Source organism: Elaeis guineensis, chromosome 9 (assembly GCF_000442705.2).
Source record: "Elaeis guineensis isolate ETL-2024a chromosome 9, EG11, whole genome shotgun sequence".
Lineage (NCBI taxonomy): Eukaryota > Viridiplantae > Streptophyta > Magnoliopsida > Arecales > Arecaceae > Elaeis > Elaeis guineensis.
This window is the reverse complement of record NC_026001.2, coordinates 15,440,647-15,512,735: the sequence shown is the minus strand read 5'-3', so window position 1 is coordinate 15,512,735 and position 72,089 is coordinate 15,440,647. Positions and strand designations below refer to the sequence as shown.

Sequence of the window (72,089 nt, the reverse complement as noted above, 5' to 3'; positions counted from 1 at the left end):
GAAGCCAACATATCCTAAGAATGAGTAAATTTCTTTGACTGATTTGGGTGGTGAAAGATTTACAATCAAATCTACTTTGGCTTTATCCACTTCAATTTTTTTCTTTGAGATAATATGGCCAAGTACTATACCTTCTTTGATCATGAATTGGCATTTTTTCCAATTAAGCACTAAGTGTTTCTCCTTATACCTTTTTAAGACTAGTTTTAGGTGATGTAGGCACTCGAACAAGATGGAGCCAAAGATGAAAAAATCATCCATGAATATTTCTAAATATCTCTCAATCATGTCAGTAAAAATACTGACCATGCATTTTTGAAGTAGATGGAGCATTACATAAACCAAAAGGCATACGTCTATAGGCAAAAGTTCCAAATGGATAGATAAATGTGATCTTCTCTTGATCCTCTGGTACTATAGGAATTTGATTATAGTTAGAATATCCATCAAGAAAATAATAGAACTCATGTTCGGCTAACCATTCCAACATCTGGTCAATAAATGGTAGGAAAAAATGATCCTTTCTTGTGGCTGCATTCAATTTTCTGTAATCAATACAGACTCTCTATCCAGTTTGGACTCTAGTCGGCACTAACTCATTTGCTTCATTTGGGACCACTATTACCTCAGACTTCTTCGAACTACTTGAATTGGGCTAACCCATGAACTATCTAAAATAGGATAGATAATTTTATTGTCTAGTAACTTGAGAATCTCTTTCTTCACTACCTCCTTCATAGCTGGGTTAAGTCTCCTTTAGAGGTCTCTAATTGGTTAGGCTTCCTCCCCTAAATGAATTCGATGTTGGACAATTGAAGGGCTGATCCCTTTGATGTCAGCCATGGTCCAGCCTATGGCTTCTTTATTTTTTAGGAGGATAGCTAAAAGTTTCTCCTCTTGGGTTTGATCTAGGTCTGATGCGATGATTATAGGTAAGATTTCTAATGGATCTAGATATGCATATTTGAGGTGCTCAAAGAGTGTTTTGAGTTCTAGTTTTAGTGCTTCTTCAATCGATGGCTTGTGTATTGGTTTATCCATCCTTATAAGTGTTTCGACAGGTGGTTGCCATTGTGGATGAACTCTCTGATCACTAGATGAAGAAATTTTATAAGCTATTTCAGATTCTTGATCTAACCAGAGATTACAGTCAAAATCTTCTTCTCTTAGGTCAATGGACTCATAGATCTCATCCTAAATTAGGTTTACATCAACGAATTGGTCTCTTTTATTTTTAAGATTGAAAATATTAAGATCAATGGTCATGTTTCCAAATGAGAGCTTCATGAGTCCATTGTGATAATTGATTAGGGCATTGATGGTTGCTAAGAATAGTCTTTCTAAGATTACTGGGATGTGACCTTTTGGATTAGACACTAGTTCAGTCTCGAGGATCATAAAATCCATAGGATAAATGAAATTGCCGACCTTGATTACTACATCCTCCATAACTCCTTTAGGGACCCTCGCTGATCGATCTGTCAATTGCAATGTAATTTCTGTAGGCTTTAATTCTCCTATCTCCAGTTTTTTATAGATCGAATAAGATAAGATGTTCACACTAGTCCCTAAGTTTAATAAGACCTTATTAATGATGGTTTTCTCAATGACACAAGAGATTGTAGGAGATTCTGGATCTTTGTATTTAACAGGCATATGGCTCGACAGATATGAGCTCACACTAACCTTCAAGAAGGCTTTTTTGAGAACGTTGGTGGTCTTCTTCTTTGTGCATAGGTCTTTGAGAAATTTGGCATATGTGGAAACTTATTTAAACATCTCTAAGATTTGATCCATATGGGCTGAGTATCGGTTGGATCTAAGTCTATTTGAAAAAAGAGCTACAGAATTGGTGAGTGATGTCTCCAATTGCTTAAACCCTGAGGTGCTCTACAAGTGGCTTGGGTGATTTGTTAATCTCTGTCGACTCCTTAGACTTATCTAGCTCCTTAAACTCAGTCTGATTGGTCACTTGCTCATGAGGTGGTTTAGACAATGGGTCATCTTGATCTTCAGATGTACCGACATGGTTGCCTACTTATTTTCTAGATCTTAAGATGTGAATTGTATTTAATTGATTGATCTGGACTCCTTGTTATGGTCCTTGATTATTCTAGATCTTAGGATTAGCTTCAGACTGACTCGATAGTTTACCTTTTTCTCTTTCATTCACAGTCGTGGTTAATTGATCTAACTGCATCTCTAAATAGATAATAGTCTGGATGTTGGAAGTTAAAAGCTGGCCCGTGGTCTACATAGAGTTATTTAGTGTAGTGTTGGTGTTAGCAGTCGATTTCGCTAGAATTTTTAGACTCTTTTCTAGCGAGTTAAGCCTTTGATCATTACTGAAACTTGGAGGGTTAATTGATGATTGAATGGATCTAGGGTTAAGCTAAGTGAAGGCATGTCTACTTGAGTTTGATCCTTGTAACCAAGAAAAATTGAGGTGGTTCTTCCATCCTGGATTGTACGTTGGTGCATAGGGGTTATTTGTGGATTTTTGATAGGGTACATTCACCTGTGCTACTTCATTCTCAATTGGATCCATCAAGAAAGGACATCCTTCCATTATGTGGTCTGTGGCATTACACCTATTGCAAGTGGATGTTACAACTTGATTCACTTTGGTGTGTCTCTTGAGTTCTAGAGCCTCTATCCTACAGATTAAAGATGCAAATTTAGCCTCTTCAACTAGGAAAGGTTGAACTTGATGTACACCCCCTCTTGAAGGTGTGAGTCTATCACGTTTCTTAGTAATCTTCCATTGTAGGCTCTTTTCTGCTAGATCCTCTAGAAATTGCCAAGCTCTATAGGCTCTTTGTTCATGAATTGACCATGACATATTGATTCTAACATGGTTCTAGAGTGTGAGTCTAGTTCTTCATAAATGATTTAGCACAATCTTTAAATTTCTATTCTATGGTGTGGGCATTGACTCAAAAGATTCTTAAAACGATCAAAGCACTTCTAAAAAGGCTCACTGGGTAATTAATAAAATTGATTAATTTCATTCCTAAAGTTGGCAGTCTTATGGTGTGAAAATTTTTTTTTCAGGAACACTCTAACAAAACCTTCCCATGATGCTATGGATTAGTTAGGAAGATTGTATAACCATTTTTTGGCACTATCCTTAAGGGCAAAGTTGATTAACCTAAGTTTTACAGTATCCTCAGTGAGCTGTTGAAGCCGCATCGTGGTGCATACTTCCTTAAATTTTCTCATAAAAATGTATGCATCCTTGATTTCGATGAATTTGGAAAGCATATTTATGATCTGGGGTTTAATTTTAAAATTAGTATCAGTTTGTGGCAGTCAGATACATGAGAGTTGGGCTGACCCAACAAGGTATCAAAGATCTTTCAGGACCTGAGGTTCATGTTCGGGTTCACCCATGGTGGGCTTAAGATCTACTAGACTCGATGCAAAGTTTGGATCTATTCTCACTAATCGATCAGATATTCTTATCCAAAAAGAAATTTGAGAATTTTCAGTTATTTTTGTAATTTTTTTTAAAAGAAGAAGAAAGAGAGATAGACAAAAAAAAAATTTAAAGATGAGAGCATAAAGAGTCCTAAATCTAGAGACGATAGAGAAGAGTATTTTAATTAGGATTAATATTTATAGGTGAGTAATCAAGTTATGCAATCAATTCTAGCTAAGGGTAACCCTAGATCTAAACAGCTCTAAACTATTAAGGTTGCCTTTGAGTACTCCAGATAAAAGATTAGCCACTCAACTGACCAGGTAAGTATAAAGTTGGTGGGGATCCCCCCGTTGCTTTTCTTAGACACCAACTGAGTTGGTCAGGTAAGCTAACGGAACTAATTAAATAACCATCTTCCTTCAAGATGTAGTTTCTGAACCATTTTTTTAGATACTAGTCAAACTGACTAACCCTAATCCGGTCCAACTCTTAAGATCCTTTGTCCTATTGAGCTCGAGAGTTCCTAGAGGCCAACGTCTAATTGATTTTAGGTTAAAGTTTAACTCAATGCAATATACAGGATGATGGTTTGTGGGTCAAAGAAGGATGATGAAATCTTCATCTTATCTTGTTTAGGATTTGTGCCCTTAAGATGTTTTATGGACTTATACAATGCAAGAAGAAAAAATGATCAAATTTGATAATTAGTCAAGAGTAAATTGATTTATTTCACTTTTTAGGTTTTGTAATTAAGTATCTAATTTTCTAAATAGATTATGAGGTGTCAACGTATAGATTTTTTTTTTTTGAAAAAAGTAAATTTGACTAAGTAATTAAGCAAATTAGAAAGTCAAATAAAAAGAAACTAAGAATAAGACTAAAGAAATTTTTTTAAAAAAAAAAAATAATCATGCTTAGATCTCCGACAACGGCGCCAAAATTTGATGGCTGTCGTAGGCGGTCAAGAATAAAACCAACTCAAACTATATAGATAGGGTGAATCTGGATCATTTTCATGGAGATTTAGGACCATTATTTTTTTTTAAAGAAGAAATAAGAAATAAAAAAGAATTGATTGTAGACGGATTAAAAAGAAATAAAATAGCAAGAACTAAATTGTAAGTGTAAGTTAATTTGTGGAAGAAAGCAAATCAAAGAGATAACCTAGGAATTTTGAATCCACTATGCAAATTAGATTTATTTTTTTCTTTTCTTTATATTGCAATATTAATTCTTGTGATTAGAGCATTAGTATAGCTTATCTCTAAGGGGTACGGACTGTTTCAGTAAATCATGGCTCTTCTTATTAGAGTATAAACTATCTAAATTTAATTACAAGATATAAGATTTAATCTAACATACCACGATCTATCTCTCCGAGATACGTACCGTATCCAGAGATCTCGATACGTTGGTAGAGAGTTTAGGCCGTGTAAGCTAGATCAATATCTTAGAATAAAAATATATAAAATTAAAGTATAATTTTATTATATGAAAATTAAATACAAGAAAGAAAATAAAAATCTGTTTACAGGCTTCATCATATTTCTGGATTGAAGGAATTTAGCCATGTATCAAGATCTCTAGCTCTATATTCTCTCTTTTTTCAAGATCTAAAATAATAAAATAAAAATTTTATTCTGCTTCCACTGCTATTCGCCCAATGCTTGCTGCTGCCGCTTGCTCCCTCCTCCTTTTTGTTACTGCAGTCCCTTTTTTATAGGCTTCAGTGTCTCCGAGTTACAGGTGTATCTAGACTCTTGATTCTTCATGGAGTTCTTATTTGTTTCGGTCTCAGTCTTCGCCACATCCTAGGCTCTCTTGTGTGACAGCCTGCTAAGCCGCCAAACTCGATTAAATTCCTTCAGCACCCAGGTTGCATCTCGGCCGCATACCAGACTCTCTTGTGTCCACATTTAAATGCGTGTGGCCCACTCTTCATGCAAACCCTGAAGTCCCAGACTTTTTTAAATCACCCACCTCAAAGCCCGTGCACCTCTTTGTTTTGATTTGAATCCCATGGCAGCCCTGGACCCTGCCGGTTTGCTTCCTTTTATTTAACTTAAACCAAGCCACTGTCATAGCTCACAAATGGGCCTATTTTTGGATCACTATTCGGAGTCCATTTTGAATTCAAGTTGTTTCCAATTTTCTTCTTTTTAACCTGCAAATCGGGTTCTTATATTGGTGATTATTTTTCCTGCAAAATACAAGCAAAAAGTATCAATTCTTAAAAAATAAAAATAAATCAGTATATATTTTGATACTTTTATTGGGATGTTTATTATACTTATCACCTTTCATGATGATCGAGCAGATAAAGATAGCTGCTGGAAAATTTAAGAGTCAAGCCTATGTGCCTTATGGAGTGGTCTTTACATGGATCTTCATAGAAGTTGGCATCGATCTAGAAGGAGAGGACTGCAAAACACTCATGCACACTGACTTCTACAACATCCATACCCTGCATCGCATGAAGTTCAGGAAAGAAGGAGATGTTTGGGTCAGAGAGGTTGAGGGAGCACAACTAGATGCCTCTGGATCTTCCTCCTCACCCTCAGATTCGTAGGACCGTCATCCCCTGCACCTGCACTAACTCCAAGGTCTATAGCTGGAGAGATCATCCAGGACCATCAATCTCTCCTCACACACCAGCTATGACCCATACCTTTTCTACAGAGGAGATTATCAATCAGATCATGGATAGGATGGGGAGCATATTTGCTTACTTCGAATCTCAAAACTTACAGAGCCATGATACACTTCTTGAGGACACTTAGAGATAATTTCAGTAGCTTTGTGATGATTTGTTGAGGATCACACTATGACTCGAGAGTCTAGAGAGAGTTGAGACCCATGGGACTGGGACTGACACTTTCGATCTCAGATAGTATATTTTTCAGATCATGGAGGAACAGAGGATATCTTCAGAGGGACTACTTGATTCACCAAGTCAGCAGCTTAGTAACCTATCCCAGAATTTGGATATTTTTGAAAAGAAGTAGCATGGGGTAATTGAGGAGGTGAATCAGTTGAAGGCGGAGGTCGCCAAAGTTGCAAAAAGGGCTGAAGAGATTGTTATTTCACAACAAGGGAGCACCGAGGCTCTTATCATTACTGTCCGTCGAGTCGAGGTGCAACTGGACCAGCTTTGGTCTTGAATTCACCACCCTCCACCCAGCCCAGACCTTCCCCTACCTGTCTCAAACTTCTACTCCTAGACCCCCTTTGAGTGCTACGATTAGGTCTGGCATTGGTTTTCCATCCATTCGCCCTGGACGTTTTGCTAGAACCAGGAGAAGAAACCAGCTCCTTCCTCCTCATCCACTAAGCCTATCATAGGATTTCCTTCTGATGAGGATTAGTTTTAGTTTTTATCTTGTTTTTTGTTTTAGATTGTGTTTTGTATTATGACCTCTTTTTGTAATGAATATTGTATTGTATTGTTTAAGTGACATCTTTTTGTAAACAATACATATAAGTTAATGAATATTTACTTCTCTTTATCTTTTTGTGTACTATTGTGTCATCTTGTGAATGTTCTTTTGATGTTGATAAAAAAGGGAAGACAAGACTAATTGAGCATATTAGAGCATAATACTTTGAAAATGAATAGTGAAACATTAACATCTGAATAGTGAACATTAAAAATTTTAATAATACTTTGAACAGTGAAATATTAACATCTGAACATTACAATCTGAACAGTGAATGTTAAAAATTTGACTTGAAAATCACCTCATAAGAAGCATTTAGTGAGGGGGAGCTTAAAGTTTAATAGCTAATATGAAGTTCATACATCTAAACTTTATAAAGATACATCTTTTTTATAGAACTCATTAAATCTGAAATTATTTGTGCATATAGTATGGTGAAATGTAAAATCTTGTTACATTTATACTTATATTGAAAAATTCTTTTATATATACTATATGCTCAATATTTTATCATCATCAAGAAGGAGAAGATTGTTGTCCTCAGGAATAATTTTGATGATCACAAAATATTAGAGCATATTTCAATATTAATATCTTTCAAAGTTTGTCAAAGAATATTTTTTATAGAAGAAAAAGGCCATTAAGAGACTCCTAACACAATTGAAGATCATTTGAGTCAAGAAAAATTGAGTTTAGAGAGGTTTGGCATAAGAAAAATCAGTCCAATGTATTTGAGCTGACTCACCAAAGAAATCAAGTCGACTCTGGCATGGTATATCTTCATTATTTTAGCTTGACACACAGCCAAGCTAGCTCAAGATGGATCTGAGTTGGCTCTCTTAGGATAACAGAGAAGATATTTTTGGGTTCTGATGGCCGAGCTAGCTCAAAATTGAAATCGAACCAGCTCTGTCAGGTCGGCAGAAAGAAAAGTTCTGAAGAATGCAAGTTGAGCCAGCTCGAAGATAGATCCCAGTCAGTTCTCTTAGAAAAATAGAAAATGGATTTTTGAGAAATGCAATTCAAGCTAGCTCGAAGATGAAGCCGAGCCAGCACTCTTAATCAGATAGAACAATGAAATTTTGAAAAATACTATTCAAGCAGACTCGAGATTAATCCGAGCCAACTCGACGCTGTCTAACAGCCTCAATGGCTACTTTGGCAGACACTATTTTTCATCAAGAACAAGCTTCCAATGGCTATTTTCCACCTCCGTGGTCATAAACAGCTAGAATCAAGTTCAATACACTTAGAGCTTAAAGGAAATGATGAAAGGATAAAAGAAAAGCCAAAAAAATATAAGAGATATACTATTCATGTGAAAAAGAGAGAAAATCTGCATTAATTGCCATTAAGAGTGTTCACCAACTTTCAACCAGTATTCTCTTCATTCTTTGAAAGCATTAAAGAGAAGACAAAGAACTTTGAGGAGTAAATTTATTGTAATTCTTTCTATTTTTTGAATTACTGTATTTAGTTTCAGCTGGAGCTGAAACTAAGGGATAGGTTGAATCCAGCCCTTGAATTGGATTGTGAGCTTTGGGTTAAGGCTTATAAAGATTGTGGTTGGTGCTCCTGATTTAAAACCAACTGGATTTGTGGATAGTGAGTCCAGCAAAACTATCCAACTGTAATCTTGAAGAGATTATAGTAAAATTTCTAAAGAGATAGCTTGGAGAGTGGATGTAGGTGCCGAGAGTGCACCGAACCACTATAAAATTTTTGTGTCTTTGTGTGTATGGCTTCCACTTTCTCTTTTGCATACTCATTTATATCTCAGTGCATCACTTCATTAATCTTTAAATTGGTTAACTATGCACATATTTGTTTTAATTTTAACAATCCAATTCACCCCCCCTCGGATTGTTCAGTTGGGCAACACCTTGCTAAATAATTTTTCGAGGGAACAATCCCTTGCAAAATGACTTTTCAAGAAAAAAAATCTCTCACAAAACATCTTTTTGAGTGAAATATCCCTCACAACATTTAAATCTGACCATTAAAAAAAACCTAAAATGTTCTTTTTTCTTTATACATATGATGATATACAAATAATCCATATAACAACAGATTCATATTCACAAACATAGCATATTAATCCTAATAGAAAATCATAATCATTGCAAATATCATCGTTCTCCTATATCCAAATTCATAAATAAGAGAAGTTCCACAAATATCATCATCTTCATCATATCCAAGTTCATAACAAAAGAAAAAAATACCATAAGTATCATCATCCCAATCATAGCAAAAAAGAAAATCGTAAGTGACCATCCTCCTCCTGATTATCATTATCATCATCACAATCATCATCATTTGTAGAGGTAGCAGTTGGAGAAGGCACTGGAACTATAGACAAAAGTTGCACTAAGATAAATGAATTGATCTGCATCTTCTCCATCATAAGGTGCATGAATAGTTCCATCATAATCAGAACTATAGACGAAGGTAGAAGCTAGAGGCGGCACTGGAACTCCTCCGTATGAAAAATACGAGTAGATAAGTCACTATTTTGGATGGCTAATGAATTGTTCTGGGCTACAAATTGACTGTTTTGAATAGCTAACTCCTCATTTCAAGCAGGTACAGTTTCAAACATATTATAAATCTTCTCTCGCTTCTGAATCCACTCCTCAGGAACTCTTCAGAATGAATGGCTACAAGATGAGAAGTCTACCAGCAAGCTAGCCTGTGATCCGAGTCCATAAATCTGCCCCTTATTCACTCCAACTATCTTTTTCCATACATGCATCATGGATGGCTGAGGTTGCTGCTGTGATGATTTTGCACCATCTTCCCCAGTCGAGCTCTGACTCAATTACACCTTTTGTCACTTCTATGTAAAATTAGTCTATGAAAGACATTAGATACAATAAGTTAAACATACAAATAAGTAAATATTCCATTGTGTCAAAAAAACTAGATGGAAATATACGTTCCAACTTACACAAGATGATAGAGATATTTTGTTCCAATTGTACTAAATCCTCCTCCCATAGCACAGTTGAGCATAAGTCTCTAAAGGATATACTCAACTTAGTAAGAGGCTTCCCTATCGATTCCAGTATTGCAATAAACGCAATGGACAATAAACATTTCATAAATATATGGCAATCATTACTCTTCATCCCAGATAACTTACCTTCGTTCATGTCTACATATTTACTCAAATTTGAAGCATATCCATCAGACATTTTGAACCCTCTTATCCATTCACAAATAACTCTTTTTTGATATAGTGTGAAGCTAAAACTTGCTTTTTGGTTTCACTACCTTCCCATTAGGTAACTCATAAAGCTCTAAATCTCGCCACCTATAATACTCTTTCAAGTCCATTCTTGCTTGAACATTGCACTTTGTTTTGTTTTCTACATCCATAATAGTGTATTAAGGACATTGTCAAACACATGTTTCTTATGTGCATGACATCTAAGTTGTGTCAAATTAAATTTATCTTCCAACATGCTAATTCCCAGAATATACTCTATTTTGTCTAATATTATGACTTTCTCCATACCTACAAAATTTATATGGACCTATTTCAATTATTTTGGAATATCCATAAACTTTTTCCCATACTTGATCTCTTATTAATTTGAGAGAAGGCTCTGATCTATGAACTGAAAAAAGGCATCCTTATTTCTTCTAAACACATCACTACAAGAAATTTGATCTTTTGTGATGAAACTATTTTGTTGCTAAAGACCAAATTATGAAAAATTTCATTGCTAAATATTTGCTGAGAAAGTCTCATAGCAAAAGATCTTAATGATGAAAAAAAATTATTTCAACACCAAAATTATTAAACCATGATGGAATGATTACATAGCATTAACAACAAAATAAAAATTTCATTGCTAAAAATTAGTGACAAAATAAAAAAATTTCGCCGCTAATTTTTGCGACCAAAAAATATTTCATCGCTAATATTTGCGATGAAAAAAATTTCATCACTAAAAAGAAAGAAAAACAAACCTAAGTTGGGGATGAAAATATAATTTTGTTGCTATTTTAGTGATGAAAAGTTATTTCATCATTATTTTAGCGATGAAAATATAATTTCGTCACTAAAATAGTGATGAAATAATTTTTTTCTTCACAAAAATGAAAAGTGACATACTTTGGCTCTGAAATTTCTATTTCATCGGCAAAACTAGCAATGAAACAAAAAAAAAACTATACAAATTTTAACAAAATCACCTGTTCAAATGCAAAAAAATTTCAAACCACATGTTCATATACAGATAATATTCCAAAACACCTGTTCATATACAAATAATATTTCAAAATATACCACCATATCAAATATATTTAATACACTGCCATATCAATCAAAACATAACATATATACGAACCATATATATCCACCAGATCCAAGTGTCACCAAGTTCACATCTATCATTAATAGATATAAAAGTATGAGTTCATACACCTTTTAAAATATAAAAACCTACAAACTATGCATCATCAATGTCGTCGGCCTCATTCTCTTGTCCAAACATCGATCCCTGACCCGATGTGTGTCTCGATGGCTGTGCAGAAGTGGCATTATATGGTTGTAGAGGTGCTAACTCAAAGGCATCAATATTGAGCCATCCTACCATCGTGGCCATTATCCTCTCGAATGTTTGACTGCGATTCATCCAATAATCAATTTGACCGTGCACCGAGCTCATCGATGTCCTGACTGCCTCTAACACCAGGGCATCATCAGACCATTCGGATTGGTTGGACAATGAACCACAACAGGATTTCCTCGAGGAATGCATGCTGTGCCCAGACCCTATCTACAGCCTAAGGACTGCATCCAAGATCGCGTCATCAGTCATCGAACAAATGGACTGTGATCCAACATCGCTGTCAGATCCAACCTCCCTCATTGCCTGTTCTCTCAGCTCTAACATTTTTTTCTTCATAGTAAACCAAAAAATACCATCAATTTATTTTGAAGACTTCAAAAGCATTCAAAATATGGTATGATATTTACATGATGTTGCCTCACCTTATCGATCACAAACTAGCCGCTCTTGTTCTGGTAGAATTTTTCATAGGCATCGACCCCGGATACTCCCTATTCAAACAAAAGAAAAGAAGAAAAAGGATATCAAAGTAATTTATATACTCAATAAGAACTTCCTATAGCATGCAATTGCAAATGTTGTTACATATCATGCTCTTCATTCCTTATGCAAAGGATGCATTACCTTGCATATGAATAGAATCAACCTTACTCCTATTCACCTTGTTCGCCTTTGATTGTTGCTTAAAAATACATACAGTTATAGCCAAAGAAGGGCATAATAATATCAAAATAATTACAGTTCTCTAGATACACAAGCGCTGAAATCTTGCTATGTACCCAAAGAACATGACCGAAAAAGCTGACGAAAATCTTTGATATAGAAGGACATGGTAGGCAATGTAAAATTCACTCACATGCCTGAACGGTCCACAAGGACAATTCGAGAACAACGTGCACTACACCAATGTTTTTTGTTTCCATTAAAGGATGAACATTGGTTCACGCATGCTGTCCTCGAATGGGAATTCTAAGGTTCATGAATAAATTAATTTTGAAGCAATATAAGCACCTTATCAAATTAAAAAATAGGTTCAAATATCACTTTGTACTAAACAATATAAAGGAAGGTTTGGTGATCCCAACAATAAAAGAATAACTAACTCATGTTCTTTCCTTGATAGGCACATTAATCTTTACTCTCTAGCTCAACTAATAGAAGAAAGCCATGGCAGAGAATTGATGGTGGACATGTTATCTATCACATATAGACTGAAATGAGGTTTGTCCGCTAAAGTATCAAGTATAAGATGGATGTACATGCACAAATCTAAACATTTTGGGCAAAGTTTTCTTCCCCCCTGCATATATACCACAGCCTAGATTCTATTACATTGTATTTAGCACCTTCTTCATTCCTATTGACAAATCGACATAGATAAACTTATTTTTACTTGCACAATAGACCTTAGGTTAAATTGATTCTAACGGATCAGGGAACAATAATTGGACTCATTATTTTGTAGAACCATCTTCATGCATGGATGCACGAGCTTGGTGAGACTCATGAGAAGAGGGCAAGCCTATACTTCAGAAACCTCCATCCTTCTCGGTCCCCATCCCAAACTTCTCCCTCCTTGCCTTCTTATGATATGGAAGCTTATGTATGAGCAAGTCTCTACAATTATTTCGTTTGTCATGTTCTTGGCTAGCACTATCCTATTATTGTAAAAGAAGGGACTGCAATAGGCCTATACTTTATTTAATTCAGATTCATGCCATTGTTGGGTGGATGTCTGGTCAGGACATCACCTCCTAAGATCTTTTCGATACTGCACGATGCAAACAGAAGAAAGAAGAAATAAAATAGAAACAATCAAAATACATGGATCAGCCAAAAAGGGCTCGCTTCCACGGGACATGCAAACTTCACTATGAAAAAAATATTATAAGAGGAGATCTCACCCTCAATCCTCATACACCCAATTTCTCTCTCATAGAAAGTTCTCCCTCACAAAAGCTCTCTTCCTAGAAAGACCACCTAAATCCCTGAAGCGACCACTGTCTGCTGTCCAAAAGCCTCCTTGCTCCTTCTTCAGTGTCGTGTGCTCTCTCTCTTCATGGGATTCTCTTCTCTGATTTTTGCATGGAGGCATCTATGCTACCGAGACCACCAGGCCACCATGCCCCTTACGGTTTACGAACAGGGCCTTTATAGGCCTTAAATCTATGTTACATTAGGTTAAGGACTCCTACATCACCCAAAATAAGTCTCTGAACTGTCAGATCAACATCAGGATCAACCCACGCCCTCCAATCATGCATCAATCTATGGAATAGTGCTGTGGACCGCAAAAAATATGTGAGAAATGCCAACGTGGTCTACGCCCTCCTCTGTGCACCGCTCGATCCATGGTGGACCAGGCAATCAGGCTCCCAGCAGCGCTTGGGCCTGGGCCGGCCCACGGTGGGCCTATGCTGCGCCTACGCCGCACGCCCGGGCCTGGGCCGCGCCCGCACACTAGGCCGTGTCTTGCCGCACCCAGCCGCATGCTGCCGCTCCTGGGCCGTGTGCAGCCGCACCATCGCCACTCCACTGGCCCGTTGCTGGTAGCCGGTAGTCCTTCGTTGCTTCGAACTTTGTGCTGACTTCTCATGCATGTATCTCGACCATCCGAACTCTGTTTGAGATGATCTTGATCTCGTTGGACTCCATTTTTCATCATGGATCTCACTGTGGGCTCAATATAGATCGAATCTTGAGATATCAAATCCTAACAATCTCCATCTCGACTCGATATTCGACCTCCTCCTAACTCTGAGAGATTTTGGATCTCCTCGCCCCATACCCTGGGGCAATGACCTGCTGATCATGGATGGGCAAACATGAGAGTTGAGCCAGGCTGCTCAATCCCATCTCCGTCGTATGCTGTGCTCCTTCTAATCTGAGACCTGCTCGAGACATCATCATGCGATAATAGGAATCTCACCTTACGACGTTGCTTCTTGTCCTCCTGAGTCTCCTATCTCGTGCCTGATCCACCTCCATCTGGAGCTCCACCTTGCTCTGGACTCCTCCTGACTCCTGAAGCTCCACCTCGCATTGGGCTCTCCGCTAAATAATAATATCCTCTCCTCCACTTCTTTTCCTCCAGAACAATCCTATTACTGCGTAGCACCTTCAGGATTCCTCCACTAGCTATTATCTTGTAGCCTCTCGAATCCAGTCTACTTAGTGAGATAAGATTGAAATCAGGTATATATCAGACCTCTCCTAATCTCCTCACTGCACCATCATGTATCCTCCAGCTGACCGTCTCGATGTCTCTGATCGCATAGCTCGATCCATTCAGCAGATAAACAGTACCCCTACTATTCTTCAGGGAGTCAAACTATTCCTCTCTACAACATACATGATAGAGACATGCAGAATCTAAAATCTACTACTGAGAAGAAATAGATACCTCGTCAGATATCTCCAGAATATCTCCTTCTGAATCGCTATTGACCGTCGCTACAGTAACCATCGTCCGATCTTTGAGTTAAGAGTAGTCTTTAGCTAGATGCTCCAACTCATCACATCGATAATACCTGATTTTGCTTAAGTCCCTCCTAGACTTGGATCGCCCTCATCATGATCTTCTGTCACTCCGTCTACTGCCTCCTGCTCCTTCAGAAATCACCAGAGCTGAGCTACCGTCATCTGAGCTCGAAGCCAGATTCTCCCTCCTGAGAATCTCGTTTTGGAGTATCACCATGGTGACCTCGTCCATCTTGATGGTGTTCTTCTCCACTAGAAGAGTAGACATCAAGGACTCATACAAAGGTGGAAGAGATGCTAGCAAAACCAGTGCCCTGATCTTCTCCTTAATATTCTCGTCAACACTGAAGAGATCAGTGAGGATCTTCTGAAAATGACTGTGATGCTCCTGCACGCTCTGTCCCTTAGTCATCCACAGCTGATAGAACTGCCTCCAAAGAAAAAGAGTGTTGATGAGAGATTTTGCCATGTACAACTCCTCAAGCTTTGACCACAGCACCATCGAAGAAGTCTCGCCAAGCACATAGATCACCACCTCATCCGTTAGGTACATGCAGATGGTACTTATCGTCTGCATCTGTAGCCGTCTCCAATCCTGCACCTCCATGATGGTCGACTTTTTCTTGCACAAGAGAGCATTGATCAACCCTTACTGGATGAGCACGTCCTTCACTCTTGCCTGCCACAAAGAGAAATTGCTCTTTTTATCAAACTTATTGATCTCCATCTTGATTGATCATGTCTTCTCCATCTTCAGTCTTGCTCACCACCACTACAATCTACGTCTTTGTACTATCTCACTCTGATACCACTTGTTGGATGGATGTTTGGTCAGGACACCACCTTCCAAGAATTTTTCGATACCGCACGATGCAGCAGGAAGAAAGAAGAAATAAAATAGAAATAATCAAAATACATGGATCAGCCAAAAAAAGCTCATCTCCATAGGGCATGCAAACTTAACTATAAAAAAAATATTATAAGAGAAGATCTCACTCTCAACCCTCGTACATCCAATTTCTCCCTCATAAAAAGTTCTTCTCCATAAAAGCTCTCTCTAGAAAGACCCCCTGAATCCCTGAAGTGACCGCTGTCCAGAAGCCTCCTTGCTCCTTCTTCAGTGTCGCATGGTCTCTCTCTTCATAGGATTCTCTTCTCTGATTTTTGCATGGAGGCATCCACGCTATCGAGACCACTAGGCGACCATGCCCCTTACGGTTCATGAACAGGGCCTTTATAGGCCTTAAATATGTGTTACATTAGGTTAAGGACACCTACAACACCCAAAACAAGTCCCTGAATCATCAGATCAATATCAGGATTAACCCATGCCCTCTGATCATGCGTCGGTCCATGGAATAGTACCATGGACCGCGAGAAAGGCATGGGAAATGCCCATGCGGTCCACGCCCTCCTCTGTGCACCGCCCAGTCCATGGTGGACTAGGCAATCAGGCTCCCAATGGTGCCTGGGCCTGGGCCGTTCCACGCGTGGGCCTGGGCCACGCCTGCACCTCATGCACCTGGGCCTGGGCATGCCCGTGCGCCCACACGCTTGGGCCTGGTGCTGCACGCTGGGCTGTGCCTTGCCGCGTGCGGCCGCGCGGCCGCTGCTCCACCGGCCCACCACCGACAGTCCTCCACCGCTTCGAACTTTATGTCGACTTCTCTCACACGTATCTCGACCATCTGGACTCCGTTTGAGGTGATCTTGATCTCGTTGAACTTCATTTTTCATCACGGACCTCACTATGGGCTCAATATAGATCGAATCTCGAGACATCAAATCCTAACAATCATGACACTCCTTGCCTCCCCCAAAGAAATCTTTTGAGATATTTTCTTATGATATTTCTTATTGATTTATCTATAAAAAAAGTGCTCAGCAAAAGACTAACAGAAGCCTTCAGATTATCAAAACTTTAAATTGGGATGATAGTGTTGCACACAGGCTATAGCCATAGCTTTCTTTGCCTCCACTTCATCTATGGCCACTTACAGTCCCACATTCCCTCCAATCCCCATCCTCCCCTCAATCCTTCCCCTTCCTTCCCAAGCCTCCCCCCAAACCCACCCTCCTTGGCCGCTCCTCCTCTATTAAACCAAACCCTCCCACTCCCACCATCATCAGCCTCGACCAGCTCTAGCCCTTGTCCCTCGCCCTCCTCAAAGACAAAAATTAGCCTCCTTCCACCTCGAGCTCCCATTCCCTCGCCCATCCCATCTTCTCGATGCCATCGTGGTTGCCCACGACCCCCTGCCCGCAGCTTCTTCGTCTCCCTCCCTGGTGCCCACCTGCAGCTTGTCCACCCATAGTCTCCTCCCCTCTACCCCCGACTCCCATCAGTCCTCCACCATCGGTCCACAACCTCACCCATCGACCCCTTTTCCCAACACCATCACAATGCCTCAACCCCCTACCTGCACACTACAAAAAAATTGACTATTAATGGTGGCTAAATGCCATTGTTAATAGTTAGTTTGCCATCGCTAATACTATTAACGATGGCTTTCCATAAATATTAGCGATGGTTTTTCATCACTAAAAAACCGACAGAAATATCCTAATCGCTAATTACTATTATTAGCGATGGCAAATCTGTCATCTCTAATAATTGTAATTAGCAACGATATTAGCGACGAACTTTCATCACTAATAATTTTAATTTTTTCTTAATTAAACTAGTAAAAAATTATTAGCAATGATAATTTTATTGTTATTACCATTGCTAATAGTTTTTTAATTTTTGTAAAAAAAATTAAAAAATTATTAGCAAAGGTGATTTTATAGCTAATACCATTGCTAATAATTTTTTTAAAAAATTAAAAAATAATTAACGATAGTAATTTTGTTGCTAATATCATTGCTAATAATTTTTTATTTTTTTAAAAAAAATTAAAAAAATTATTAATGATGGTAATTTGCATCGCTAATACCATCACTAATAGTTTTTAATTTTTTTAAAAAAATTAAAATTAAATATTTTAAAATCTGCTTTAATCATAAGTAATAAGCAATAATATTTTTTAAAATCTATTATACATAAGATAATAATTATTTAATATAATCATAAATATAAAATTAATTATATTATATTAAAAATATAAATTATATAATTTTACATATAGATATCACTTTATAAGTATCAAAATTGCATACATATCAAAAAAAATCATGTAAAATTTTTCTTGTCATCCTCATCCTCCTTTTGCTTCTATACATCCTCTCCAGTAGGTGGTGGATAAGAATTGAATGTCTCAACATCCTATAATAAAAAAATAAAATATTATTAATAAATTTTAATATAAAAATATATGTGTCAATACGAAGATGTATATTTTGATATACTACTCTGATTCTCGAATAAATTATTTTTATATATTTTATTCGATGATACAGAGCTATAACATCCTCAGCCCTTTATTTGGATAGTTAGGTTAAATTTATACCCCTTAGATTTTATTTTTAAAATATTAATAAGTTTTGATATAAAAGTATATATCGATACAGAGATATATATTTTGATATACTACTCTGATTCTCGAATAAATTATTCTTATATATTTTACTTGATGATATGGAGCTATAGACATTCCTGACTCATCATTTAGATGATTAGATTGAATTTTTATCTCCTAGATCTTATTTCTGAATTATTAATAAATTTTGATACGAAAGTATATATGTCAATATGGAGACGTATATTTCAATATACTACTTTGATTATTGAATAGATTATTCTTACATATTTCATTCGATGATACGGAGCTATAGATACTTTCAGCCCATCGATTGGATGGTTAGATTGAATTTTTATCTCTTAGATTCTATTTCTATACTGAAACCTAAATATGTGAAACTTCTAAATATAAAAATTTTAAAAAAAAATTAATAATAGACTTATCTACTGTGATGACTGTGACAACTGTTGGATGTATGTCCTAGAAGCCAATCTTGGCTGACGTATATCATATTTCTAGGATAAATTTTTATACTTTATGGGCATTTATATTACCATTCATGTTTATGTATCTATAAATCATCCAAGAGATTAACAAGATGATGACATATATTCTCAAAGAGTTAAAAATTTGAGACATGTATCATTGATGGTTAATTCTTAAATTACTCCTGGACATAGGATCAACATGGAAATGGTGATTGATCCAAATAGACCAGTGCATGGATCGCTTTCTTTGGATAGATGAATCTCGAGTCTGTAGTGTAGTGATACTAGAGCGAGAGTGCAGGTGGTTGTTAGTGAATAACTAGCATTGAGCATAACCAACATGAGTAGTCACATAGATGTCTGCTCACTTGTTAGTGACTTTCTCGATGCTACAGTTGTATCACTGATCCTTTGACCTGCGATGCTACAGCTGTTCATAGTGAGGTTGCTGGAGTTTGACTAACATATAAATATGGATCTCAATGAATCATTGTAGTGGATGTTGGTGACAGTTGGTCCACTATAGGATTAGGGTATACACCTAGATGGGATCTATCGATCCTAGCAGAAGAGAGTAGTCTTATGAAATTTAAGAAGCTGAGTCTTTAAGTCTATGGCCATAGCAGTATGACTAATGAAAAAGAATTTTTATGAGAATCACATATGAACTCGAGCTGATTGAATCTATCATACGATCGATGATGAGATTTGATGATTTATCCATGATCTGCCATCTGATCGGAACTCACGATAGAAAGACTGTATCATACATTAACTGTACCTAAAAATTTATCATTTTTTATTCTACTGGATTGCCACTACATACTATGAAATATCACTGATAGATTGTGAGACCCACGAGCATCATCTTGATGATCGATGATCCTTGGTGGGCAGAGTTGGAATGGTTTCAATCTATTGAAAAGAGTTTCAATGATATTATAAGAATTATAATATATCTCACTACCAGATAGAATTAAACTTATGAAATCACATACAAAGAGATTTTTGACTGATCAGATAGTTGAATTACGATTATAAATTATGACTGGATTTGATTATCAATTTGATTGATGATTGATCCAATACAAAAGTTGCATTAAGTAACTCGTTAAAGAGTTAATGAGTTATAGGAAGATTAATTAGCAATTGAATTACTAATTGACTTAATTTGAATGAGCATTGGGACTGGCATCAAGTCTAATTAAATTAGATTTAATTTGACTTGATACGGATTTGATTTGATCAAGTTTAATTGGGTTATGAGATATTCGAATTACATGAGAAAATGATTCTTAATTGAATTAGAATTTGGGTTTGACTCAATTTCTAATTAGACTAGGATCTAAATAAGAAAGTTTAAGTTCTTATTTAGACTAATTTTTATTTTTATGGGTGCACCAAATCTTAATTGGATTAGGATTAAATTGAGTTTGACTGAAGCATCAAGAGAGAGTCCAAAAGGACTAGGACTCTTTCTCTAATTAGGTGATATGAAATCTAAATAGTTTAGGCTTCAAATTAGATTTGAATTTTAATCTATTTGAGTCTAATCAATTCTTAATATGATTAGAATTGATTAAAATTTAAATTGATTTAAATCAGCCATCTAAAAGAGAAGTCTCATGAGATTAAAATTCCTCCCTTTCTATGTGCCAATCAAAACCTACGCCAAATCAGATTTGAGATGCCATACCTCCTCTCCTTGTGCATGTAATATTTCATGGGAAAACCTCTTTTTTCATCAGATACCTGGTGCAAAAGGAATTGGATGTGGGCGGCATAAAAAATCAAGAGTCCAAAGTTGTTTGGACTCTTATCTCCTACTCAAAATCTAACTCCTAATTGCCTATTTAAATGTGGCTCATGAGGGATGTTGAGATGACATGATATGGATCAGGTTTTGATGCCAAAAAGGGGAGAGATTTGTGCATGGAAAATTCAAGGAGGAGAGGGCGCGGCATGAAGGTCATGGGCGCGAGAAAAATAGGTACCAACAACCCAAGGTTGGTTGTTGGAGACTCTCCTCTCTCTCTTTTGTCCTTGTTTGGATATGGATTTCTTCTCTTCTCTTTGTCCAAAAGTTGAAGAAAATTTTTACGTCTCTAGCGTAGAGATTTGGTGCATAGATTTTAAGAAGAAAATAGAAGAAAGTATTCTTTTGATGATCTCTAGCGTAGAGATCAATATCCTCCTATTTTCTTCTTCTTCTCTAAGAGTATCTTGAGAGAAAAAAAATTTTCAACTATCAAGATGTGATCTCTACAAAAGAGCTAGCACTTCATTGAGATCAAAAAGCTTCTGATCAGATTGAAGTCTCGTGTGGATATCCGTAGAGATCAAATACTTGTGTAGCTTCAAGGGACCTTCAGAAGATATCCACGATCATTAGTTCATGGTGAAGATTGACTCGTGCCAAGGTATATTATTTATTTATTTATTTATTTAATTTTTATATCTAAATTCTATCTCACATATGATGATCATGTTTATGATTTTAAGATTTAATCTTATGCATGCATAGATTAAATTAGATTTAATCTAAAAATTTTTAAATTTTGCTGCATACTCATTTTGAAGAATTTTGCATGTATGAAATCATGAAACTCTAACAGCAGTATCAGAGCCACATTATATGTATGAGATTAAGATTTAGATTTGAAATCTGTAGAGAAAAATTTCAGATCTGAAAGTTTTTGATGTCGTTCTGACATAAGGTTATCCTGGTATAACTTGTTATGCTGTATGGTTGTTCTAGAATGATATTAAAATTTTTAATTAAAATAAAATTTTAAATCTAATTTTTTTAATATATATGTGATATATATTTTATTGTTTAGATCTGAAAAGAGTTTTAAGATCTATTTTGATTCATATATATGATATATGAAAGCATATTCAGGGCTGAAATTTGTTTCTATGACCTGAACTTATTCATGTATATGATATTTGTTTATATGTATGATCTAAAAATTATTTTTAGATCAAAACATACTTTTCATATAAAGAATTTAGATCTAAAAATTTTGATTTAAGATCTGAAATTAATGTTTATGCATGAGGGATTGATCATGGGTAGATCAAATTAAGTCATGTAATTAGATTACATCTAAGGTTTCTGATTTGATCATATTGGGTCTAAATCGATTTAGCAGTAGATCAAATCGAGTCAAGTGTTGATTAAGATGAGGTCAATAAAGCTCAAGATCATACAATTATTGTTGATCGAATCGATTGACACCCATATATAGAATCGATTAACCTAAGGACCTAATTCAGCTCTATAGCTCGAATCTGATTCACCTAAGCTGACCTATTCTGATCAATTAATCAATTGGTATCTAAGATAAGTAATTGAAGGATAGTCATTTAATTAGTTTAGTTCGCTGATCTGACCAATTTATTGGTGTCTGAGAAAAGCAACGGGAGGACCCCCACCAATCTCTACTTATCTGAATAATTTGGAAGATTAAGTCTCAAATATGGTTGTTTGGCGGTTTGATTTAGCCCATGCTAATTAGATCAATCATGTGATAGCTGATTAGAAAAGACCTAAACCCAAATCTCTTCATAAATATTAGGTCCAGTGGTCTTCCATTATTGTAGATGTGCGGGTATGCTACCGACATTGATTGTTCTCGACTGGTCACAGTAGTTCAGCTACATCAAAAACATGCAACCACTCTATTAGCAAAGAGTTGCTCCAGGGTAAAGATGGGGTTGGGCCCAATAACTGCTAGGTGAGGGACCCAATAATGGCTTTGCACTTATTTGTAAATGGTGGGTCTGACTTAACTAAAGAGTATAGGCAATAACCGTTAGATGAGCCCACATGACTTAAAGACTAAGTAGCTGTAACATACTTAGAGAAGCATTTGGACAAAGAGTTGTCCATGCATTGATATTTGTTCATGTTACCAATAACTATTAGGTAAGGTGCACGAATCAATGAGACCACAGCACCCACTAGAAATTTAATTATCATGTTATGGTTTTCACTTCTCCACTCGGAGAGTGTGGAAGATCTAATAAAATAGTAGGAGTCTCTTTTTGCATCTAAAAGTTTCTAAAGCAAATTATAAAAAAAATATAAATATCCAATTAGAATTTTTACTCTCTGATATTCATTATGTCAGCTTCCAACCCTCTAGCTCAAATCCTAGATATCAACTGATTAATCGAAACCAATTACATAGACTGACTTACAAACCTAAGAATTGTTCTTAATTTTAGAATATTAAGCAATATTCTCTATCAGGTTATTCTGATGTTAACAACCTGTCCAATCCAAAGTCAACGAGCTATACTTAATGAGTGGATGGATAATGTTAAAAAAGATAAGTGCTATATATTGAAGTCCATGATAGATGAACTCCAACACATGCATGAGCACATGTTCACTGTCAACGATATATTGATTCATCTATAAGTATTGTGAGGTGATCAGAGTCGTACAGCGCATAAGATGCATGATGGACAGTCAGTCTATGATCGTTATTTGATAATGATCAAGGATATTAAGGAGCTTAAAAGGCTCGACATGACCATGCATAAGAAATTGCTTATAGATTTGATTCTACAATCTCTGTTTAGTTTATATGAATAGTTTATAGTAAACAACCATATGAAAGACTATCTTGGCATCTTATTTGAATTAGTCAAATTGTTGCTAACAAAGAAACCTTGAAATACCTGGAGAGCCTAAAAAAATAAAGACACACATAGAATAGGCATGTCAAAATTACTCAATACTATCCTTACAATTTTCTCTTCTCCCAATTGAGTTACCTGTAAAATTGACAATAGAGCAAGAGTTGCTACTATAACTATAGGTATCTGTCCTTTGTGATTATCGTTTGAATTTAATTCTTAGAGACAGTCTCTATCATTTGCATGGTGATGCATCTGTGAACTTAATTGAGCAAACAGTGAATGTCATTAGACCTGAGAGATCTAGAGTTAAGATAATCCTTGAGTATATGTGGAACCTTAGGCTAGATCATATTGGAGAAGAAATGATTAACAAACTAGAAAAATATAGACTTTGGGCTCATTAACTATTGAGTCATATGCAATTTGTGCATCATCTCTTTAAGAAAAAATGACCAAGCTACTCTTGTGAGATAAGAGAAAAAGGACCACTGAGATACTTATCTTTGTACATATTTGATGTGTAGCCCATATGATATGCTAACAAAGAGAGTTGTCTCTACTTCGTTACCTTTACCGATGATCAGTCATGGTATAGATAAGTATATAAGATACAAATCTGAAATTTTTGAAAAGTTCAAATAATTTAGATGTAAAGTAGAGAAGTAAATCAAAAAATTTTTAAAGATACTTCGATCAGATCGAGGATGCAATATCAAAGAAAAAAAAATTTCGATTATCTCATAAAATGATAAAATTTTATATTGGACATCTCTTAGTATATCTCAGCTCAACGAGATAAGAAGAGTCATGAGACTATATGAGATATCATCCAATCTATGATGAAATTTATTGATTTATTTTATTTCTTTAGGGACATGCTTTAATGGAATTGGGTACTCTCTAAACCTGTTCTTACCACACCATATGAGAAATGGCATAGTGAGAATTGAATCTTAGTTATTTCAAGATCTAAGAATATCCAGTCTATGTTAAAGATAGCGGGTGGATATGTTAGAGGATAGATCTATAAAGCTCATCCTAAAAGAATTTGAAATACTACCTTCTGAAAGAATTACAATGTGATTATGACCTGACATGCTATCTTAGAAAATTATTTAATTAGGATGAAGCAGTGGGAGAAAAATTAAGTTTGAAGAGAATGTCTTTAAAGAGCAGCGAGCTATAAGACCTAAAGAACATATTCATGATGAGCTAGTATACTTTCCTCCTCCACCTCGTACATATAGAAGGATCTTCCATCCTCTCAAAAGGTACTTGGGTATGGTTAATAGAGGATATAGAGAAAATTATTTCTCATAGGAGATAGGAAATGTAGAGATGATCTCAAAACCTACAACGAGGTGATGTTAGACATCGACTCCAAGAAAAGATGTGAATTAGCTTTCCTGATTAGATATCTTTTGAAGATTTCTATATGGACTAGCTCATGGATTTCACTTCTTCTGATAGGAGATCATAAAGTCTACAATACTCTTGGAGTTAGAACATTCATTTCGATAATATAATCAAATTATTTGATCAGAAATGAAAAATTATGTGTTTCTAAAAGGGTCAGTGAGAGTGTCCAATACTGACATTAGTTAATATATGGTTATATATAGAATTATCCATGAAAGACATAAAGCAAGCATCCTAAAGATCTATAGAGATAGATACAATTGGATGCTTGTATTTTCACAGATAAAGTACAGAGAGTAGATGTTGAAAGAGTTCAACATAAAAATCTCAAAGAGGGGTCTGCTACCTTCTTGGGCATAAATGTATGCCATATAATATACTTTAACTGATATAGTTAATACTGTGAATGTCACGAGTAGATATCAGTTGTATCCAGACTGAGAGCGCTAGATTGCTATGAAAATATCCTGAAGTATTTGAGAAGAACTAAAGTTTTGTTCTCAATTTGGAGAAGGATCAAAGTTAAGAGTGGGAGGATATACCAATTCAGATTTTATATCTGTCGTTGATAGTAGAATGTCTACATCATAGGTGTAATCATATGGATATCTTGGAAGGGTTCCAAGCAATCGATCGATAGAAGCTGAATACACTGTAGATGTGTAGGATACATTCTGATTCTAATGTTAGTTATAGAATCAGTTGTCATGCTATCAGATGTCATGATATTATACTGCAAAGATAATGACACCATAGCCCTTGATAAGGAGTCTAAGTCTCACTTGATATCCAAGCATAAAGAGCAATAGAACATGCGACCATCTCAAATAGAAATACACAGAGGTGCAGAGAGCAAACTTTATATGAGATGTGGTTAACCTACTGGTAAGTCACTTAGCTAGTCAGAGACTAAAGCCTGTCTTGTGAAGATGGTGCTTGATACATGACAGATTGGCTTTAGTGCAAGTGGAAGATAGTTGGATGTATGTCCTAGAAGTCAATCTTGACTGACGCATATCATATCTCTAAGACATATTTTTATACTTTATGGATATTTATATTACCATTCATGTTTATATGTTCATAAATCATCTAAAGGATTAACAAGATGAGGACATATATTCTCAAAGAGTTGAGAATTTGAGACATATGTCATTGATAGTTAATTTCTAAATTGCTCCTGATCATAGGATCATTATGGGGATGGTGATTGATCCAGATAGATCAGTGCACAGATCATTTTCTTTGGACAGATGAATCTTGAGTCTGCAGTGTAGTGAAGCTAGAGTGAGAGTGCAGATGGTTGTTAGAGAACAACAAGCACTGAGCGTGATCAATACGAGAAGTTACATAGATTTTTGCTCACTCATTAGTGACTTTCTCGATGCTGTAGTTGTATGACTGATCCTTTAACCTATGGTGCTATAGCTGCTCACAGTGAGGTTGCTAGAGTTTGACTGACACATAAACATGGATCTCAATGAGCCCTTGTAGTGGATGTTGGTGATAGTTGGTCCACTATAGGGTAGGGTGTATACCTAGATAGGATCTATCGATCCTAGCAGAATGGAGTAGTTCTATGAGATTTAAGAAGCTGAGTCTTTAAGTCTATGGTCATAGCATTGTTATTAATAGAAAAGAATTTTCATGAGAATTACATATGGACTCGAGCTGATTGAATCTATCATATGATCGATGATAAGGTTTGATGATTTATCCATGATCTGCCATCTGATCGGGACTTACGATAGAGGGACTGTATCATACGTTAATTGCACCTAGAGGTTCATCACCTTTTATTTTGCTGGGTTATCACTACATACTGCTAGGTGTCACTGATAGATTGTGAGACCCACGAGCATCATCTTGATGATCGATAATTCTTGGTGGGTAAAATTAGAACAGCTCCAACCCATTGAAAAGAGTTTCAATGATACTGTGATAGAGATCACAATATATCTCACTATCAGACAGAATAAAATCTATGGGATCACACACAGAGATTTTTGACTGATCAGATAGTTGAATTACGATTATGAATTGTGACTGAATTTGATTATCAATTTGTTTGGTGATTGATCCAATACAAAAGTTGCATTAAGTAACTCGTCAAAGAGTTAATAAGTTATAGAAGAATTAATTAGCAATTGGATTGCTAATTTACTCAATTTGATTGAGCATTGAGACTTACATCAAGTTTAATTAAATTAGATTTAATTTAACTTGATATGGGTTTGATTTGATCAAGCCTAATTGGATTATGAGATAATCGAATTGCATAGGAGAATGATTCCTAATTGAATTAGGATTTGAGTTTTACTCAATTTTTAATTAGACTAAGATCTAAATAAGACTGTTTGAGTTCCTATTTGGACTAAGAATTCTCATTTTTATGGATGCATCAAATCTTAATTGGATTAGGATTAAATTGAGTTTGACTCAAGCACTAAGAGAGAGTCCAAAAGAATTAGAACTCCTTCTCTAATTAGGTGATATCAAATCTAAATAGTTTAAGCTCTAAATCAGATTGAGATTTTAATCTATTTGGATCTAATCAATTTCTAATATGATTAAAATTAGTTGAAATATAAATTGGTTTAAATCAGCCACCTAAAAGAAGAGTCCCATGAGATTAAAATTCCTCCCTTTCCATGCACCAATCAAAACCCACGCCAAACCAAATTTGAGATGCCATACCTCCTCTCCTTGTGTGTGTAACATTCCATGGGAAAATCTCTTTTTTTCATGAGATACTTGGTGCAAAAGGAATTGGATGTGGGCGGCATAAAAAATCAAGAGTCCAAAGTTGTTTGGACTCTTATCTTCTACTCAAAATCTAACTCCTAATTGCCTATTTAAACATGGGTCATGAGGGACGTTGAGATGACACGATATGGATCAAGTTTTGATGCCAAAAAGGGGAGAGGTTTGTGCATGGAAAATTCAAGGAGGAGAGGGTGCGGCGTGAAGGTCATGGGCATGAGAAAAATAGGTGATATCCTTTTTTTCTTACCAATGACCAAAGGTTGATTGTTGGAGACTCTCCTCTCTCTCTTTTGTCCTTATTTGGACATGGATTTTTCTTTTTTTCTTTGTTCCAAAGTTGGATAAAATTTTTACATCTCTAGCGTAGAGATTTGGTCATGGATTTTAGGAAGAAAAGAAAAGAAAGGGTTCTTCTCGTGATCTCTAGCATAGATATCAATATCCTCCTATTTTCTTCTTCTTCTCTAAGAGTGTCTTGAGAGAAAAGAAGATTTTCAACCATCAAGATGCGATCTCTGCAAAAGAGTTAGCACCCCGATGAGATCAAAAAGCTTCTGATCAGATTGAAGTCTCGTGTGGATATCCATAGAGATCTGACACTTGTGCGGCTTAAAGAACATTCAAAAGATATCCACGAATATCAGTTCATGGTGAAGATTGACTTGTGCCAAGGTATGTTCTTTATTTATTTTTCTCTATTTGATTTCTGTATCTGAATCCTATCTCACATATGATGATCCTGTTTATGATTTTAAGATTTGATTTTATGTATGCGTAGATTAAATTAGATTTAATCTAAAAATTTTTAAATTCCACTGCATACTCATTTTGAAAAATTTTAAAGGCATGAAACCATGAAACTCTAACACAACAACGAGCCCAACTAATCATGTAGATACAGATCTTGAAGAATCTCAACAATGGTGTTGCGGATAGCATTTTGGAAGCTCTAAAATTGCTGGCTCAAAAACCTCTGCACAACCTCCTCCACATGTATGTCATCCTACATCTAGATCGTCGAGCCCTAAGAGAACAACATCGATGAAGATCCTCAAGCTGGTAGAGGGTCGAAGCTATGATCGAATCTTATGACCTAGCTCCTACTCACCCCTCTGATAGCCCTGATCCATCCCTCAAGGTCAAAGAGGGGCTGAGAGGATGGATCCTCGCCATACTATGATACGAGATACTCCGTATAATCAGTCTATATGGTTTAAAAATTTATTAGTCTATATATATCAGTATATATAAAAATTTAATAAATAATATTTTAAGTTGTCACTGTGATTTGTCGAGAATAAGGATCTAAGTAATCATCAGTCCTCCTAAACTAGCGTATGGCCTCCCATATCTGCAATTGCCCTGATGCACGACCCAGCTGTCGTATCTACAATGAATAAATAATAAAATTAAATTAATTAAAACATACATATGATCAATTCAATATGAAATTAATTTAAGGATAGAATTTTATTAATCTATTGGACACAACATGTGTGCCAATGGAGCTGCCAGTGTGCAGGATCGGATGCTGCTGGACGGACTGATTCTGCCATGCCCTCTACCACCTACCAGAGTATTCCTTAATACACTGATCGTAGAGGGCCTCCCATATGTCCGCCTACATCCAATAATCAGTGTAAGACTTCCAGTCTGATGGTGACTCTAAACTGGAGTGCTATCTGACGTACTACTTAAGGCTATGTAGCCCATCTCAGAACCAACGTGTGGCCACCTACTCGAAGATCCGATAGCCAGCCTCCTCATCCTGAGGAGTTTCGAATTGATAATACCCCTACAAGTAGAAGCAACCATGTATTAATAAATAGAATACAAACCTATCATGAATTTAAAAATTAAATATTTTTGATTTACCAAGAACATCTTCCAGGCTGCATCATGAGCCCCCGATGGCCAGCTGGAGAACTCATTCATCGATCCCAGCATCAATTGTTGGATGATGTCGATAACCACACGAGGCACCCTAGGCTCTATAAATGTGCTGCAAAATTTATTTTGAACCATAAATATTAAACTCTAAAAGGTTAAAATTTAAATATAATTAATGAAGATATATAGTACATACGTACGGCTTTGAATGTGGACGAGCTATCTATCCTCCGACTAAGTCGGAGGTGCCATGAGCCGGATAGATCCTCTACCATTCCTCTAACTCTGAGAGTCAAACACTGCTCCATGTGAGTGTAGGGTCACTAGTGACCCCACATCATCCAAATCTGAGAGTATCAAAAATCATAAAAAATATTATATTAGATAATAAAAGATAAAATAATATAAAAAAATATCTAAAGTATCAAAGTTTATGGCGTGGTATGTGTGCCACAAAATCATTCAAGCTGGTTGTATGAGAGCTCTCTCCTTCAAAGCTTTCTCTTCGACTGTGATGGCTCTGACCTCGAGAAGATATGATCTACAATCTCTGAAAATAAAACTAATGGTCTGTAACTAAGTTAATTGAAATTGAAAAACTATTGTAATTGATACGCCTCAAGCCTAAATTGACATGGAGGGATATATTTTAATATACTATTTTGATTCTCGAACAGATTATTTTTATATATTTTATTTGATGATATGGAGCTATAGATATCTCCAGCATATCCATTGGATTGTTAGATTGAATTATGACCCCCTTGTACCCATTCCTTCCACCTCAAGTCTAAACTGGCACGTAAGAGTATATTTTGATATACTCCTCTGCTTCTCGAATAATTTGTTCCTATACGATCCATTCGATGATATGGATGTATCTACATCTCCATCCCATCTATCAAATAGGAAGATTGATTCTGCCTTTCAAGCTTGCTGCAATTGAAAAAATAAAATAAAAACTTAAAAGTAGTACTTAAATCAGAGACCAACAAAATAAACAAGGAAAAGAGAAAAAGAAGAAGGCTCAGATCTATCATTGAAAATAAGGCATTGCAAGTTCCTCTGCACCTTTAACCATAAGATGGCAGCAAGCAGTTGTCTGTGATGTAACAAATCATCAAGCTTGATTGCAACTACAACAACAAGAATAGAAATGCATCACCTCCATCGGTCTCTCTCTATACTTTTTAGGTGCATCTCACACAGGCAGTCATTATAGCCTCCTCCAGCCCTCGACCACCTTCTCGAGCCAATCAGACTTCGGATTGGAGCTAGAGCCTAGAGAAATGCTCCTCTGGCCACCATCGGAGTAGATGAGCATGCGGGCTAGACAGTCATCAAAGTTAAATAAAATACTTAATTAATTAGATAAATTAATATCTAATTAATTAATTAATTATGTAATTAAAATTAATTAATATACTAAAATAAAAGGACTTTTAGTGGCAGTGCCATCACCATCGCTGTCACCATCATCGTCACTAATACTCACAGTGCGACGACATGGTGCTCCAGCAGTTGGGTGCTCCAAAGAAGGGAGGTGGGGCTGCAGGTCCGATCCAACAAGGGGAGGGGCGGAAGGAGAAGGGGGAGATGGCAGGTGGTTTGATCTGGCAAGGGGAGGGGTAGGGAGAGAAGGGGGAGGTGGTGTGGGGACCGATCCAGCAAGGGAGGAGCGGGAGGAGAACAAGGAGGTGGCAGGAGGGGCTGATCTGGCAAGGGGCCCGAAAAGGTAGGATGCGGCTGGGGGCTCGCAGCCAGGGGCTTGAGGAGACGGGAGGTAGTCGGGGGATCGAGGAGGCAAGAGGTGGCCGGGGGCTCAGGGAGGCGATTGGGTGCTCACGGTCGGAGGCTCGGAGTGGCGGTCGGAGCTCGGAGAGGTGGTCGAATACTCAAGACTGAGGGCTCGGGGAGGCAGTCAGGTGCTCGCAGTCGGGGTCTCGGGAAGGCAATAGGTGGTTAGGGGCTTGGGGATGTGGGAGGCGGTCAGAGGCTCGGTAGGCAATCGGGTGCTCATGGTCGAGGGCTCAAGGAGGTGGAAGGTGGCTGAGAGCTCACTATCGAGGGCTTGAGGAGGCGGGAGATGATCGAGGGCCTAAGGACGCGGTGGGTGCTTGGGGATGCCAGATCCGATGGCACGATAGGGTAAAACAGGGATCGAAAGATCGGAGGTGGGGGAAAGAGTGGGGGCGACGGGGGGACCAGAGGTGGGGGAAAGAAGGGGTGGGATAAAACGAGGGGGCTGGGGGAAAATGAGGGTGCATGAGGGAAGAAAACAAAAATGCAGGAGAAAGAAAAAAAAAATTTTAGAAAAACTATTAACGATGGCATTATCCATCATTAATATCATTGCTAATACTTTTTTATTTTATTTTTTTCTTAATAAACTATTAGCGATGGTATTTTTGTCGCTAATGCCATTGCTAATAGTTTTTAAATTTTTTAAAAAACTATAATTAATTTTTTTAAAATTTATTTTAATCATAGTAATAAATAATTATATCTTTTTTGAACCTATTTCCTCAACTTAGCATGCAAAAGTCCACTTTTTTGAAAGAGAGCTTGAGAATTAAAAAAGAAAAAAAAAGCCAGATGATTCAAGGAAAATGGGCACCTCTTCTCTCTCTAAGCCTCCCTAGAGAATTAAAAAAGAATTGCTTGAGGGCTTATCTCTCTAATTCAAGTCGGATCATGGGTCAACCTGATCCATTTGCAGCCTTATTCAAAACATATAGACCAAAATAAAGTGAAATGGAGGAAAAAAATTCATGTAGCTAACCACAACTTGCTTGAGATTATATTTTAGTTGAGTTGAGTTTAATGTTTTTAACTTTCAATACAGATGCATCTATTTGATAACAAGTAACAGATCTTGGTTCATATCTTGGATAGTCCGTCCTTAGGAGATTCAAGCTTGAATAATTGTACAATATTGGATATGTTTGCCTCCCAATCTCTTAAACTAGTCCTATAATAGTGGAATCTTTAAAGAGGGTGGGAGGCGACGGGGAGAAAGGAGGGGGGGCAAGGGGCGGGGAGCTTTGACAGGATTCGAGAGAGGTCTGAAACCAAAAAAGGGGGGGATGTGGAAAGGAAAGCATAGAGCGAGATGAGAGCAAGGCCGATGCTGGTGACGATGGAGATGAAGGCGATGACAGACACCGACGGAGGTGGCGATGAGGAGAGTAGGGCAGAAACCTTCTCGATGACTCGAGACCAAAGGGAAAAAAAATAATGCGCCATCTGTCCACTGAAAAAAAGAAAAAAAATAGTGCTGAGGGGAGTTGGGAAAGCATTTACCTACCTTGGTGGAATGCAAGGTCGGATCATGCATCGCAATGATCAGCAGCCGGCAAAGTCTCGGGGGATCACGGAGAGTTGCAGGGGTGCGGGCAAGGCCAACAGAGCTACGAGAGTAGCAGTCGGGGGAAAGGGGGGAGAAAGGAGGAGCGATGGTGGAGGCCAGGCAGAGGAGGCCACGGGCTCTGGTGGCACGACATAAGCAAGGGAATCGAGAGAGGGTGAGAGGGCCAGGGGGGTTCGATCAGCCACCGATGGGGGAGGTAAAAACCAAAGGTGGGAGAAATTAAAAGGAGTATTAGCAACAACGTTCCACCATCAAATAAGTTTAATAAATAAAAAAATTATTTTATTTTTTGTGATGGCTATTCCGTCGGTAATGGCTATTAGCGACGGTAATTACCGTCGCTAATAAGTTTGATAAATATTTTTTTTTTATTTTTATGATAGCTCATTCCATCGCTAATAGTACCATTGCTAATATTCTTTTCATCATCACTAATAATTTTGATAAATAAATTTTTCTTACGATGGCTTATTTTTTGTTCGTAATTGATAGTCGGTAAAAATTATTATTAGTGACGGCAAAATTATCGTCACTAATAGTCATTGCTAAAAGTCATTTTTTTTGTAGTGGTAGCTCATCCGTCTTCCTCCTTGGTGCCCACCCACGGCTCGTCCACCCACGGCCTCCTCCCTTCTGCCCCTGGCTCCCATCATGTCCCCCACCGTCGATCCACAACCCCACACTCTCGGTGCTCCCCTGCATGTGCCCACATTCACAGTGACGGTGGCGGATCTACATGAAGAAGGACCATGAAAGAGTGAGAGAGCCGTACCTGATCTTAAGAGAGTGGGAGAGAGATCAGCCTGATGGAGTCACAATGGCATCGGAGGCAGAGCGAGCAATGACGATGATTGCGGTGGGAAGGTCGGCAAGGTGAGAGAGAGGGTCAAACAGATCTAGAGACAAAAGGGATTTGGGGAAAAATAGTAACCTAAATCTCATAGATTATGGCAACGAATCCTTTAGTGACGAAATCAGTTTGTTGCAGAAGATCAAACTGTGCATACCTTTAGCGACTAAAAAAATTTAGTCGCTAAAATTAAAACTCTAGCGATGAAATTTTTTTTGTCGTTGAAGGTCTATTTCTGACAATGAAATTACTTATTTCATCACAAAAGATGCTATTTCTTTTAAGCACTTGATTTTTACGTGATGAAATATTTTTTTTGTTGCAGAAAGTTGCCTATTTGCGATGAAAAATTTTTCATCGCTAATATTTTGTTGCAAAAGATTAAATTTCTTATAGTGCATGATCAAAAGGCAAGAACTAACGATAACAAGCAGACCATATATTTTTACCCCCATGCTCCAAGTGGAAAGCCTTTGTTCTCTCCATACAATAAGGACATGCTAATTTACCAGCTGTACTCCATACCGACAACATGCCATATGCCAAAAAATCATTGATTGTCCACATTAAGATAGTCCTCATGAGAAAATTTTGCTTCCTTGAAATGTCATATAAGTGACTACACCCTCATTCCACAAAACTTTTAATTTATTTATAAATGGTTGCAAATACACATCTATCATGATCTTCATATTGCAGTCTAGGAATGAACAAGGTTAAAAACATATATGGAGCGGTCATATGTATATCAGGAGGCAGATTGTAAGGAGTAACAATTACTGACCAATAGAAGTACGGTGAAGCAGATAGACTGTATGGAGTAAAGCCATCAGCACATTACTCAAGTCTAACATTTCTTGGCTCTAATGCAAACTCAGGATATGTACGGTCCAAATGTTTCCATGCTTCTCCATCTGATGGGTGGCACAAAACATCCTATTCCCTTCTATTCTCATAATGCCATCTCATGTGTCCAACCGACCTGTTCGAGGTTCAAAGCCTCTTAAGTCTAGAGATGAGTGGCACATAATGCATCTTCTTGTAAGATACTTGTATATGATTCTCACCTTCTATCCTACCTAGTTTGTATTGAGAATAACCACAAAACTTGCAATCAATTAAAGACTCATCATCCTTGTAATACAATATACACCCATCGAAGCAACAGTCTATTTTTTAGCAGATAGGCCAAGCTTGGAAACTAAATTTTTTGTCTTATAGAAGTCAAGAGATATTAGGTTATCGAGAGGGCTTATCTCTTTCATAAATCCTGCAAATTGATTAAAATAATATTGAGATACATTATTATCAGACTTGATACTCATTATTCTATCTGCAACTGACAACTCTGAGTGATTAATACAACTTGGCCATAGCGGTTGTTGTGCAACATGCAGCATCTCGTAAAGTCTTTCAACCTCTCTATTTGGAGGCTCCTCCACATAATTTGGAGCATCCCTATTCTGATGAGCATCTACGTTGCTATTATAAACATCTCTAAAATTCGGCCTAGCATCATTAAAAATCATGGCTTCATATCTATTGGTTTACTCATTATTGCCCAATTGACCACAATTGGGAGCACTAAATCGAGCAGTATTTGAACCAACAAACTATGTTTGATCAACGACATAATTCATAGTTGGTTCGTATTCTTCATGTTCTATCTAATACCAATAGTCAGGTTTGAAACCTTTTCTATAAAGATGTACTTCACTTCCTTTACAGCCAAGTACTTTGTGTTTTTGTACTTGAAACAAAGACATCTAATTTTTTTTCCTCACTCAAAAATATAGGTTGTCGGCATGCAAAGTGAATAAATCATTGCAGCCCTATTAAAAATTCATTTGTATAACCATTTCAGTCTGATAAAAATCTATTATATATTCAATTATGATAATAAAGAATGTCCATATTCTATCAAAAATATACCACACAAGTTAATCAACAACAAACATACAAAATATCTTAAAAATAAGACAACAAGCATAGTGTTCTAACTTCTAAGAAAAAATAATTTAACTTTTATATAAAGTGAAGGATAAATTGATTCCCATCTCTCCTCTCAGCATGATTCCCGCCGGCTCAAACTCCATCCCTTCCACAGGATGCAGGTCGCACAGGCCCCTGTGGGGGCAGGGATGATGACCATCTCGGCTACATATTGGTTGAAGAAGGACTAGAGGTCCTCTGACTTTTACCAAGATTAAGCTCTAAGGGACCAACTCAAAGCTTCACAACTCGCACAAATCCTACGAACCTAAGAAACCCCTCCATTGTCTCTCAGGTGTTCTCCTTCCCCTCTTCTAATTAAGCTCTCAAGGGACCAAAGAAACCCCTCTTCTAAACCCTAACTGGAACCAAGGAAACCCTCTAATCTCTCTCAGGTGTTCTCCTTCCCTCCTTCCCCTCAGATCTCTTCTATGAAGATTAATCTCTTAAAGGACTGACTCAAACCGCCATAACTCACACCAACCAAAACCAAAGAAACCCCTCTGCTTCAAACCCCAACCGAAACCTAAGAAACCCCTCGCATAAACCCCATCCGAAACCTAAGAAACCCCTTCGCTCTCCATCAGCTGTTCTCCTTCCCCTCAGATCTCCAAAAAAGAGGATGAATGAAAAGGAAAAAAATGAAAAGAGAAAAAAGATTTGACCTTTCAAAACTTCCATGGAGCGATAGAATAGGGCTTTGTTTTCCCCTAGTTTTCCTCTATTTTTTCTATCTTCAGGAGTCGAGTGGGAGGCTTAGGGTGGCCGAATAGGGAATTGGGATGGTGCAAGGCTTGGGGTGGCCAAACAGTGAAGTGGGATGGTCCTTGGTGATACGCAGCTAATTTAGAAGTCCGATCAACACCAACCAAACTAATTAATCTATTTTCTATGTAGACTATTTTTTTTATTTAACTTATTATTTGATTAATAAATTGTAAATCTTATGATTAACTTATTCAAGTAATGAAGTATTTCTACTTTTAGGCTTAGAGGAATGACCCCCTCGAAGTGGTCAACGTTCACAAATTTTCTCTCTTTCCCTTTGTTTCTTTGATTTCATCAAATTTCAATTTTATAGGATCTTGGGATCCTATCATCCTGGTATCAGAGTAGTAATGATCTTGTTCTATGCATGGTCCCCACCCGAGGACAAAAAAAGTTTGGGCATTTCAAATTTGGGATCTTATGCCATGGCTTCTGAAGGTTCTTCTCAATAGATCAATGAGGAACATAATATATATCAAAAGTGAGATGCCAAACTTGGAAGCGAGATTAGAGGCAAAGTTTGACAAAAAGCTTGAGCAACTCAGATTCTCTCTAGGCAACCATTGCTCAAGTTTTTGAAGAAGTGGTTCGAAAGAATCGGCAAGATCCATGCTTGGGATTGATCATAAATTTCAAAGACCCATTTGATCATGTTGTAGAGGAATCTCTTGATCGACATTGGCAGGGACATGTTACATGAGGAGGTGGATTGGCTAATGATCATGATGGTGGCCCTTCCTATATGAAACTTGAGTTCTCTCGATGGGATGGTGGTGATCCCACGGGATGGATTTCCCAAGTGGAGAAATTTTTTTAATTCCATCGCACTCCTAATGTATCAAGGGTAGAAATTGCCTTTATCAATCTTAATGGTGATGCTATCTAATGGTACGATTGGTTCGAATCATGCCATGGGGTTCCTATGTGGGAGGAATTTATCAAAAGCCTCTTGGTGAGATTTGGTCCCTCCAAATATGCAAATATTGATGGAGAACTTGTAAAAATTCGATAGACAACCACAGTCTTGAAGTATCAAAGCTGCTTTAAGCATTTGTCCAATAAAGCCTGAGATTGGACAAAGCGTCAATTGTTTGTTACCTTTGTAGAAAGACTCCAACTAGACATTAGACATGAGATTAAAGCCAACAAGCCTTGCACCATGATGGCGGCAATCTCTTTTTCAAGGCTATAGGAGGAAAAGATTAATGAAGAAGGCCATCACTCATAGAAGCCATCAAGTGCTCGATTCTCGAAGGCATCATGCGAGCACCCACCAACTACTCAGCGTAATGAAAATGTGAGAAAGCTTACATAAGATGAACTCAAGGAGTGTTCGGCTAAAGGCTTGTGCTGGCATTGCGATGAGAAATGGTAGAAAGGGCATCACTACAACCAAAAATGGCTCCTAATGATTAAACCAATTGAAGATCTTGAGGAAGCAGGTGATCAAGAAGAGGAATCGGAACATGATGGTGATGTCGAAGAAGGTATTGATCAAACTATTGCTATCTCTATTCATGCATTAGCTGGTTATTATACTCCTCTAACTATGCGAGTTAATGATTCTATTAAGCATCAACCTATTACTATCCTCATTGATTTGGGTAGTATTAATAATTTTTTGGATGTTAAAATTGCAAAGAGACTTTCACTATCCATAGAGCAATCAAAAAAGTTTGATGTAAAGATAACAGATGGTAGGTCCCTACCTAGCACAGGGAAGTGTTCTAATGTAGAGATCTCCGTATAAAGTCATATTGTGGCCACTGATTTATTTCTGTTACATTTGGATGGTTATGATGTTGTTCTGGGGGCTCAGTGGTTGCAGACTCTTAGAGATGTTACCTGAAATTTTTCGAAGCTCATTATGCAGTTTGTGTTGGATTGAAAAAAGATAATTTTGAAAGAAAAAGAATACGGTAATATAACCACCGTCAGCAATCATCACATGGAGCAGATCCTCGTGAAGGAGCGCTGGGGTTTGTTGGTTGAGATAATGAGTATGGAAGAGTTTGTGTGCTCTACTACTGAAGATATAAAGTCTTTTATTGAAGTTTGGTGATATTTTTATCGAGCCTAAAAGTCTGCCGTCAAGGCGTTCTCACAACCACCACATCCCCTTACTATCTGAAAGTGCACCTACCAATATCAGGCCTTATTGCTATCCTCATATTCGAAAGATAGAGATTGAGAAGATAGTACATGAGATACTGCAATAAGGGATTATTCGATCCAGTGTCAGTCCTTTCTCCTCTCCAATTTTATTGGTGTGCAAAAAAGATGGGACTTGGCGCATGTGTGTGGACTATAAGGCTTTGAACAATATCATTGTCAAAGATAAATATCCTATTCTAGTTGTGGATGAATTGTTAGATGAACTTGATAGAGCAAAATATTTTTACAAGTTAGATCTACATTTAGGCTATTATCAAATATGAGTTCATGAGGGAGATATTCGGAAGATAGCCTTTAGAACACACGATGGGCATTACAAATTTACGGTGATGCCTTTTGGCCTGATGAATGCTCCATCAATATTTTAGAGCTTGATAAATAATATTTTTCAGCCACACCTTCATAAGTTCATCTTAATCTTTTTTGATCATATTTTGGTGTTTAGCAGGGGATATGAAGATCATTTGGACCACCTATGTGTGGCTTTCACTCTCTTGTAGGAGCATTCTCTTTTTGTGAAGAAGTCCAAATGTAGTTTTGCACAATCCAAGATAGAGTATCTGGGGCACATCATCTCTCAAGATGGGGTTGCCATAGATCCCTCAAAGGTTCAGATGATGGTGGAGTGGCCCATACCAAAGACAATTAAAGTGTTACGAGGCTTTCTTGGGCTAATGGGCTACTACCATAAATTTGTAAAGAATTATGGCAAGATTAGTGCACCTCTTACCACCTTGCTCAAAAAAGATGGGTATCGATGGTCCTCTGATGCAAAAAGGACTTTTGATCAGTTAAAACAAGCTATGGCATCCGCTCCAGTATTGGCTTTGCCTAACTTCACCAAGATGTTCATGATCAAGACTGATGCTTCGGGTGTAGGGATCGAAGGAGTCCTCATGCAAGATGGGAGACCATTGGCTTTCACTAGTAAGGCCCTATCACCGACTCATCAAAAGTTATTAGTTTATGAGAAAGAAATGATGGTGATTATCCATGCTATCATGAAGTGGAGACCATATCTCATAGGAAGGCATTTTCAAATTCGAATAGATCACAAAAGTTTGAAGCATCTTTTGGAGCAATGAATCTCTTCTATGGAGCAACAAAGGTGGGCTATAAAGTTGCTTGGTTATGATTATGAGATAGTGTATAAAAAGGGGAGAGAAAACATGATGGCTGATGCACTATCTCGCATCCTCAAGTAGGGAGAGCTAATAGCGATGTTGATGCCTTTATGTAATAATCTTGAAGAGATTCGGAAGGAGTTGGCGAAAGATAGTTTCTCAAGGCATCATACAGCGATTGTTGCATAATCCAAACTCAATTCTTCATTATTTATGGGATTCGGTGGACTTGCATTACAAAGGATGGCTTGTTTTAGCATCTAATTCTGCTCAAAAGATGATCATTTTGTAAGAAATCCATGGATCATCAGTAGTTGGCCATTCGGATTTCCTTTGTATGTATAAACATGTATCCCGGATGTTCTATTAGAAGGGGATGAAAAAGAAGATCAAACAATTTGTTGCTGAGCGTGAAGTTTGTTAAAGAAATCAAGGAGAAACCATAGCGACTCTAGGCCTCGTCCAGTCCTTGGTTATTCTTGAAGAAGTTTGGTCAGGTATATCCATAGACTTCATCGATAGATTGCCACTGTCACACGGGAGAACTGCAATCTTGGTGGTGGTAGATTGCTTGACCAAGTATGCTCATTTTTGCCCAATATCTCATCCTTACACTACCTCTATCATTGCTCAAGTCTTTGTTGAAAATATTTTAAAACTCCATGGCATACCGAGATCTATTGTTAGCAATCATGATCTAATTTTTGCTAGCACGTTCTGGCAGAAGTTTGTAGGGCACCCAACTCAATATGAGTACTACTTATCATCTGCAATCACATGATCAAACTGAGGTGGTTAATCGATACCGAAAAAATTACTTAAGATGCTTCACCAATGATTGTCAAACTGAAGTGGTCAAACTGAAGGAGTGGGTTTGTTGGCTTTCATGGGCTGAATGGTGGTATAATACTATGTATAGTTCGGCAACCCACCTTTGTCCTTTCGAGGCCATTTATGGGCACCCACCACCTATCATTACTAGCTATTCACATAGCTCTTCAAAGGTGCACAAGGTAGATCGGGACCTATATGATCAGAATAGGATTTTACAACTTCTCAAGAATAATCTAAGTGAGGCTCAAGCCCGAATGAAACATCAAGCTAATAAGCATCAAAATGAATGGGAAATTTTCTTTGTCCGTAGGCTTACAAGCAACTCTCTATTAATATCCATGCCTTTATGAAGTTGTCCCCATGCTTCTATGGCCCAAACAAGGTGTTGGAGCATATTGGTCCTGTTGCTTACTGCCCTGATCTTCCAGAGCATTCAAAGTTCCACCTTGTCTTTCATGTTTCTTGTCTTAAAAAGAAATTAATGATAACATCATCCCTCAGCGACATTTGCTTGAGATCTCCTCTAATGGAGAAATTAAATTTGAGCCTCAAGCAATATTGGATCGGAGAATGGTGAAGCGGCATAACTAAGCAGTAGCTGAAATTTTGGTTCAATGGGCAAATTTGCCAAGTGAAGATGCTACATGGGAGCCATATCATGCAATCAAAGAGAAGTTTTTGGAGTTTGTGCTTCACAATCTTGAAGACAAGATTGCTATTAAGGGTGGGGGAATGATACGCAGCTGATTCAAAAGTCCAGCCCACACCAACTAAGCTGATTAATGTATTTCCTATGTAGGCTAGTTTTCTTATTTAGCTTGCTATTTGGTTAATAAGTTGTAAACCCTATGGGTAACTCATTCAAGTAATAAAATATTTCTGTATTTAGGCTTGGAGGAATGACCCCCGCGAAGTGGTCAACGTTCACAAATTCTCTCTCTTTCCCTTTCTTTTTTTGATTTCATCAAATTTCAATTTTATAGGATCTTGAGATCCTATCACTTAGGGCGACCGACAATCTTGATGGGCATGGGCCGCACGATGAGGCAGCATGGTGAGGCGGCAACCGATGAGGTTGATGGGAATGGCGAGGTGCTGGGTGGCGGCCATGAGATTGCGGGCTGGGTGCGGCGAAAACCAACCCCAGATCTTGTGGACAAGGAGGAAGAGGAAGAGATTTGGGAGTGGATGGACTGGCCTAGACTTGGAGTCATGAATTCGTGATCCCTTCAAGTAACTGAGGGCTTAGTCGAGTTGGGGTGGGAATCGAGAATTTGAGGTGGGGCCAAATGGGTCATGGCATAGGTTCTGACTTAGTGTCAACTGTTAAGTGGTTAGGCTTAGCCACTTAACCAATTAAAATTAAAATCTAACATATCTTATAATATATATTAATATATATAATAATTTAAAATATTAAATTAATATAATATATAAATATTTGAGTAGGATAGGTGAGCTTTCGAGTCGAGTATGTCACTATTCGAGCTCTACTCAAGCTTGACTCGAGCTTAAGATCAGTCAAATCGAGTTAAGTCAAGCCTAGATCTGAGTCGATCTCGAGTAGCTCATGAGTAGCTTGACTCATTTGCAGTCCTATTCATTTCATATATATATATATATATATATATATATAAGAAATATAAGCCAGAAATCACTAAAAGTATTTTTTTGAACCTCCTAAACAATAATCATAAAAGAAGACTGAAATATCATGTGGTGGCGCCATGGCATTCCCCACAAATCCCGAACCCACCTGATCAGCCCTACTTGTTCGCCACACACACACACACACACACACAATCAATAATAATTAAGATATGTAAGACATATCCAATAATCAATATACATTACTTTCTAAATATTAATTATGTATATATAATCAAGATATGTAAGAGTTAATTAATATTAAGAATATACTAGATAGTTAAGAATATACTAGATATTTAATTTATTGACAATCCCTTGGGAATTCTTTTGGAAAATCATTTAAAAAATAATTTATTGACAATCCCTCAACAAAATCCAACAGAAAACTAATAAAATAAATAATTTTTTGAAATCCCTTGGAAAAGCCTTCGAAAAATCATCTAAGTAAATAATTTGTTAGTGTTTCCTCATAAAACCATTTACATAAATAATTTATTAATATCTATTGGAAAATCCCTTGAAAAATAATGTAAAAAATAATTTATTTATAATCAATAAAAAATCCCTCAGAAAAGAAATAATAAAATAATTTATTTAAAATTCCTCAGCAAATCCCTTGAAAATTGATTTTTTGAGGTTTTTTTTTTGAGGGACCTGTTTAATCAAAATTCTTACTTGAAGGAATATATTTAGAGAGAAGAATCCCTCAGAAAATCCCTCAAAAATTATTTTTATGAGGGATTTTTTGAAAAAAAAAATTTATCAAAATTTTTTCACTAACAAATCATCTATGAGGGAATAATCTTGCAAAAAATCCCTTAAAAATTACTTTTGCAAGGGATTTTCTAAGGGAAAAAGTTTTCATTAAGAACTCATTTATGAGGGAACATTTTCCCTGACAAATCCCTCACAAAAGTAATTTCCAAAAGATTTTCTAAGGGAATGTATTTCATCAAAAATTTTTCACTAAGAACTCATTTATGATGGAAAAATCTCTTGAAAATTTTTTTGGAAAAGTAATTTTTGAGCAAATTTTTGAGAAAATTTTTTTCCACAAATTTTTTTCCACATAATTTTTATGAGAAAAATATATCTCATAAATATAATTTTTGAGAAAATATTTTTCATCAAAAATTTCTCACTATGAACTCATTTATTAGGATAAAATTCCTCATTCGAGAGATTTTTTTCAACAAAATTTTTTCACTAAGAACTCATTTATAAGAGAAAAATTCCTCAAAAAATCCCTCACAAAAGTAATTTCCAAAGGATTTGTTGAGGGAATATTTTTCATGAAAAATTTTTTACTAAGAACTCATTTATGAAGAAAAAGTCTCTTGAAAATTTTCTCATAAAAATAATATCTAAGGGATTTTTTTAAAAAAAATTTCATCAAATTTTTTTCACTAAAAACTCATTTATTAGGAAAAAAATCCCTTGGAACATCCCTCCAAAAGTAATTTCCAAGGGATTTTTCTAAAAAAATTTTTCATCAAAATTTTTTCATTGAGAACTCATTTATGAGGAAAAAATTGCTTAAAAAATCTCTTGCAAAAGTAATTTTTAAGAAATTTTTCAAAAAAAAAATTTATTAAATTTTTTTAACTAAGAACTCATTTATGCGGAAAAGATCCCTCATAAAAGTAATTTTCAAGGGATTTTTTGATGGCATGTTTTTCATCAAAAATTTTTCATTAAGAACTCATTTACGAAAAAAAATCCTATAAAATTATTTTTGCAAGGGATTGTCCAAGAAAATTTTTTTCTCAAAAATTTTTTATAATTAATATTTTTTATCAGAAAATCCATCACAATTGTGAGTGATTTGTTTCCCTTAGTAAAATCCCTCCATAAATCATCTTTTTTTAGTAGTGAATATGATCCAACCCATCAACCCGATCCATATTCAATCCACCATAAATAAATTTTGATTTGAACTAAATAGATTCAGATCATGAACAAATCGATCAATTTAACTTATTTATTATTTGGATTGGATTCAGATTTTATGCATCTAACCCGCTTAGCCTATTTAACCCATATAATTTTTGGGTTGAACCAAATTAGACACTATGCTAGGGCCATTAATTTAAATGGATTAAGTAACAAGCCAATTAAAATCTCTCATGTTAGAAAATTGGATAGGATGCATGCATAGATTTCAAAAATTTTTTAAAGAGCAGCGAAAAAATGAATCAGGTTAAACCCTTTAACCTCATATGCATTAGATCTCATCTAATCTTACCCAAGTTCCAGAATAAAGATATGCATATAATCTGAAATTAAAAATAAAGATGAGATCAAATCTTAATACCTTTGTGCGGGTAGAAATACACCACTTTTGATGATTTCAGATTTGAAGGTCCTTGAGCCGCATACATGTCCGGCCTCTATAGATATCCACCAGGATCAACCTTGAATCCTTCTTCTCATGGTAGATCCTTCTTCTCTAAGTAAGATCTTTGCCTCTTTGAACCTTGATCAGTAAATAATCTTGACTGCAACTTCAATCCTTGAACTGCAGCCTTCTTCTCCTTGTTCCTTGCTGTAGAAGAGACCCTTTTTCTTCTTGACGTATGGAAGATGGACACCCAACCCTTGGGCATGGGAAATAGAAAAGGGAGAGAGGATGAGGCGTAGAGAGGAGAAAGGAGAGTTTTGATTTCTCAAAATCTATTTCTGCAAATCCAAAAAGATTGTCTCTTTATATAGACCCTTTCTTGATCCAAATCAAGGACCAATTAACTTAAAAAAGTTAGTCTTTATCTCATATGGATTTCTACCTTTTTAATCTGATTATTTTTCATTAAAACTAGACTTAATTGGTAGGATCTCAATCTCTTTTGGCAAACATATGGGGCACCCCAGTCAGATAAGGCAGACTGAGTGGGCATCCTTAATAATAGAGGGCAGGTAGTTGGGGTGCCAACACTTGGCATCCCTTTGGATTTTTCATGTACAAGAGAGGGGCGTAGCCCCTCTCTCTCTCTCCTTCCATGCCATTGCAAGAGAGGGGTTGGGCCCCTCTCTCTTCCTCATGCCAATCTAAGGTTGGCTCTCCTTGGTCTTTCCAAAAGAGATGCATGGCGCCATCTCTTCTTTCCTATAATTTCACACACAATATCAGGAAACAAATGAGAAGATAATTAATTTAGCCAACTCATTGACTTAATTCAATCCTTTTGGGCTCACAATTAAGTATCCAGCTAAACCCTAATAAATTTAGGTTAGGTTCAATGCAATGGACTTGATCCAATCGAAGTCCTGAGAAGAATTAGGTTTAACTTTTACTAGCATGGTTCTCTTAAACCCAGTAGGATTTTAATAAATCTTAACCCAATTAGAACTTCATAAGTCCAATTAGCTAATTCAAGATTAAATCATTTAATATGTGACCCCATAAATTTTATTTTATCTAGTAGTAAGATATATTATGATCTTTATTACAATATCATCGAAACTCCTTTCGATGAGTTGGAACAATTCTAACTCTACCCTTCGAAGGTCATCGATCATCAAGATGATGTCTTTTGAGTCCTACAATCTATTAGTGACACCTAGCAATATATAGTAGTAATCCAGTAGAATAAAAATATGAATCTCTAGGTGTAGTTATCGTATGATTCAGTCTTTCTATCATGAGTTCCGACTTGATGGAGGTCATGGAGAACATGTCAGACCACATCATCAGTCATATACAAAATTAGCTCAATTTGAATTCATTTGTGAATCTTCTGAAAATTCTTTTTGAGTATTCACACTTGCTTTAGCCAAAGACTTTCTAAACTTAGTTTCGCAAATCGTATAGAATTTTTCCTTTTCTATCAATGTCGATAGATTTTATTTAAGTACATCCTACTCCTAACAGTGAATCAAAATCTACTGTAGCCAACATACACAGCAAGAATCCAAATGTTTAGGGATCAAGAGAACATACAGTCAAACTCAGTAGCCTCACTACGAATAGTCAATGACACCGTAGGCCAAAGGACCACTCACATCACTGCAGCAATGAGAAGATCACTGATAAGTGAGTAGACATCTAAGTGGTTTCTCATATTGGTCATACGTAGTACAAGTTATTCTCTAACAACCATCCGTACTCTCATCTCAGTGTCCCTAGACTGCAGACCCAAGACTCATCTACCCACAAAAGAGGTGAATAGTGAATCGATCTCGAATGAATTGATCACTATCCTCCATGATAATCTTTTAATCGAGAGTATTTATAAATTAACCACTAATTAATGTATGTTACAAATTCTCAACACTTTAAGAATATATAAAAATTATCTTTGTTAATTTTTAAGATAAATAATAGACACATAAATATGATTGGAATGAAAAAATTTTTTATTGATAATAAAAGTATTACAAGTACAATATTAAGTCTGAAATTATAAAATATGTCAACCAACAATTGGCTTCTAGAATACAAATCTAACAAACTCTCACTTGACCTAGAGCCAATTGGCCATATACCTAAGATCCATCTTCTCAAGGTGAGCTTCGATCTTCTGCTGGTTGAGAGGCTTAGTCAGTGGGTCTGCCATATTGTGCACGGAGTCAACTCTCTGTACCCCGACGAATTTTTTTTCGAGATATTTGCATGTGATGTGAAACTACCACTCTATATGTTTGGACTTCTGGTAAGATTTGGACTCCTTAGCCAGGGCTATGGCGTTATTGTTGTCGCAGTGCAGTGTAATGGCATCTAATAGCATCACACCCAGCTCCGCAATGAACTTCTTGAACCAAAAAGCTTCCTTAGCAACTTCAGAGGTGGCGATGTACTCAGCTTTCATGATCGAATCTATAATGATCGGCTGCTTGAAACTCTTCCAGCTAACTGCACCACTATTACATAAGAAGATATATCATGATGTAGACTTTCTATCATCGACATCAGTCATGAAGCTTGAATCGATGTATCCCTCAACTTTCAGCTCCAATCCTCCACCAAAGACCAACAATAAATCCTTAATCTTTCTCAAGTCCTTAAGGATGTTTTTTATAGCAATCTAGTATTCTTCATCTGGATTCACCTAATATCTGCTCGTGACACTCACGACAAGGGCTATATCAGGTCATGTACATGACATACATAAGGGTCTCTATTATCGAAGCATAAGAGATCTTGCTCATGCACTGGATCTCCTCAGGTGTGTCAGAATATATCTTCTTAGAGAGATGAATGCCATGTCTAAGAGATAAAACTCCCCTCTTGAAGTTTTTCATGTTGAATCTCTTCAGCACCTCCTCTATGTATATTTACTATGAGAGTTCTATCATTCTTTTAGATCTATTCCTATAGACCTTTATCTCAAAAATATAGGAAGCTTCTTCTAGGTCTTTCATAGCAAATTCTTTTGACAACCATACTTTGATCGATGTCAGCATGAGAATATCATTCTCAATCAGGAGGATGTCATCTACGTACAATATAAAAAATGTGATAGTGCTCCCACTATTCTTTTTGTACATACACGGCTCCTCATTTTTAATGAAATTAAATATTTTGATCACATCATTAAAATGAGAGTTTTAACTTCAAGGTGCTTGTTTAAGTCTATAAATAGATCTTTGGAGCTTGCAGACTTTGTGATCACTATCACTGGATGTAAAACTCAAAAACTGCTCCATATAGATATCTTTCTCAAGATATCTATTTCAAAAAAAAAAATTCACATCTATCTATCAAATTTCATAATCAAGAAAAGCTACTATCACAAGCAAAGTATGGATGCATTTCAGCATGACCACGAGTGAAAAAATTTCATGATAGTCAATGCCTTCGCATTAACTATAATCTTTCGTAACTAACCTTGCTTTATAAGTCTCTACCTTACCATCCAATCTAATTTTTCTTTTATAAATCTATTTACACCCAATAGGTACAATACCCTTCAGGTAGATCTACTAAGGATCAAACCTTATTGGAATACATAGATCGAGTCAATTTCTGACTTCATCGCTTCCATTTATTTTTCAAAGTCAATATCTAATATTGCCTCATCATAGGTCTTGGGATCATTTCTAATATCCCTATCTTCCATAAGGAATGCTTTCTCTAGATCCTTTATAAGAATACCTAAGTACCTTTCAGGAGGACGAAAGACCCTACTTGGTCTATGAGGTGGAGGAGGTACCATATCTATTGGCTCACTGCTGGGTTTAAATTTTTAGACTCGATGCTCTTCAGAGATTTTCTCTTTGAGCTCAATCTTCCTTCCACTGCCTCCATCTTGAATAAATTTTTTTTTAAGAAGATGGTATGATGGATTATAATCACATTGTGATCCTCAGAAAGATAGAAGTAGTATCCCATAGTTTCTTTAAGATGTCCTATGAAGCGAGCCCTAAAGGATCTAGCCTCTAACTTGTCCGTCTGCTATCACTTGACATGGATCGAACATCTTTAAATCTTGAGGTACCCAAGAGTTGGCTTCTTACCATGCCATAACTCGTATGATGTGGTAGGAATGAGTTTAGAAGAAACTTAATTCAAAAGATGAATCGCAGAAAGTAATACATATCTCCAAAGAAAGATAAGAAAGTCTATGAAACTCATCATGGATCAGACCATATCTAATAGGATCCAATTCCTCCTTTCAGATACTCCGTTGAACTGAGGTATCCCTGAAGGTGTCTACTATGAGACTATACCATTATCCTTAAGATAGATTCAAAATTCTCCACTAAAATATTTTCTCCTCGATCTGATCACAAAATCTTTATGAATTTTTTTGATCTATTTTTCTACTTCATGTTTGAACTCTATGAACTTTTCAAAAGCTTCAGACTTATGGTATATCAAATAAACAAATCCATACCATGAATAATCATTGGTAAAAATTATGAAGTAGACATAGCCACTCCTGGCTTGTACATTGAATGGACCACACACGTCAGTATATATTGGGGCTAATATCTCAATGGCCCTTTTCTCTTGTCTTATAAAGGGCAGCTTAGCTATTTTACCTTAAAGATACGATTTACAAACTGGATAAGACTTAGAAGTCAATGGTCTAAGAAGGCCATCTTTCTCTAGATTGTTGAGTCTGTCCTCTCTTATATAGCCTAGCCTAAGGTACCATAGATATTTTTGGTTAATCTTATCTCTAAGTCTTTTAGACACTATGGCATTCACAGTTTGCTCGTTAATATTGACACTCGCATCCATATGCAAATGATAAAGATCATCAATCAAGAAAGCACATGTAACAATTTTATTTTCAAAATAAATCGAACATATATCTTTATTGAAATGAAAATTATAATTATCCTATGCCAGTACAGATATGAAAATTAAATCTCTACTGACTACAGATACATAATAGCAGTCTTTAAGAATTAAACTAACTCCTAACAATAATCGCAGAGGATAGATCTCAACAGCCACAACAGCAACCCTTGCTCCATTGCCAATCTAGAGAGTGATCTCGTCTTCCCTCAGCCCTATCACTTCTCTAAGATCCTGTATAAAAGTGCACAAATGAGCACTTGAACCAAAATCAAGAACCCAACTAGAAGAAGAGAAAACTGTTACATTAGTTTCAATAACGAGCATATCAGACGTACCTTGAGAAGGTTCATCCTTCTTTCTACTTTTGACAGTCGTCAGTTAGGCTAGACAGTTTCTTCTCTAGTGGCCTTCGATGTTATAATAGAAATATTTTTCTTTATTGTCAGCCTTCTTCGAAACATGCTTCTTGAGCTTGACCTCATTCTTTTGCTTCTTTGTAGGCTGCTTCTTCTTCTTAAAAGAAAACTTTTCCTTAGAAAAAACTCACTCCATAGTCAGAACTGTATCCCTTGAACTTTTCAAAGTGTCCTCTGCTGTTACTAACATGTTCAGTAATTCGAGCAAAATACTGTCAATTTTATTCATATAATAGTTTATGATGAACTGTCCATACGAATAAGGAAGAGACTGGAGGATCAAATTCACTTGCAATTTCTTATCCATATTCATCCCGAGCTTCTAAAGCTCCTTTATGTCCTTAATCATTGTCAAATAATGATCATTGATGAACTGCCCATCACACATTTTTGCTTTGAATAGTCTTCGAGAGATCTTAAAGTGAGCTGTGCAGCTCTGCTCACCGTACAACTTTTGCAGGTGAGTCAACATCTCTTTGGCAGTCCTCATATCTTCATACTGTCGCTGAAGATCATTGGACATGAATGCTGAAATATAACACTTCGCATTGTTATTCTCATCCATCCACTTCTCAAGTGTAGCTCATTGATTAGGGGATGGACGAGCTAGTAATGAAGCACATCCTGATCAAAGATATGGGTAAGTTTCTTGAAACTGAGAATGATTCTTAAATTTTGGAGCCAGTCTTTGTAGTTTATACCAGTCAATCTATTTGTATCGAGGATACAAGCTAAAGGTTGGAACTCGATATGGTTATCTATAGAAAGAATAGTTTCTACTTAGATATTTATACTTATAAAATATTTATTCTAGAAATTTTAAAAATAAACAAAGGCTCCCACTATTTTCTTAAATCTTCCACACTCCTCGAATGGAGAAATAAAAACCTATACGCGATCGATTTCAAGTAGAAACTGTGGTCCCATTAATCTATACACACCTCATCTAATAGTTATTAGTGAGTACAGACCAATAAGTAGACAACATCTTATCCATTGCTTCACTAAAGAAGATGCAGTGGACTTGATCTCTAAGTCCTGTGGCCTCACCTAACAGTTTTGACATATTTCTTAGTTAAGTCAGACCCATCATTCACCAGCGGATGCAAAACCATCATAGAGACCCTCATTTAATAGTTATTAGGTCTAACCCTATCTCTATCCTAGGACATTAAATGTCAATAGAGTGATTGTACATTTCTGATGCAATCGAATCCAGTCGAAAATGATCAACACCAAAATAGCACCTACATCTCTATAATAATGGAAGACCTCTAGACTTAATATTTAGTGAGAAGATTTAGGTTTAGATCTCTTCTAAATCAATAAATCTGACATTTGATTGATCAAATTCAGGTCAGCACATCCATATATCTAACCAGCCTAGTTGGCATGAGTGAACTCGAGTTAACAAGCAACCTAGTGCGAGATTGAATCTCCCAAAATGAATAGGTAAGTCAAGATGAGTGGAGGTCCCTCCATTACTTTCCTTAGACATCAATCAAAAATGATCAAATCAGACAATGGAACCAATTAAATAACTACCATCTAAATACTTATCTTAGACACCAAATTAGTCGATTAGAATCGATCAGGTTAACCTATTGAGACGGGCCTGAACTATCAAGCCAAATTTGATCTTGAGTCAATCAACTCACATCAAAATATGAATCGATGTGACCAACTATAACTAAACTCAACTTTGAGCCCCTTTGATCTAATCCTAATCAATCATTGATTAGGTTCAATCAACTGCTCAAAATCGATAACGGATTCTAGCCTGATCTAATCAATTTTATCCTAATTACAGTTTAATCATTAGACCTAATTTGTTTAACTCATATCCACATGCAATAATATAATATTTAGATTCTAAAAATAATTTTTAGATTATATTTCATTGCATGCATTAGTGGCTTATGATCTTGAAACAGTTTTAGATCTAAACCTAATGTCATATATCACATATATGTAATTTCAGATCTAAACTAAAACATGTATCACATAAACATCAAATTTTAGATCTAAAACTAAAAATACATATATCAAATATATGTATAATCATATCTAAAATAATGATTAAAATATTTTAAAAATATTTTTTAAAAAATCAATTCGTATCAAACTAGGATAATCTTTTCAATATAGAGGGTAAACTCTGTATCAGGACAACCTTATATCAGTCTGATATGAATATTTAATCATTCTAATTTTAGATCTAAATATGAAATAATATATATCATATACCTCAATTTTTAAATCTAAAAAATTGATTTAATCATTTCAAAAATAGTTCTCAAAACTGATCAATCTTGTATTAGAACAATCTTTTCAATATAGGAAGTAAATCCTATACCAGAATAACCTTATATCAGCACAAGATCAATTTTAAATCAATAAAATTTTTAGATCTAAGATAAAAATTAGATTATATATATTTAAAAATCAGTACCTCTAATGTCACTATTAGAAAATTGAGTAGGATGCATGCATAGATTTCAATTTTTTTTTCAAAAGCAGTGAAAAAATGAATTGGATTAAACTCTTTAATCTCACATGCATTAGATCTCATCTAATTTTATCCAAGCTCAGGAATAAAGACATACATATAATCTAAAATTAAAAATAAAGATGAGATCAAATCTCAATATCTTTGTGTGGGTAGAAATACACCACTTTCGATGATCTCAAATTCAAAAATTTTTGAGCCGCACATGTGTCCGGCCTCTACAGATATCCATCAGAATCCACCTTGAATTCTTCTTATCATGGTAGATCCTTTTTCTCTAAGTAAAATTTTTGTCTCTTTGAACCTTGATTAGTAAATGATCTTGACTGCAACTTCAACTCTTGAACTATGACCTTCTTCTCCTTGTTCCTTTCTATAGAAGAGACCCTTCTTCTTCTTGGCATATGGAAGATGGACACCCAATCCTTGGGCATAGGATATAGAAAAGAGAGAGAGGATGAGGCATGGAGAGGAGAGAGGAGAGTTTTGGTTTCTCAAAATTTTATTCTTGCAAACCCTAAGAGATTGTCTCTTTATATAGACCCTTCCTTGATCCAAATCAAAAACCAATTAACTTAAACAAACTGGTCTTTATCTCATAAAGATTTTTATCTTTTTAATCTGATTATTTTTTATTAAAATCAGACTTAATTGATAGGATCTCAATCTCTTTTGGCAAGCATATGGGGCACCCCAATCAAATAAGGCAAACTGAGTGGGTGCCCCTAATAATAGAGGGCAAATAGTTGGAGTGCCAACACTTAGTGCCCCTTAAGAATTTTCATGCACAAGAGAGGGAACATAGCTCCTCTCTCTACTTCCACGCCAATGCAAGAGAGGGGATGGGCCCCTCTCCCTTCCTCATGCCAATCCAAGGTTGGCACCTCTTGGTCTTTCCAAAAGAGATACATGGTGCCATCTCTTCTTTCCTATAATTCCACACACAATATCAGAAAACAAATGAGGAGATAATGATGAGATAACTTAGCCAACTCATTGACTTAATGCAATTCTCTTGGGCTCATAATTAGGCACCTAGCTAAATCCTAATGGATTTAGGTTAGGTTCAATGCAATGGACTTGATCCAATCAAAGTCTTGAAAAAAATTAGGTTTAACCATGTGCTAGTATGATTCTCTTAAATCCAATAGGATTTCAATAAATCCTAACCTAATTAGAACTTCATAAGCTCAATTGACTAATTCAAGATTAAATTTCTTAATGTGTGACCCCATAGGTTCCATGCTATCAGATGGTGAGATATATTATAATCTCTATCACAATATTATCGAAACTCCTTTTGGTAGGTTGGAATAATTCTAACTCTACCCTTTGAGGATCATCAATTATCAAGATGATGTTCGATGAGTTTCACAATCCACCAGTGATACCTAGTAGTATGTAGTGATAACTCAGTAGAATGAAAGTATGAATCCCTAGGTACAGTTATCATATGATTCAATCCTTCTATCGTGAGTTTTGATTTGATGAAGGTCATAGAGAACTCGTCAAACTCCATCGTCAGTCATATGCAAGATTGATTCAATTTGAATTCATTTGTGAATCTCATGAAATTTTTTTTTCAGTATTCACACTTACTTTGGCCAAAGACTTTCTGAACTCAATCTCACAAATCGTATAGAACTTCTTCTTTTCTATCAAGATCGATAGATTCCATCTAGGTGCATCATACTCCTAATAGCGAACCTGAACTTACTGTAGCTAACATACACAGTAAGGATCTGAATGACTAGGGACCAAGAGAATGTGTAGTCAAACTCAGTAGTCTCGCTGCGAATAGCCGATGACATCATAAGTTAAGGGACCACTCACATCACTGCAGCATCGAGAAGACTACTGATGAGTGAGTAGATATCCAAGTTGTTTCTCGTATTGATCATGCTCAGTGCAAGTTATTCTCTAACAACCATCTGCATCCTCACTCCAGTATCCTCACACTGCAGACCCAAGACTCATCTGTCCATAAGAGAGATGAACAATGCATCGATCTCAAATGGATTGATCATTGTCCTTCATGACGATCTTTTGATCGAGAGTATTTAAAAATTAATCACTAATTAATATATGTCTCAAATTTTTAATACTTTAAAAATATATAAAAATTATCTTTGTTAATTTTTTGAATAAATCATGGACATATAAATATGATTAGAATGAAAAAACCCTTTATTAATAATAAAAATATTACAAGTATAATATTAAGTTCTGAAATTATAAAATATGTCAACCAATAATTAATTTTTGAGACACAAATCTAACACCTCGCTCCTCCCACTCGACCTATGCTGCTTGCCATGCCTTTTCCCAATTCCCTTGATCCCACCCATCCCATACCCCATTAGTTAGGGTTTTCTCTTCCCCTCCCTTTCTTTCTTTACACTGTCACTATTCTGGGGATGATGTCAAGGCCATGGACTTAACCATAGGGGCAGGTGATACAGATCATCCCAACCCTCACAGTCTAGAAGTAATGGAGATCGTCCAAGCCCTCACAAATCCAGAGGTGAAGGAGGCAGTGGGGCATCGACTGGAGGTCCAGAGCCTAGAGATGATGGAGGTCTAGAGTCCTCCCCTCTTCTCTCACCGCCCTTAAGTTTCAAACTCCTCCACTCCTAAGAGCTCAATCACGGGTAGAGCCAGAGATGGTTGAGAGCTCCCGATCGGATGGAGGTGGCCAAGAGCACGATCAAGGGTGGAGCTAAAGGTGATCGAAAGCTCCAGTCGGATGAAAATAGAGGTAATGAGAGAATGGATTGGCGAAGAGGTGGCCGAGAGCATGGTGAGGTGGAGAGGCAAATTAGGCGAAGATGCGGTGATGGTGGAGACCAGAGAGGTTTTTAATTTTTTTTTCTCTTTGCTTTTTTTGAAAAAAATAGATCGTAAATGGGTCGAGCTCTATTTTTTTATAATTAGATTATAAATAGATTGTAAACAAATCAGGTCAGATAGCCTATTTATTAAATTGATCGGATTTGATTTTTAAAACCTAACCTATTTAATAAATAGGTTGGATTTAGGTTCAAAATTTTTTTGACTCGATCCATATCTGACCAATATATTTATACCCGACCCGATCTGATTTCCATCCCTACATAAAATTTCCTCTATGCCTTCAGAAATTATATCCTACACAATGTTGGAGTTTCGAGTCGGGGCATGCATGTATGTTTCAAATTTTTTTTTTCTAAACAACATAGTGGAATAGAAAATTAAAATATCTTTTAACCTAAATCATGCATGTATAAAATATAGAATATAAGGGTCTACATCATATGTTGAAATTAAATATATACTGAATTTTATATTAAAATTACATATGTGATCGAATCACATATCCATTTTATAATTTTTTTCTTCAAATTTGGATCTGAAAGAGAGTATATTCTTCCTTAGCTGTGCAAGTGCCCAACCTCTATAAATATCCACTCAGAATCAACCTAAAATAGCTCTCTTTGATGTTGATCTTTCTTCTCCAAGAACAATCACCCTGCAAATCTGAACGAAGTCTGGATCGCGATTAACTCTTTGATTCTTTTCTTGATCTTTTTCTTCTCTTCTTCTCTTGCTCTTCTTCTCTTGATTATGAAGCAACCAAAATCTAAAAGTCAGCAAGAAAAGAGGATGCCCAAGCTCTCTTGGGTGTGGAGATGGAGGATGCCCAACTCCTCTAGGCATTAGATCCAAAGGAGAGAAGAGAGGGAGAGGTGTGGGGACTTTTAGGAGGGGTGAGGGCTGCTAAAATTCTGATGTAAAGAGCATTAGAGAAGATCCCTTTAAATAGCTACAAAGTTTGAATCCTATTCAAAATTAAATAATCCCTTAATACAAGTCCTACTTGCAATAGAAATCCTTATAGTATTAAATATTTGACTCCCTTTAGGAGATCCATTAGGCACCAACTATTAGAGCCTTTACACTCACTTTTTCACACTCTACATGTGGCCTAGGGGATGCCCCATGTTGGTCCCACATGCCCTCTTTTAAGTGGGCATGCCCAACTTGATCAAATCAAGTGGCGCCCCATGCAAACAATCAAGAAAATTGATTTAGGATTTGAACCCTTAATGCATATGATCTAAAATTCTAGGCACCCAACTATTAGAGCTCAATGAATCTAATTTATTTAGATTATTAGAAGGTAATTAACTTGAGTTAATTTTATTAAAATAGTAACTTAAGTGCAAAGAGAAAATTAGATTCAATTATGTGCTAGCAAGATTACCAATATGCAGATGATAAAGACTGTCAATTAAAAGATCACGTACAATCAATTTATTTTATAAATAAATAGAATAAAAGTTTATATTGAAATTAAAATCAAAACTATCCTATGCTAGCCCAAATATGAAAATCAAATTCTGACTAGCTACAGAAATAAAATAACAGTCCTTTAAATATAATCTAAATTCTAACGATGATCGAAGAAGATAAGTGCCAACAGCTTTTGTAGTAATTTTTTCTCCATTGCCGACCTGAAAGATCATATCACATTTTCCTAACCTCCTACTTTCTATTAGACCTTGTATTAAAGTACATATATGAGCACTCGAACTAGAGTCCAATATCTAACTAGAAGTAGAAGAAATCATAAAGTTAGATTCAATTACGAGCATACCTTCTGAAGATTTATCATCCTTTTTGATCTTCAAGCTCTCTAGGTAGAGTGGATAGTTCCTCCTCCAGTGGCTTTCAGCATCACAGTAAAAATACTTTTTCTTTGCTTCAGCTTTCTTTGGAACATCCTTCTTTGGCTTGCTCTCTTTTTTCTACTTCTTCGTGAGTTTACTCTTCTTCTTCCAATCAAAATTTCTCTTGGATGAAGAAGTCCGCTCCACAGTGAGAACAATACCCCTTGAACTCTTCAAGATTCTCTTAGTAGTGACCAATATGTTGATCAGTTTGGGTATGGTGCAATTAAGTTTGTTCATATGAAAATTTACTTTAAATTAATATATGAACTCGTAAGAGATTGAAAGATCAAATTCATCTATAATTTTTTTTCATATCAAGCCTGAGCTTTTCAAAATTCTCAATGTCCTTGATCACTGTCATACAGTGCTCATGGACTGACTATCTTTCATGCATTTTCAGATTGAAGAGTCTCTTGGATACTTCGAAGTGTGTTGTACAGCTCTCCTCACCATATAACTTTTGTAAATGAGTGATTATAGCCCTGACAGTGAGTATATGCTCATGCTGGCTCTGCAACTCGTTTGACATGGAAGCCAGCATATAGCACTTAATCTGATTATCTTCATCCATCTACTTTTTATATACTGTTCTTTGCTCAGTAGTAGGATGGTTTGGTAACACTAAGAGTTTCTAGTTAAGTACATAGCCTAACTTTTTAGAAGTCAGAATAATTTTGAAGTTTCTAAATCAGTCTTTATAATTAGCTCCAGTCAAACGATTGGATTCAAGGATGTGAACTAGAGGGTTTGAAGTTGACATGATTTAACTACGAGAGTAGAGATTCAAATTAGATTTTTATACTTTAAATTTATATTTACTCTAGAGACTTTAAGAAGCAAATAATGACTCTCACTATTTTTTTGAATCGCTTCACTCTCCGGATGGAAAATAAAAATCCTAATATGACAATTAGATTTCTAGTGGATGCTGTGGTCTCACCGATGCCATGCCCCTTACCTAATAGTTATTGATAACATGCACACCGATGCGAAGATAACTTTTTGCTCAGATGCTTCTCTAAGTATATTACAGCGACTTGGTCTCTAAGTCATGTGGGCTCACCTAACAGTTATTAACCATACTCTTTAGTTAAATCCGACCTATCATTTATAAGCAGGTGCAAAATCATCATTGAATTTCTCACCTAACAGTTATTTGATCCGACTCCATCCTTACCATGAAGTAACTCTTTGCTAATAGAGTGGTTCGTATTTTTGGTGTAACTGAACCATCGTGACCAGTCAAGAACAATCAACACCAATACCATGCCCATACATCTACAATGATAGAAGACTTATGAACTTAATATTTATGAAGAGATTTAGATTTAGGTCTCATTTAATCGGTCGTCATATGTCTGATCTAATTGGCATGGGCTATAAGCAACCTTATTCAAGACTTAATCTTTCAAATTGATCAGATAAGTGGAGATCGATGAGGATCCTCCAATTACTTTTCTTAGACACCAATAAATTAGTCAGATAAAATAACTATCTCTCAATTATTTGTCTTAGACATCAATAGGTCAATTGATCTAAATAGATTAGCTTAAGCGAATCAGGCTCAAGTCATCGAGCCGAATTAGGTCCTTAGATTAATTGATTCTACATATGAGATTTAATCGATTTAATCTATAATAATTGTATGATCTTAAACTTAATTGATCTAACTTTAATCAACACTTGACTCAATTTGATCAATTACTTAATCGAATTAGACCCATTATGTTCAAATAAAAAATGATAGATACAATCTAATTATCTGATCTAATTTTTGATTTATCTATAACCAAAATCTTCATGTATAAATATAAATTTTAGATTTTAAAATTAAATTTTAGATCTAAATTCTTTATATAAAATGTAAGTTTTAAATCATGAAACTAATTTTTAGATTTAACATGCAAGCATATATCTCTATATGAATATAAATTCAGATCTAAACAAAAATTTAGATTATTACATGATTTCATATATCTCATATATAAATTATGAAATATATTGAAACTAATTTTTAGACCTAAATATATAATCATACATCTTATATATGAATCATAAATTAGATCAAAATAATTTTCAGACTTATGCATGCATCTATATATCATATATATATAAACTAAAAATCTATCTAGAATAAATTTCAGATCTATGCATGCTTTCATATATCGAATATATGATCTAAAAATTAAATCTAAAATAAATTTTAGATTCAAAAAAATAATCATCTATACATCTCGTGTATTAAGAAAAATCAAATTTTGAAATTTTTTTCAAAAATATGTATGTCAATTTCATGTATATAAAATCTATGGCTCTGATACTATTGTTGGAGTTTCGAGCCGGGGCATGCATGCGTGTTTCAAAATTTTTTTTTAAATAATATAGTAAAATAAAAGATTAAAATATTTTTTAATCTAAATCATGTATGTATAAAATATAGAACATAAAGATCTACATCATATGCTGAAATTGAATACATACTAAATTTTATGCTGAAATTAAATATGTGATCGAATCACATATCTGTTTTACAATTTCTTTCTTCAAATCTAGATCTGCAAGAGAGTAGGTTCTCTCTTAGTCGTATAAGTACCCAATCTCTATGAGTATCTACTCAAGATCAGCCTAGAATAGCTCTCTTTGGTGTTGATCTTTTTTCTCCAAGAACAATAACTTTGCGAATCTGAACGAAGTCTAAATCGTGATCAACTCTTTGATCTTTTTCTTGATCTTTTTTTTCTCTTCTTCTCTTGCTCTTCTTTTCTTGATTATGAAGCCACTAAAATCTAAAAATCAGTAAGGAAAGAGGACTCCTAAGCTCTTCTTGGGCGTGGAGATGAAGGATGTCCAACTCCTTTGGGTGTTGGATCCAAAGGGGAGAAGAGAGGGAGAGGTGTGGGGACTCTTAGCAGGCATGGAGACTGCTAGAATTCTGATATAAAGAGTCTTAGAGAAGATTTCTTTAAATAGCCAAAAGATTTGAATCTTATTCAAAATCAAATAGTCCCTTAATATAAGTCCTACTTGCATTAAGAATCTTTGTAGCCTTAGATATTTGACTCCCTTTAAGAGATCCATTAGGCGCCAACTATTAGAGCCTTTGCACCCATTTTTTCACACACCACATGGTGCCTAGGGGATGCCACATACTGATCCTATACGTCCTCTTTTAGGTGGACATGTCCAACTTGATCAAATCAAGTGGCACCCCATACAAACAATCAAGACAATTGATTAAAGATTTGAACCCTTAATGCATATGATCCAAAATCCTAAGCACCCGATAAATGAAGTCCAATAAATCTAATTTATTTAAATTATTAGTAGATAATTAACTTGAATTAATCTTATCAAAATAAGTAACTCAAGTGCAAAAAAAAATTAGATTTAACCATATACTAATAAGGTTATCCTGAATCCAATAAGATTTTTTTAAATTCAATTGAGACTTTATAAGCCTAATTGCTTATTCCAAATTAATTTTTTTATTGTGTGATCCCATAGATTCAATTCTATCTGATAGTAAGATATACTATGATCTCTATCATAGAGTCATTGAAATTTTTTTCAATGGATCAGAATAATTTTACTTTAACTCATCAAGGATTGTCGATCCTGAGCAATTCTAGTGAACTTTCATAATCCACCAGTGACATCTAGCAATATGTAGTAGCAATCTAATAGAACTGAAAAAGAATCTTAAGATATAGTTCACATGTGATTCAATCCCTCTATCGTGAGTCCTGACTAGATGACAAATCATGGATAAATCATCAAATCTCATCATTAGTTATATGATAGATTCGATTAGCACAAGTCTAACTATGATCCTTATGAATTTTTTTTCCATCAATCATACTGTTGTGGCCATAGATTCTCAGACTTAGCCTCTTAAATTTTATAGGACTACTCTTCTCTATCAAGATCGATAGATTTTATCTAGATACGCATCCTACTCTTATAGTGGATCAACTATCATCAATTTCACTACAAAATCTTAATAAGGTCATGTTTATGTGTCAGTCAAACTCCAGCAGATTCACTATGAGTAGTCATATCAACGTAGGTCAAAAGATCATTAACACAACTATAGCTTCAAGATAATCACTGATGATTGATTAAAAATTTAAGTGATCTCTCATATGATCACGCTCAGTACTATTTATTCTCTAACAACTATCCGTACTCATTACTTAGTATCTCTATACTATAGATCAGAAACTCATCTATCTCAAAAAAAATGATCTATATATCGGTCTATCCGAATTGATCACCGTCCTCATGATGATATTATGATAGGAAGCATTTAAGAATTAACTATACATGCCTCTAATTCTCAATACCTTGAGAATATATATCGAAGTATTAATTTTACGGATGATTCAAAGACACATCACTCTTGAATAAAAATTAAACTTATCCTTTTATTAATCAAATCAATGTATTAAGTATAAAATTATATCCTAAATTTATTACAATGTGTCAATTATATTAACTTCTAGGACATACATCTAACACACAACATGTACCATATGGCCATACACGATGCTAATGATCATAATCACTCATCTCAGTAAGCTCTATTCATCCGATGCTTATCTTAATGCACCACTATAGAAACAAGCTATTATGATCATTGGCGATGAGCATGGCCACATGGTGCACACTATATAGGATATAATTTCTCCAGCATCGTGTATGGCTATATGATGCATGGCCATGTAGTGTATGCAGGGTCCAATGAACAACTTGATCATGGTGAGTCTAATGATAATGTTTCTCGCTTTCTATCAACATCTATTATGTGTTTTCAAAATGGTGGCACTTAGTTCTAGACCCTATTTTTGACCTTTTCATTCATTCCTACTTAAACTAGCAGAGACATCTAGGTGGGCACTTTGTTGAGAATCATTATATTTCCATTTAGGACTCTATTTTTTTTATGTGGGTCTTATTTGAAATAGAACTTCATCTCTAGTATTATCCTATTTAATTAAGAGTTTTTATTTTAATGGATTTTGTTTTCTGAGTTTACGAGAATTTAAACTCTTATCCATTTGATATCTATTTAAAGGGATCATTGTGTCTCCTTTAAGGTATGGAAAGAAAGAGAGAAGAGAGATTATTTGTATATATGGAGACTCTTTAGTGAGGTATCTTTTTTAGATTTGATCTCTAGTCTTCTTTGAATAAATTATTTTTCTCTTCTTTTTTATTCTTCCATAATTTTTTCTCATGATTCTCTGTAAATATTTTTTTTGGTATTTATTTTGGATATTGGGCTGACATGATCGATTTACTATATGTAGCATGCTGTTCTACATGGTATCAAAGTCATGGGCTTGGAGATTGGTAACTTATACATTTGTAGCTTGGTGTGGTTGAAGAACTTCTAGTAATTCATTGTATGGTGGTACAAACGTGTGAACTTTTGTTCGATAGTTCAAGCATTGAATCGTCATGACAAAAGCTGTTAAGAATAAAATATTAAACAACACCAACTATGCATTTTTGAAAGGCCTGCATCAAATCTTATTTGGCCCAGATATAGTGAAGCCACCAAAAACTCTAGATAATACAGAAGCAAAGAATATATGGAAAACCAAAGCTGCAAATGTAGGTCATATTTTTCTAATGAATGTGGATGAAGATACTTTTCAACACATTTAAGGTATAGATGAGCCAAAAAATATATGGGATATTCTTGCTGCTCTCCACTCAAAGACCAACGAAGCTCGACTTCAATTTTTGGAAAATAATATTGATGCTCTCAAACAAAATAATCCTATAATCTCCTAATATTTTTTTAAAGAAAAAAATTATTTGATGAGCTTGGTATGCTTGATCTAAATTCTTATTGTTGCTATAGATTCCTGACTCGGGTCAGCTTGGCTGGAATTAGGTAGCGACTGCAGGATAGTGATGGATGGACCTGCAAAATAAGTTTCTTGCTAGAGTTAGTTTCGATAGAGACTCTCCAATGCTCAAGTTAGAAATTTAAAATAGATAGGAAGGAGTGAGTATGAGAGAGATTGTGTGTATACTTTGGGGGTCCCCCATGAGCTAGAATTTATAAGCAGAGGTTGAAGGCCATAAAGAGCTAGTGATGCGGAGCGTCATCGTCGCTATATAAGGTGTAATACCTTGATATCTCTAGCTTGGTCTCATGGGATTTGGTAGCTGCCCACTGCCCTATCTACTTATCGTTGACTGTTGCCAGGGATCTAGGGATCTAAAAACCCACATGGAGCCAAGAGTCAAACCTTCCTCTTATGTCAGATGAGGTTGGTTCTGAAGGTCCTTAAGGCCAGCCGCCATATGGGTCAGCATAAACCCCTACCTTAGTACTGACAGAGGTGAATGCATTGGCCCCAATCAAGATAAGATTTTCTATCTGTATCATTTGCCTCCTACTCTCGAGTCTGAATCATTTGCTAGATTGAATGAAGGGAGTACATCGAATTAGATTTAGACTCAGATTCGGTCAGATCAAAACTATATAATAGAGGTTCTATATTAATGATCTAAGCTATTGAATATGATTTACTATCTCAAAACTACTTGTACGAAAAAAATTATATGATTTGAAGATCTCTAGTTTATACATCAAGCAGTCAAAAATTAGATAACTTAAACAAAATTAAATTAGATATATTTTTGATCACTTGATACATAGTCTAGAAATTTTCAAATCATATTATTTTTAGTATACAAATAATTTTGAGATAGTAGATCATATCCAATGACTTAGATTATTGATATAAGATCCCATTATGTAGTTTTGATCCGACAGTATCTGAATCCAAATTCAGTTGATCTTATCTAAGTCTGTCCCTTCGAACATGATTATGGACCTCAAAAGATAACTGGTGTCATTATTTCTGGACCTCAGATCTCGAAAAATTTGCATAGCAAAACTTTATCACATTTTCTTGATTCATCTGTATTTCGATTGGACATTGTCCAATCTTTACTCTTCATAACTGGATTCATCTACGTGTGAACATGCAAAAAAGTTGTTTTAAACAAGTTGGCACAAGAAAACAGAGCATTGAGCTCACTTGATGTGTGGACTATGTTTCTTAACATTCTTTTTGTAAGAGTCATGAAACTGATTTCGGTCGTAGAAGCTGACACTCCACCTCTACTTAAATATCTTCATTTGTGCTTTCTTGAAAACTTCAAAATATTACTCTCAACCAGTGGTAGCTCAGTAAAGTAAATAATCTGATGACAAGGCAAACTATTTGAAAAAGGAACAGAAAAAAGAACTTAGGAAACATGCAGTAGTTATAACAAACTCTTTATTTTATTGACAAGCTAGTGCACTTCTTTTCATTCAGGCAAATTTGCTCCTTCTTCGTTAATTTCAGCTTTGGAAAACATTTCTTTGACTGCACGAACTTCATTGGCAACATGTTGCATCTTTGGTCGTTCTTTTGGTGATTCCTTGGAGCACAACAGTCCAATTCTGGTCAGAGAAATAATGCATCTCCTTAGTTGCAATCTTCCAAAATTTTCGTTTCTAATATTGCTATTAAATTCTTCACTATGATAATTTTGCAAAATTTGGGGATCCAAAATCACCATGACTCTTTCTGGGAAAGCCATATTGACAAATTTATGTAGGTTTAAGCCATCCTTAAACATGCTTTTCGTAGGCTTCATTCCCGTAAGCATCTCCAACAATAGTATTCCATAGCTATACACATCCCCCTGCGTGGAGATTTGGCTGCCCATTGCATATTCTGCATTTTATTTGAACATCTAATTGTATGAATATATATGTACTGGATATTACTTAGAAAAAGCAAATTGAAAAATCGACAAGGATGGAGCTAGGAATTTCATCCGGAGGCCAGCGTATGCATTTATCAAATAATAAATGTTTAATAAAGTACCAGAATTTATTGTTGAAGATTATATATTTCTATTAAATCATTGTATTTGTATATTGTCTATCATCAAATATTTTATGCCCAATTTTTTGTACTGATTATTTCAAATGCTTATTGGTTAAAAAAGGGAAATGGAAAAAGGAGCCAGTTTTTAGTTGGGGGCAATGTATAAATTTATCAGTTTAAATGAAGATGATAAATATTTAAAAAAGTGTCAAAGTTTATTGACGAAAATTATGTATTTTTAACATCATATATTTATACATTTTTTGTCATTAAATATTTTCAGCAATATTTTGTGCATATTATTTAAATAATTTATTTTACATGAAATGCCAATAAAAGGGTTAAATATTTTCTTCTATTGTATTTTGCAATCTTATTAAAACAATTCTTTTAAAGATTTAAAGATAATATATGATTAGCAAATTTCAAAAGAGTACATAATTTTTTTGTGCCATTAACAAACACATACATAAAAAAGCAATTTATTCTAAGATCCAAATTTTCGGCATAGAAAAGAGATAAGCGATCTCTTATTTCGATGCTTCATATGGAAAAAAAATAAAAATTAAATACTAGTTGTTATTAAGAAAAAAGACAGTAAGAAAAGTGTGCATAAGACATGGGATCGGTGAGTAAGAAAGTTGTTAGAATTGATATCGAAATTTTGTGCATGCACATCTACGAGGAGGGTGGTGTTATGGCTTCCATTTGTCTCCGCACCTAAAAATTGATCTTTGTAATATGTAAGAAGACCAGCTCAAATCCATGCATTGCCAAATACAATAGTTGGTTGATTTTAGACCCAATGAATATTCTATGTAGGGTGATAATTTATGGCTTGATCTATATAAACACAACCCACAAACAACCCACTTTAAGTAGGTTTGGATTTGAAAAAAATAGATTTAGATTATTAACAAGCAACCCATCTAGATCTGTTTGTTAAACAGATCAGGTTCATGTTTAGTCTTTTGAACTATTTATCCCATTTTGACTCATTTAATAAGTAGGGTTATGATCCAACTGATTTAACCTATTTTATCTATTTAAAATCTACTTAATGCATTTCTATCTCATTTAACTTGACTTGCTTAATCTTGTTAGCCTATTTAAGTCTGTCTAATCTATTGTAAAAACCTATACTTAACCTATCTATCCCATTTAACCCAATTCGACCTATTTAATAAATGAGTTATGTGAGTTGGATTAAGTTACATATTTAATAAGTAAGTCAGGTTAATATCTGAATTTTTGATCTATTGAATAAATAAGTCAAATTTAGGTTATCTATGCTCCCCCACCCCCCCTCCCCCCCCTAACCCCAATCAAAAGTAATTCTAGAAATTTTTTTTATTTTAAGAATATGGTGGATTTCACCACCACGTAGGTTGGAACTTAATACCTCTTCGTTAGAGAGATGGGTGCCAACCAGCTACCAACCGTTGGAATTATTTTCGAAATTATTTCTAAAGGAAACTAAAATAACATGTGGCACAACTATTCCTGCTCTATTTCTTATTATTAAACAAAATGCACCCTTAGCTTAAATATGATTATGATGCTTCCAACGCAATAAACTGTATTTCATAAATACACTAATTTAGTATGGATTGAGATAGATGTTCATATTTTGTTGTTTTAATAAAAAAATAACATCAAAAGAACCGTATCGGAGATCCTATCACAGAAAATCATACCATGTTGGAAGACTAAAAGGGGTATGAAATAGATTTTTGGATTTCCTCGGAAGAAAACTAAGCAAAAGATAGCTACTATGTTGTAGATATAACAAATATTGATTCCAAAAAATAGTTGGATCCACAATTAGATCCATGAATTTTTGCTAAAAAGGGAGAGAAGTAGATCCAATATGGGATGTTTAATGTATGGAATGAAAAATATTTCTACACGGAAACATTCAAGAGCCATGGATCATCAAAGTATCAAGTTTATATTCTTAACATCATCTCTTGACAATTGTTGAGTGTGCCCTAATGTAATCGATGATGATAATTGTTGGAGATAAATTTGATCAATGCTATGAAAAAATTGGGTTCTGTAATGACCTAGAACCAAAAAACCCAACTAGCTTTTTTAGGTGATGTTCCAAGTAGTTAGAAATAGTGTCAAAGTAGATTGGCCCATAATCCATTTAACCTAGTGGACACTAGAGCATGGATCAACCTTATTAGGAGCTGATTAGACCCTTAACCTAGTAAAGATATCTAAACTTAGATGGGGATAATTTAAGAGGATCCATGCAGAAGTATATTTAGTCCTACATTGATTTTGAGCTATGGAGATTTTGGGCATTTATACATGCCAAAGAATCCAAAAAATATCTTCAGACTAGCCTTTATAGGGGAGATCTATGGTTGTTATATACATGTTCTCTTCGGTCATTTATTGTTTATTTTCAGTACATTAGTGTGGAGGTTTGCATTCAAAAAGAAATCAATGTCCAAAAAATATCTATCTTCCTTTGACTTAATGGATAGAGCTATATGAGAAGAATTTAGGTTGCTATGGAGGTCCATAGCATCTATTTCTAAATTATGTACTGAAGATATCCCTTAAAAAGGAAATTACGGACATGAAAATAATAAGAAGAGTATGTGTATATATATATATATATATATATATATATATATATGCAAATCTTACCTGGTGCAACATATCCAATCGTTCCTTTTATCCCCATTAAGCTTGTCGAACTTTTGGATGCTATGGAGCCCGAAGTAGGGAGGAACCTCGAAAGCCCAAAATCAGGCACATGGGCGGTCATGTCATCGTCAAGAAGAACGTTGCTTGGCTTTAGATCACAGTGAATGGCTGGCACTTTTATGTTGTGATGCAGATAACAGAGAGCAGAAGCCACATCAAGAGCAATGTTCAACCTCTGAGTCAGGTCTAATGTTCTTGTCTGATGACACTCTTGAGCTTTAGGATGCAACCACTCATCCAAGCTCCCATTAGGCATATACTCGAAGATTAGAGCTTTGAAATCATTACCAGTAGAATCTATACTTGAGCATGAAGTGATGATTCTAACAAGATTATTGTGACGAACATTTTTTATGATCTCACATTCGGCTTTAAAACTCTTCAGAGCTCCAACTTGTTGAATGTTAAATACCTTCACAGCAACGAACTTTTCTTCACAATCCAATTTTCCCTTATATACAGAACCAGAACTTCCAGTACCAACCAAATTGGCTGAAGAGAATCCATCAGTGGCTTTGAGAATATCAGTGTAAGATATCACGCTATACTTGTCTTCCAGGGAGGACACAGATGGAGATTTTTCCCGTCTCTTTCGCAATTGCAAAAGAATTAACAGAAAACACAAGAATAAGATCGATGCAACACTTGCAGTCGTGATTATTATCCTGAATAGATTTCTTTTGGAGGCTTGGGTAGAGCATGGTGGTAGTTGCAACTTTGGATCACCTCCACAAAGCCCCTTGTTCCCAAGGATGAAAATTTCATTTGAATTGCCAAAGACACCATCTTTAGGCACTTCCCCTTCAAGGTCGTTGAATGACAGGTTTAGATACCGCAAAGAACTAAATGACCCAAAGAATTCTGGAATTTGCCCGGATAAGTTGTTTCGAGAAAGATCAAGTTCACTGAGTCCTCTTAAGTTAATGAAAGATTGTGGAATGTTTCCTTGAAAGAAGTTGCCTTCCATTCGAAGGTATTCCAAATGTTGACAAGTACCGAGAGTGCCAGGAATTTCACCCGACAACCAGTTATTGGAGACATTTAAGCAGTCGAGGTTGATCGAGCTACCCACTTCCCTGGGAATGGACCCAGTGAGATTATTATGTGAAAGATCCAGGGCCCGTGTCAGTGAGGAGAGAGCAACAAGTTTCTTTGGTATGGGTCCAACAAGTGCATTATTAGAAAGGTTTACTATATTCAGATTTATACAATTTCCGAAGCTTGCAGGGATATTGTTGCTCAATTTATTCTCTTCCATGTAAAGCTCATTTAATTGGGTGAGATTTCCTATAGAAGATGGGATGGGACCTGAAAATTTGTTTGCAGACATGCCTAGGAGAACTAACTTCCGAAGCTTTCCAATGGTAGGAGGGATACTTCCTGCAAAAAGATTTTCATCCGCAAACAGAACCGTAAGGTTGACAAGTTCTCCAATTTCAACTGGGATGGTCCCGGATATTTGGTTTCCTTCTACCACTAGCTTCTGAAGCCGTGTGGAGAGATTGCCTACCGACGCCGGGAGGGTGCCTTCAAGCTTATTATCGTATAGATATAATCCATCTAAAAGGCTACAATTGGTCAAGGAGGAGAACACGCTCCAAACATTGCCTTGGAGCTGATTCTCCCCAAGATTTAGCTCAACTAGATTTTTCAGGGATCCTACACTGGAAGACAGTAAGCCTTTGAACAAGTTCTTCGATAGATCAAGCATTTGAATATTGGAAGCATTGTACAGTGAAGATGGGATATGCCCTTGAAATAGGTTGGATTGCATTACCAAAGAATGAAGGTTTGGAAGGGTGATGCCGATGTCTGGTGGCAGGGTCCCGAAGAGCCGGTTGGCGCCCACGCCCAAATAACCTAGTGATGAGAGATTGTTAAGAGTTGGTGGCATTCTACCGTACAAGTTGTTTACGGATAGGTCAAGCACTTCCAGGCGTGAAATCTTGCCTAGGCTTTGTGGAATACTTCCCTCCAAGTGATTTTCGGAAAGGTAAAGATCAAGGAGGTTGGACAGGTTTCCTATCGATGGCGGGATGCTTCCTGAAAGTGAATTTCTTGACAAAGAAAGAAAGAAGAGTGGAGAAGCGCGGATCACTGGGAAGGATGGTATCCCACCTGTCAGTTCGTTTTTAAAAAGATTGATGGCTTTGAGGGTCGAACTATTAAAAAAAGAATGCGGGATTTCTCCTGTGAGACTGTTCTGTGAAAGATCGACAAATTCAAGGGATGAGCTATTTGCAAGAAAAGGTGGGATGCCTCCTGTAAGATCATTGTTTTCCAGATAAACTACAGCGAGTGAGAGGCTGCTCCCCAGCAGAGGCGGGATGCAACCTGTAAGATGGTTGCCACCGGCACTCAGTATTTGGAGCTTGTGATGGAAGCCGAATTCCTTGGGTATCTCTCCTTCAAGCATGTTGTTGCTTAGGCTGAGGTTCTTGAGGTTGGGGCAATGACTGAGATTGGACGGAATCTCTCCTTCAAGAGAATTAATGCTAAGGTTCAGATGTTCAAGCCGAGGAAGAAGGCTGAGCTCTTGCGGGATTTGTCCATGGAGTTGGTTGTTTGCGAGGTTGATTCGTCTAAGGAAGGTGAGGTAGGCTATGGAGGGTGATATTGAACCAGCAAGTCCCTGGGAGTCAAGATCTAAGGCGGTGACACGTAGCAGGTGCCGCCGGCCACCACAAGTGATACCTCGCCAATTACAGAATTGGAGGGATTCATTATTCCAGGAGGCCAAGTTTCCCAAGGGATCGGACAGCAGTGACTTGAAGGATAGAAGGGCCTGCCGGTCAGTGTGGTTTTGCAAGGTGGTTGTGGTACAGGATGCAGGGTGGAAGGAAAACGAGATGGAAGAGAAAAAGAGAAAGATGAGAACAAATGGACCAAACGAATTCAAACTCAGAGCATGTGAGAGAGACATCCTTGGATTTTGGGAGGAATCCACAATCCAAGGCTCTTCTTGCTGCCATTCCACTGCATAAACACCCCTATATATAGACTTGGTTACGATTCTTTAATTATCTTCATATTCTGATTTTGACTAGGATAGTTTGATCTTCAAGGGAGGGGTAATTGGTTATAAAAGTGAAGTTGAAAATTCCTCCATTAGACCAATTCTTTGGATCAGTTGGTTCTTGCTCGAAGAGGACATATATAAAAGGTTAATTCATATAAATCTGGTTCGGCTTATTTCATGCTTACTCGATGTGGGGTAGGACATATAACTCATTGTGGGGTATGACAGACTGATCTTACTCGATGGTTACTAATTTTGGGTCCGGCTTCCATGTTGTGTCCATTAAGAAAACAAAAATGTTTTATAAAGTCAGATATGCACCTCAACAAGCAAAACGGTGCAAAGTGGTCGAGCAAATACTATGGGGCAGGACCAACGGAAACGGCGAACTAAAAGGTTATTATGTTGATAAGTCAGAACAAAAAAACTTGAAAAATCACAGCATTAATTGATGAAAGAAAGCTTTTTCTCTAAAAAGTCCAAAAGAAAAATGGCCTTCTTTTCAGGTTGTCTTCCTCCTCTAACATGGCCGCAGAAGTCAAGTTAAAACAATAAAGGAGAAAGAAAAAACTGATAGCTCCGGTTTCTTTTTCCACCTCTTTCATTCATTACAGGATAGCCCATACTTTCCTATGTTTTCGGAAGAATTATCTTTTCTCTTTGTAAATTCTTCCCTCTTTTCTGTTATAAAGGAGAGTGTTTCATTCTCTAACTGGACTCTGCATGTCCCCAGAAATCAAGATAAAACCAAAAAAGATCAAAAAGAAAAAGTGATAACTGTGGTTTCTATTTCCACTTCTCTGAAGCAAAAAAAAGTTTATGCTGTTTCTACGCTAGGGTCTGAGGAGCGGCTTGATCCCAGTGGGCCTAATGATAACGTGCGTTGCTTTTTGTCAATACATACTAAAGAGAAATTTTTTGTGCACAAGTAGAAAATCTGACATGCAGTGTACGGTTTCTCCTATTGGATCATGTAATTATCATTTTTCAATACATATTAAATATTTACGATTCTACTTTTTTATTTGAAATTTTGAATGACGAAAATGCTCTTCTTAAAAATTATGATATCCTTTATTAAAAATTATGACGTCGCTTCATAAAAATTATGACATCTCTTTCCTTACGAAAAAATAATAACATTCCTTCATAGAATTATGGCACTTCTTCATAAAAATTATGATACCTTTCATTC

The 72,089-nt window shown here is 36.0% G+C and overlaps 1 protein-coding gene across 1 annotated transcript; it reads right to left on the bottom strand.

Moving 5' to 3' along the window:
• Nucleotides 1-64,298: 64,298 nt before the first annotated feature.
• Nucleotides 64,299-70,851, bottom strand: LOC105051624 (uncharacterized). The gene is made up of 2 exons (XM_073243865.1): nt 67,816-70,851; nt 64,299-64,995 (listed from the first exon to the last, which is right to left on the bottom strand). Exons 1-2 carry the CDS (start codon nt 70,796-70,798, stop codon nt 64,583-64,585), a joined length of 3,396 nt encoding a protein of 1,131 aa, XP_073099966.1. The 5' UTR covers nt 70,799-70,851; the 3' UTR covers nt 64,299-64,582.
• Between the last annotated feature and the right edge of the window lie 1,238 nt (nt 70,852-72,089).

What these genes read in the sequence shown, in the direction of transcription:
- LOC105051624 (XM_073243865.1), bottom strand. Translation starts at nt 70,798, where the DNA reads ATGTCTCTCTCACATGCTCTGAGTTTGAATTCGTTTGGTCCATTTGTT. An exon ending in GATTGGATATGTTGCACCAG is followed by an intron (nt 64,996 to 67,815) that starts GTAAGATTTGCA and finishes AATAAAATGCAG; the next exon opens with AATATGCAATGGGCAGCCAA.